This window comes from Aedes albopictus, chromosome 3 (assembly GCF_035046485.1).
Source record: "Aedes albopictus strain Foshan chromosome 3, AalbF5, whole genome shotgun sequence".
NCBI classification, from domain to species: domain Eukaryota; kingdom Metazoa; phylum Arthropoda; class Insecta; order Diptera; family Culicidae; genus Aedes; species Aedes albopictus.
This window is the reverse complement of record NC_085138.1, coordinates 143,524,890-143,596,978: the sequence shown is the minus strand read 5'-3', so window position 1 is coordinate 143,596,978 and position 72,089 is coordinate 143,524,890. Positions and strand designations below refer to the sequence as shown.

The 72,089-nt window shown below is 38.5% G+C and overlaps 3 protein-coding genes across 4 annotated transcripts in view; 1 reads left to right on the top strand and 2 right to left on the bottom strand.

The window, feature by feature from the left end:
• Positions 1–27,441, bottom strand: part of LOC109424074 (ATP-binding cassette sub-family C member 4) — a 58,944-nt gene extending 31,503 nt beyond the window's left edge. The window contains exons 1-2 of one of the 2 annotated variants that reach the window (XM_019699158.3): positions 27,223–27,441; positions 11,067–11,397 (exon numbers count right to left, since the gene is read on the bottom strand). In XM_019699158.3, coding sequence (XP_019554703.2) covers positions 11,067–11,251 — 185 coding nt within the window. In that variant the 5' untranslated portion in view covers positions 11,252–11,397; positions 27,223–27,441. Of the gene's footprint in view, positions 1–11,066; positions 11,600–27,222 lie in introns of those variants that run through there. The other variant, XM_062843007.1, reaches the window with a different exon arrangement.
• Positions 27,442–40,071: 12,630 nt separating this feature from the next.
• On the bottom strand, positions 40,072–41,830 carry LOC109416295 (ER lumen protein-retaining receptor 1-like). Its single transcript, XM_062860684.1, has 2 exons — positions 41,677–41,830; positions 40,072–41,620 (listed from the first exon to the last, which is right to left on the bottom strand). Exon 2 carries the CDS (start codon positions 41,618–41,620, stop codon positions 40,955–40,957), a length of 666 nt encoding a protein of 221 aa, XP_062716668.1. The 5' UTR covers positions 41,677–41,830; the 3' UTR covers positions 40,072–40,954.
• Positions 41,831–51,383: 9,553 nt separating this feature from the next.
• LOC109424077 (ATP-binding cassette sub-family C member 4) lies at positions 51,384–69,912 on the top strand. The gene is made up of 9 exons (XM_019699159.3): positions 51,384–52,144; positions 58,534–58,716; positions 58,777–59,159; positions 59,217–60,141; positions 60,196–60,400; positions 60,464–60,978; positions 67,989–68,329; positions 68,384–69,332; positions 69,387–69,912. Exons 1-9 carry the CDS (start codon positions 51,960–51,962, stop codon positions 69,628–69,630), a joined length of 3,930 nt encoding a protein of 1,309 aa, XP_019554704.2. The 5' UTR covers positions 51,384–51,959; the 3' UTR covers positions 69,631–69,912.
• Positions 69,913–72,089: the final 2,177 nt, after the last annotated feature.

Below are 72,089 nucleotides of genomic sequence, written 5' to 3'. Positions count from 1 at the left end.
GGTTTAACTACAATTCTTAGCGAAGCTGAATTATTATTGAACAATACTATGAATAGAAGTACTAATGAAACACCATCTAAATTATTATTCGGAGTAAATCAAAAATGTAAAATTGATGATCAAATTAGGGAATATTTAGAATCAAAATTATATGTTGAAAGAGATTTAACTGATATTCGGCAAAAAGCATCGGAAAAGATAAAAATAGTTCAATTAAATAATAAAAAATATTACGATAAGAAATGCAAAATAAACAACACTTTTAATGTTGGTGATTTGGTTTATATTCCAAACAGACCAGAGGTTGGTGTGTCTCGTAAGCTTCAAAAACAATTCAAAGGTCCTTACCAAATTAAGAAAATTCTTCCTAATAATAGATTTGTTGTAGCAGATATTGACGGATTTCAATTGAATCAAGTTCCGTTCAGTTCGGTTTTTGATCCGTGTAATTTAAAACGTTGGACGCCCAATGATTTGTAACAATATACTTCGGGTCGAAGTCTCATCAGGATGGCCGAGTTGTAGTAGCGTGTACATCTAGTACGTTGTTCATTTCCGTTTCCGTTATAGTAGGCTTAGGGATTAGACAGATAGGAACACTTTAAGTCAATAAATTCATTCTGTTCCCAACCATCAACCAGACGACTTCTACACTTGCGACACCTCTAACTTCATGATTCGTTGAAGCATAAAGGAAAATAGTCCTTCTAGGCCCTAATGGCCCCTTGGGACCGGTCTGGCCAGATTCGAAAATCATCCAAAATTGACGTTGGGTACGCGAAGGTTAACGCTTTCAGACTTTTTATTTTGTGGTATTATTAATTTTATTCAATTATTTTACTACAAGGAGCTTCTAATAGCACCACTATTGGTACATTTACCCTATCCCTATTTATTTTTTACAAGTTTGTGTTTAACAATGGATTACTGCACGAAATTATACTGGCCTGCTTACTCTCACACGAAATGTGACGTTTGTGAGGTGTCGGCACCGCTCAAACGTCACATTTTCTGTGAGAGTAAGCAGGCCAACATAAACTCGTGCAGAAGTTCATAGAAAATACCATATCAGCTCTGTTTTGTAATCAAACAGGTTTTTTGACGATGTAGGGGGTCTATCTGAGTCCGCCCACGCACCCACCAGATGGCATGAAAATTGCTCATTCTGTTAGTGGTGTAGATGTGCTGTGCGTGGGTGCATTCCAGATAAGCCCAACAACAACAAAAACGTGTTTGTATACAGTACAGAAAGCTGATATGGCCGTGAAATTGACAACTTTTCAAATGTTCAGATAATTTGGTTTCGCCACTACAGTACACTTGTGCACAGTCTGTGATGAGGGAGTAATTAAGCCATATTAATAAAATTGAGTAAATACTCTTTACTAATGCTTTATGGTGCCGCGGAGATAATCTCAGTGAGTTTTCAAAGAGATCTGAGTATAGTGCATTTACTTACTTTTATTAGTTTGGTCTAGTATACCACCATTTTTCCTCCTTTTTCCTCATAAACCCTCTAATACCCAACCCCGCCTTAAGACGGGGTATAGTTTAAGCATTTTTGTATGTTTTCTTGCCTGGGCAATCAATACTTTTATGTTTTTAGCTGATATTTAGAACTGTTTTCTGTATCTCAATAGTTATTTATGTAACGAGTTGCAAAAAGTTGATTTTTTCAGCACGAGTCGTACATTTATCCAACGAGGCTTGCCGTAGAGTGCTGAAAAAATCGAGTTTTGCAACGAGTTCCATACAAAATTTTATGCAATGATTTTTTCATAATGCAACTCATTTGATTTGCATAATGTTCATAATGCAACTCAAATGAGTTGCATTATGAACATTATACAACTATTTTTCATTATGCAACTCATTTCAGTTGCATAATGATCCAGTTCGGAAAAATAGGCCATTATGATACCGAAATGAGTTATATAAAATGTATATTATGATACTGAATTGCATAAAATGGTTTTTGGTGTATTTGATGTTTTCTTCACCTTTCAGATGTCATTGTCTCTTTTGTATTTAATCGTAACAATTAACATATTTTAATTTTTTTCTCAATCATTCTTCTATATTAGAGAAGTTTAAGGGAGTTCATTACACTCTAAAACGATTTTCTTAAAAATTACACGAAAAATATTTTTTCCATGAAAACAAAAAAAATAAAATAAAAATATTTTAAAAATAATCATAACATCTCTGTCTTAAATAATCGGTATGCCAAATAGGCTTCCAGAAAATAAAAAATATTGAAGCGTAGGGATGTTTAAAAATAAAAATTAGAAAAATAAAAAAAACTTCAAAATCTCGAATTAAAAATAAATCATCTTCCAAAAAATGTTTAAATCGATTCTTGATGACGTAAACTTATATTTAGATCAAAATCAAAAATTTGGGTAGGGTACGCGCCACTTGGGCGGTGGCTTCTATATTCGTCTGTTTTCCACTATACCTATCTCACCGCATTCCAAAAATATGTCAATTTGTTCAAATTTGACTGAGTTATAGCGGAAAACAGTCGAAAATAGAAGCCACCGCCCAAACGGCGCGATTCCCTATTAGAGGGCTAATCTTCAATCAAATGCAGTAGGTAATTTTTGCTAAAAAAAATGGGAAACTTAAGAATTTATTAGGTTTTTCAAATAATTCCACCAGAAAACATTAAATAATGGCCTTGGAATTTCCAAATACCCAATCTTCTTCTATAACACAGAAGCTTCGGGTCGAATGAAGCTTGGCCGTTTAGTTCAGTTTGGTAGAGAATGTTTGGAAGCCACACATGAGAAAATATCACATGACAAAGAGAACAAAGCTGTTGAAAATAGCATAAGTTTCCTCATATAAAAATGAATTTCTGTCGGTCGGTATTTTTCTCAAGCTGCGCTAGTCCTGTCATTTTTAACTTGAATATTTTTTCTTGAATCCCCGTGAATTCCTGAAGTCCTTAAATTAATTGGAAATAATACAAAATACGAAGAGGAAGGTGAAGTGGTACCTCGGGAGCACGAACGTTTTCTTGAAGATTATTTGGATTTGGTAGCCTGTTTCAAAAGCTCGTCACAAGTGTCATAGGTGAACTGACTGCGAACTGAGGAGAACTGACGGACCTATGGAGGTTAGCCCATTCTTCCAAGATATTGGACGGAATTTACTACTGAAAACTTGGTGAGAGAGTTCTTTTTTATTGTATCTTATAACACAAACCCTTATTTACTAATTGGTAGTCAGGCAAATCAGACAAGTTTTTTTTTCCCTATAGACCATTTCCTTGCCATTTGCGTTTTTACCAGGAAAATGTCCATTAATATCCATTCAAATTCACATCCCAAATACCTATGTATGAAAGTAGCCAAAGTTCTGAAATATTGTCTTAACAAGGGTGAGATGTAGAGCAAATGTTAGAGTGGAACAAGAGAGCGTTTTGAAGTTTTCGAGTTCAAACCAAATTGTTTCTTTCGGGTTCCGGTTTGCTCTAAATCCTTTTGAATAAGAGTTGTTCACAGCAGAAATATAGGGTGTCCCAGAAAGTATGGGTAAAACTTTGTATAGGGAAAATACAATTATTTTCTTAATAAACAACAATTTTTATATTTTTGTATTTTAATTCAAGGTATTTTAAAACATTTGGTATAAAAAAACTATTTTTTTAGGAGTGGAGGGAAATAAGAGCTGTCAGTCGAAACATAATGGTTGGGAAGAGTGGAGATGCCAACTTCTTATTATAACTTTTATGTGAAGAATGACAGCTTTTTCTTTTTCACATTCATTGGGGCATCCTCCAATGTGAAGTGCTTGCACTATATATAATTGTATGATCTTGGTTGTATGATTATAATGTTTTGCTTGGTCAAATCACATTGGATGGACAGCCCACTGCTATCGGGCTTAGTACCGTGCTACAATGAATGGAAACCATCATCATCATCATCATCATAAAAATGAATTTCTGTCTGTCTGTCTGATTATTACACACTCGAAAGCCGGGGTAGTTCTTCTAATGGTTTGAGACCTTTCCTCCTGTGAAAGGAAACAAATGAAACAGACATGTCTGCATAATTCGAAAACTAATGATGGAAATAGAGTCTAATTTGGCATAGTTTTTAATGGTGAGAAATGTTTTATTGTTGCGTGAGGTCCTTCCAGGATTCCTTCTGGAAGCGGGGACCTAATTCAAATGAGACAAATTCCGGCAGAACTCGACGACTAATCTCGCAAATGGAATCAAATTTAACACATGAATTATTATTATTATTATTATTATTACTTTATTATAGAGATTTTCAGCCCTAGGCTGGTACATCTCTTTATGTGGAGAATGTTTTTAGTGTAAGAAATGTTTCTATGGTGTTGTGGGCGACTGTAATTCGCGAATCAACTCTGAGCCTTCTGCTGTTTAACGAAAAACGCATTCTTCGACTGGCTGTTCTGCTTTTCAGGAACGTTGAAGCACTAAACAATAGTTTATGAAGCATAATTCATTTGTTATCAAAACCACTTCTTCTTATTCTTCTTCTTTATGGCTCGACGTCCACGCTGAGACTTGGCCTACCTCGCTTCAACTTAGTGTTCTTTGAGCACTTCCAAAGTTATTAATTGAAGGGCTTTTTTTGCCTGCCATTGAATGAATTTGTATATTGTGAGGCAAGTACATTGATACTCTATGCCCAGGAAGTCGAGAAAATTTTCCCGACCGGAACGGGAATCGAACCCGCCGTCTCCGGATTGGCGATCCATAGCCTTAACCACTAGGCTAACTGGAGACCCCAAAACCATTGATTGATTTGTGTTTATTAAAGAGACTTTCAGCCCTTGGCTGGTTCGTCTCTTTAGCCCCAAAACCACTATAAAATGTATTTCCGCTAGAAACACACGAATATGTTTGTGTTTTGCTGCATTCTCACTAAACAAACGGGTGCAACTAAACTCACACATGGCTGACTTTCGTAACCAGAGTTTTCATATTATGTTGGTTTGACTGTGATTTGAGATCGGAAATAGGTTCGGATGTGCAGTCTTATTTATTGGAACAAACTATTTAATTTTGTCTGATGCTTCGACACCGGGAACCTGTATTTTTCCCCTAAAGAAGACACCGAACCCGGTGTCGAAACGTCGGACGTAGTTAAATAGTTTGTTCCAATAAATAAGACTACACAACCTATTTCCGATAGTGTTTTGATGTGTTGGTTTTTACTCGCGAGTTTACTTCATATGAACCAGTTTTCTCTCCATATTTCTCTCTCTCAGTGCTATCTTTATTCAAAAATGTGTCGTCATGTGCTTTGTAGCCATATAACTCAAAAACGAACGAACTGATCAACTTGATTGTTGCACGGTTCGATTTGTTTTCAGATCGGCTAAAAGTTGCAAAGTCAAAGCATAGGGGAGACTGGGGAGACTTGATCCCTTTTTCTTAATTTGCCTGTAACTTTAAGAAAAAACACAAAACTAGATCCATGTTTCGTACAGAATGGCAGGTAAACATCTATTGCAAGTTTAAAAACAACAGAAGGACTTTAAATTATAGTTAAAGTTTTCAAAACTGTGTTTTTATGGAGGCATGTCTTATGAAGCATTTTTTCAAAAATGGGTCACAATTGATCCCCTTTTCAGCACATGGTTAATTTAAAGGGAAGCTTCTAAAAGAAAGAAAAGAAATTTAAAAGAAGCTTCCTATTCATTTCTTTTCAAGTTTTCTTGCATTTTTTCATGAATACGGTTAAGGATATGCCGTATTTTGGAAATGGGGAGACTTGATCCCCCTTTTAATGTTGTGTAATAAAATAATAATTATCTGACACGTTTTATAATTGATTATACTAGAATTCCGAATAAATAGAGGCTTCCAAATAGAATTTTATTTTTCACATGTATAATGTGTGTGTAATCCTCGAGGGATCAAGTCTCCCCATGTCACTGTTGTATACACTAAGCTACATTAATTGAAATATTTATATAACAGCCTTATTTGGATAAATACGTTTGATAGTATTTTATTTATACTATGTGCTGTGAAATTTTGACACGATTTGATTCAATTTTCACAAAGTTATTGAGATTTTTCTGAATCGTCTAAAAGATTTCTGAAGTACTGAAAACAAACTATCAGCCATTAAAAAATAATGCAATACACAATTAAAATCAATTGTTGCCAAATCATTGTCGTCAGATGTTGTTTTGAAAAAAAAAAATATGCTAGAAGAAAACTGCTTTTGATTCCGAGAAAATATGGGGGGAACAAGTCTCCCCAGGGATCAAGTCTCCTCAGTCTCCCCCAAAAATTACAAAAATGCCGATTTTTTTATGAGCTCAGAGCGATGTTGCGATTCAATAAATCTTCAGAACATACTTCCGTAGTTTAACCATTTTTCTCCAACGATTTTTCTTGGCAATTCAAAAAAAAATACAGAATAAAAAATGTTTTCCACAAAATTTTTCATTGAAGAGGAAAATCGATTAGGTATCTATAAATCGATGAATAGAACTCAAAAGTAAATATTCGAAGCCATTTTGAACACTAAATTGACGGACCATAATTCAACATGGCGGCCACGGAATGGTAGTTTGAGCTATGATACCATGCAATATGGTTATCTATAGATCGGGCGTGATAAGTAGAAGTTATAAAGCGATATTTGACGCTTTTTTTGAAATCCAAGATGGTGGCAATGGAATAGTAATTGGAACTATGATACCATGCAATATGGGTATCTATCGTTTGGGCTTGATCATTAAAAGGGTGAAGGCTAGGTAGATGATAGGGTAGAGGGTTAGAGTAGACTTTAGAATGGAGGATAGTGTAGAGCGTATGGTGAAGGATTAGGGTAGAGGGTACTGTAGAAGGTACACACTTAATTTTGATTACCGAGTTCGGTAATTTTTTGACGAGATTAAAACTGCTGAGCACCGAGCTCGTTCAGCAAAAATGCATTGTTTACCTTTTCTATACGATTTTGATAGCTGTTTTACTGAACCTCAGTAAAATCGATTACTGAAACTACCGAGATCGTACTGCTGTTATAATCTCGTCAAAAAAGTACCGAACAGGCAATTCAGAAATAAGTGTGTAGTGTGGTTAGAGGGTCTTGCCCGGGATTTCCCGGGACAAAAATCCCGGGATATCCCGGGATCTGAAAAATCCCGAATCCCGGGATATTTTTCAGAAATTCCCGGGATTTCCCGAAAATAAAAAATGGCAATACTAAAACAAATCTTTTCCCTTTGAAATCTTCTTTTTGTCAATGTTTCCTTTTTTCCATCCAATTCTACGCTAGATGAAAGTCCAACTAATTAAACCAAAAATATTGTGGCTGAATTTATGTCATTCATTTTTCATTTTTTTTACTCATTTGTTTATTTGGAAGACTCGGGCGCCACATGGGCATAACTGAGCCGAAATCTTTTGTATTTACATTTTACAATTTATTACTGCCTTTCCATTTTTCATTTATGTGGCGTTATAATCAAACTGAATCAACAGACAGAATATCGGAATGTTAAATAAAATGATTTATTTTAAGCTAGATTGTTCTGGTAGTATGCTTGGAATTTATGGCAATGTTCAACATTTTTACAATATGTGAAATATGTAAACTGTTGCAAATATTTTTAGATGTTTCTGGAGTTATCCCTTAAGAATACTGTGTTGTTATATAATATTCAACAGCCCTGATCAATTGCTTGCACATTTACGTTTAAATTCGCAGAATTTTAAATCCTTTTAAATAAACAATCCCTAACCTCTGCAGGACTTTGACAATCTTTGAAATATTTGTTGACGATTTCGTAAAGATATTCCCGATAAAATTCGTTTAGACATTTTGTTCTTAAGTCCAGGCGAAATTTTTTGCGGAACTCATTTCAACAACCACCAGAGATAATACAAGTGATAATTTTGACGACATTTATAAGACAAATCAGGAATTTATTTACAAGAAGCAACAGCACACCGTTTTTAGATCTTCTGCAGAAATTTCTGTGATGATTTATGGTAAAAAACAGAGCAATATTGAATTACAAAAAAAAAGAAATAAAGCGAATCGTACAATAAAAGCGAGGAATATAATTTAATACCATATTATATGAATAATAGAATATAAAAGTTGTTGTAAAACCACAAAAAAAACATCTGAAGAAATTGTTAAAGTTGTCATCCTGCCAAATCGAAAAAAAAGATCAATGGACTTTCGGGATAGAAATGTTGAAATGGAAATCATAAATAAATTTTTGAAAGAATTTTTAAGGATTTTTTTGAAGATATTCATATCAGTTTAACAAGAAGTTTGTTGAGAGGGTCTGTCGTGAATTATTCTGGATTTTTTCCACAGTTTCTTCAATGTATTGCACCAAAAAAACTAATCGAAATTCTAAAATGTTAACATGAATTTATATCCAAATATTATTGAAATAGTCACACATTTTCTTAAAGAAAAAAAACAAAATGCGGACAAATAATATCTTAAGAAACTGCCGTTTGAAATTTTCAAATCACATTCTAACACTGCCATTTTAACTCCGTCATAAAATTCTCACACAGAATTTATTCACGTCTCAGGGTAAATTATAAGGGATTTCTGTAGAAATATCATCAAGTTCTGTCAAAAAATTCCTTCGGATAAGTGAGGCAGAAGTTAACCTATAGCCCAAGTTAATCTATTGCGAAAGAAGATGAACTTTATTTGAAAATTTTCAAATACCTTTGAATGTCTTCAACTGCCCTCACACAATCAAATGTCTATGAAATATGTATTTTCTTTCGAATATAATGGTTATTAGTTGATCAAATTTAATTAAAAGTGCTTAAGAAATCGTTCCATTATCTTTTTCATAGTTTTTTAGAAAATTTAGATTTTTCCCGGGATCCCGGGAAATCCCGGGATTTGGAAAATAAAAATCCCGAATCCCGGGATTTTTTTCAGTCCGGGAAACAAGACCCTCTAAGTGTGGTGGATAGGATAGAGATTATGGTAGAGGATAAAGTAGAGGGTAGGGTAGATGATAGAGTTAAGGGTTAGGATAGAGAGGACAGAGAAGACGGTTAGGTAGACGGTAAAACGGTAAGGATGATATAAGATTAGAATTTCTCAAGATACCTTCAGAAATTCTTTCCGGGATTTCTTCAGGCATTCCTCTCGGGAATCTTTCCAGGATTCCTCCCGGGATTCCTTCAGATGTTCCTTCCGGAATTGCTGTAGAAATTGATCCTGAAATCTATTCAGGGATTTCTGCAGGGATTGCTGCAGAAAATTCGGAAAGGATTCTTTTAGTTATTCTATTCGACATCCATTCAGGGATTGAGCTCCTGCAAATATTTTTTCCGGAATTCCTGCTGTTATTTCATTAGAAATTCCTCCCGAAAATGAATATGAAAGAATACAGATTTCTTCAGCCAGCCTTAAATTTTTTAGGTATTCCTGCCGGAATTTTTGATGGAATTCCTTCAAAAATTCTTCCCGCGTTTTTTATTAATGCCATGATCCCTCTAATTAGGTACTCTCTACGGGATTCTTTCAGGAATAAAGTAATCCCTAATTTAGAAAATCTTGAAAGCGTTCTAACCGGCATTCCTTCAGGGATTACTGTTGTAATCATTTCGCAGATTCCTTCTGGTATTCTTTCAATGATTTCTATTATATTCAGTGTATCCTAGTGTAGTTCTTTCAGGTATTCGTGCCGGGATTCCTTCTGGCATTCCTTTAAAGATTCTTCACGTTTTTTCAGGGATTTCTCCAGTAATTCCTCCCGGAATTTCTTCTGAGATTCTTTCAGTCGAGCTTCCAGCTCCTCTCAGGATACTACCAGATATGACTCCCAGAATACTGGGATTTCTGCTGGGATTGCTTTAGAAAATCTTGAACTGACAAATGTTCTAGTCGGCATTCCTTCAGGGATTACTGCTGAAATTTCTTCAAAAAACCCTTCCGGGATTTTGTAAAGGATTCCTTGAGAGGCTCCTGCCAGGATTGCTTCAAGGATTCCTCCTTGTATTCCTTTAAAGATTTCTTCTGGGAATCTTGCGAGAGTTTTTCAGGTTTTCGTGCTAGGATTATTGCTGTGGTCCCTTCAAAGATTCTTCTCGTTTTTTTTTACATTAGTTTAAACGTATAAACGTTTGCTAAAACAAAGCTTGAAATTTTATCGGATGTTGTGATGTTGAGGACCCACATTAATGATTTTTTGGAACTACACCACATACTTCCTTTTTTTCGTGAAATTGTGTTTATTTAATTGGAACTTGACTGTTGCTAAAAAATGTTTATAAAGATTTTAATTGTGTGGCACCTTGGACGTTAACGAGTTAATTTACCCCCTCCCTGAAACCGTCACTAAACCTAACCACTTCCACACTGAATTTTACTTCAAAAACATACAAACTGTTAAAGAAAAACTCTCCTTATACCCTCTAAGAATTCACTAGCCACTCCTTTAAAATATATTGTATTTCTCGAAGTTCAGTTGTAATGCATCCATTGACAGAATCCACTTCTGCCCCGTAGAGCCATTAGCTAAATAGAGGTTCGAGTGTAATCAGAAGCCTTCAGCTGTCCTGATATCTTACAGACCACGTTCCTGAACCAATCATAAAGTGAACACTTCTCTAGAAGAACCAGGTATCCATATCCAGAATCGCGTAAAGCTATGCCATTGATTCCATTAGCTCTGAAAACATGCTCATTGCTCATGCTCACATGGTCTTGTTGTGCAAGATTATGAAATTATTTGAAACATTGCAAGCAAAGCCTTTGGAGCGGGTTTTAACTGACCACCAAACTCCCAGTTTTAGGATTTTCTTGATATTCACGGTCTTACAGGAAAATGATTCATGGGATAAATATGGCACTCGCACTTCATTTGGCAACTCGTTGCATACAATGGACTGAATGTATTTCTTGATGATTTTACTTCAAAGTAAAGCATATCATTAGTATCCAAAGCAGCGGCAGTACATTTAAACTTGAATCCTACTAAGTTCACTCATTGAAATTTACATTTTACTTTTGTTTGCTCATCTTATCAGTGTCACAAAGCACATTTCACATTATTACTATTATTATACTTACGTTTCTAACCGATCACCGAGTGTTTCCGATTTGTCGACTTCGAGTGGTTTGAACAGGTCCTGCAGTTCCAACACTTTGGTGTAACCTTTTTTGAACAGATCTATAGTCCACCAAAACGTGAGCACCGACAGGATGTTAGCATTCTCCCGTGGGTTTGTGGCCAGCTTTCTTCTAATCGATTCCATACTTGCATTGCTCACTCACTCTGGACACTCTGTATTTCACTAAATTTATTCACTATTTTCGGGGTTTTTCTGGCACGCTTACAATAACTGATTTCCACTCTTCTAACAGCAGTAGACACTTTACGAAAACGCTCGCTGTGATCACACTGTACGGGGATGATGAAAAAAACGTGAGTCAATCGAGCTGTGATAGACCGCCGTCTGGTCAACCGGGACCGAACACTAAAAACCACTTCTCTTCTCGAGTTTCACAGCCGGAATGATAAGGCCGGCCATCCAGCCGATGAACGAATGGTGCGCGACGTGCTATATGATACCTCTCGCGCCTCGCGGAAGGTATGTCTACGTCTGTTCGATTGTAATGGTGGGAAGAGCGCCTCGTCACTAACGCAAATATATTGTACATGTTTGCACTGGCATTCACCGGTTGATTTGATATCTTATCATCGAAATGTTCGGCGTCATTCGTTGACATACCACCGTATATTAGATGAAATGCAGTCACATAATGTGTCGTCACAAGGTGTTAAGTAGCAAGTCATTGTTTAACGCCTGATTGAATTTTCTGATTCAGTCTAATGAACGGGGGGCCCGCCGGGATGATCGTAAAAGCCACTGACTAAGGTCAAGGCTAAATCTACTGTAGCAGGTGAGCGCCAACTAATCGTAGTCGGGGAACGCTGATCGATTTCAAGCTTTTGTCAACACGCCGTGATGATAACTTATCAATGGCGCTCGTAGTGGGAACCGTTTTAATTATAAGTCCAAAGCTAATCAAAAAGAAATTTGTTGCAAATAAACAATAAAAATTCCGTTTCGACAACAAGCCGTGAAGCTTTGGCCAGATCGGTTCGTTTAACGAATAAATAGAGGATCGTGAACTAATGGTTCACGGCTCGTTCAGGAACGGATTTATTTTTCCCGACTACTATAGCGCTGACTGCATCAAAACGGTCAACGAGGAAGTAAATATAGAAAGACGATGATTGCTCACGAGGCTGTTATCAGGTTTACACAGAAAACTAGTATTAGGTGGCACGTGCTACAGTGGATTTTGGGTCAATGACATATTATAGATCAAGTTGCATAAGTTGCAGCATATTTTGAAGATATTGTTCTAGGTGTTTATGCGGTTTTCGGTGTTTATTTAGTTATGCAACAACGAATACTTTGTAGAAGTACACAGTACAAGTATCGGAGTGTCTTTGATTGTATCTCTTATCGCTTTACGCATTTTTTCGTTTGAGTTTACCAATAGTAATGTAGTCTCTGAAAATTTGAGTTCAAATAACAAAAAATCAGGCTTGTGACAGGCACATTTCTTCTGTTTGTTTTTGCAAATTCTGATTTCTATTGTCCAGGGAAGGAGCGGCTCATAACAGCGTCCGTTCCCAATGTTACGGGTGGCCAAACCTCGTCCGAGTCTGAGTGAAGAAGAACACTAAGCTTAATTGAGCACTATGCACCTCCAGAAAGTGTCCAGCCCTGCAAGCTATCCGTATAGAATCGTCACCGAAAAATACCAATACCGTAGAGCAGTGCCGGATTTAGAGGGGGTCCAGGGGGGCCAGGGCCCCGGGCCCCCACATTTTAGGGGCCCCACAAAATTCCACTTCACGAAAAAAAATTGTGAAGCATGTGCAAATAATAGTGCCAGAAACTTGATTTGAGTTATGCCATTAGAGCTTCAAATTACTGTCTACTGGCAAGATTTATGGATTATGTTGTGATTCTTTTGAGAAAGACTGCAACTATTTGTCCAGATATTTATGAAATAATGAAATTTGCCTCCAAAACTTATTATCATTTACTTTTTTTATGCAATTGCTTAAAAAAATAATTCTAAAGAATTCCTGCTATATTTGTTTGTTTTTTTTTGTCTAAGGCTTTTGGAAATATCTTAAACAATTTCTCATAGAGTTGGAGTAATGGATTTTTTTTTCTCAAAACTTAAAAATTTCTATTACGTGGGTTTCGGCTTCTTAGTCATGAATTTTGCGTCGACTACTTGGTTATCTTCGCCTACGTTTCGACCCGGGATGGGGCCTTCGAAACGTAGGCGAAGATAACCAAGTAGTCGACGCAAAATTCATGACTGAGAAGCCGAAACCCACGTAATACCAAATTCCAGTCGAACTCCACTTCCTTAAAAGTTTCTATTTGGGTACTCTAGAGTTTTATTTTACTTAGACAGCTTTCGATTAACTCAAATTGTAGATCATCAAAACTGTTGAAATCTAGCTTGAATTTTCGAAGAGTTTCTGATTGTTTTGAAGAGTGTCAGTACGCTGTTTTTAGGATGAGAGATTCGCTGACTGAAGTGACTGTTCATTAATTAAGTAAGGGTTTATGGGGAAGAAGGGGTTTTTAGAAATCTTACGCGTCATACAAAAATATACTGGTTCTAATACAAAACATCTTACAAGGGAGGGAGGGGGTATCGAAAAATCGTGAAAATTTCCTTACGTAATAAATTGACAGCTCCTTTAAGTAAATTTTTGGAGGAATTGGCTCAGACATTTCCACCAAAGATTTTCGAGATATTTAATTGAAAATTCTATTGAAAATAAAATCAGAAAATCTATCAGGAACTTATCATGGGTTCCCTTTGAAATTTCTTCATCATTTCTTATAAAAATTTACTCTTTAATTTTTGAAGTTTTGTGAAAAATTCTTTAGGGAAGCCGCCAGAACTAGGAGAGGTCGTGTTAAGACATGTTTTTGTTAAGTGTTCATTCTTTATGGTGATCGACCAGCAGCTTCTCCAGATTGCAGCACTGATTCATTAGAAGTTCTTTCTGGATTTCGCAAAAACGGCACCACCGATTGTGCTACAAATTTGACTTGGATTTTTTTGAACATTTTACCTTTGAATTCTTCTTGCAGTTTCTCTAGGAACTTTGACATGAATTTTAAGTAGGCATGGAATCTACACGGTGTTCAATAAGTTTGGATACACAGTAAAATTGAATTTATTTCCCATCTGTAATTCAGATTTGCAAAGTGAATGTATTAATTGAAAGCTCACATAATACTGATCAAATACAGTATATGTTTTGAAACAAACTGTCCTTTATCCTTTTGAAATAATTGCAAATGTGTCTCAAGATCCTTTCGGCCGGCACGCACGTCTGTCATTGGTATTTCGTCTAGTTTTTATTGAGTAATGGTGTTAAGTCAAATCAAATTAGGTTGTTGTCCTCTGCATTAGTAGTAGCAACTATGGCCATACGAAATAATCTATAAGATTCAGATTGGGTGAAGTACGGACTCATTTTATGTTGATCTTTAAAATTGCAAAAATTGCCGCTGTACCTGTTTTAATTATTTTTGTTTTGTCAAAAAGCAAGGCTGCGTTATATCTCGGTTTAATCCATGATTATCTTTTCCAACACTTGATTATATCCCTATTGTGGCAAATTTTGACCAAAATTAGCTTTATGTAATGTATTTACGCCTTTTTCATAGATTTAAGCACATTTTGACTAAACTTGCAAATTTATCACCATATCATCACTGAAATAGCAGTGTAAAGCTTTTGTCTATTAATTTAGTTATTCTAATTTAGTATAGTGAGATGTAAACTCAAAAATCAACGTTTTAGACTTCTGTAGATCGAGCAACTTATCGAAACTTATTCCAGCGTGCCGGAGCTAACAAAGTTTAGATACATCTAAGGCTTATAAAAGAAAGTAGAAAAAGACTTTATTCAAAACCATATGCTATATTTGATCAGTGTTATATGACCTTTCAATAAATACATTTACTTTGAAAATCTGAATTACAGATGTGAAATTAATTCAAGTCATATGGTGTATCCGAACTTATTGAACACCGTGTAATAAATAAATTTAATGGATATTAACATTTTTCTTAGTTCTGCTTGATGTTCTAGATTCATTTTTTCACAACGACATTAAAATTTCTTAATGATATTTATTTGCAAGAATGATTAATATTTTTTACATTTTTTTTCTATGTTAAATGAACAAAAAAAAATATCTCCTCTAAAAAGGGCCCCCACAACACTGTGACCCCGGGCCCCCACATTTGTAAATCCGGCCCTGCCGTAGAGCATGAGCATTGGTGACCGTACACATCGTAGATTGACCTGAGCTAGCAAAATTGCACAGAGAACCAATAGGCTTGGGGCTTGGGATTTGCCACCATCCTCAATGTACACGTTTCGAGAGCTCATTTTTTTTTGGGTCAATAACGGCGCTGGCCACGTCCTTACAATTTACCGTGGAAGGAAAGGAATGTTAGTTCAACAACTGTTGCTACTAGAGGTTGTATGTACTACTGGACCTTCCACATGTCACAAGTTTTATTTTTGTGTTACGTGTTCTATTTTTACCTGTTAATATTTCCCTAAGAGAAATGCACATTTATAGTGCTCTGGAGTAATAGAGTATTTTGAGATATTGTGGATTCACCGGCTATTTGTATTCTACCGGTCGCCTCAGTATGGGCTCCAAAGTAGCCGTTTTATAAAAAGAGTAACTTAAAAATAATTTTAAACATTTTTATTGTATGCGCTATTCCTCGTTGCCACTAGCTACTCAGCGACATTCATTTTTTGACAATCAAGTTGATTTTGATATGAAAACGGCTACTTTGTAACGGCTACTTAAGTAACCGGTAGAATACAAGTAGCCGGTAAATCCACAATTCCATCTGTCTCTTATCAATGGCCTATATTTAGGTCATTTCGGGCTCTGAAATTAATTAGAAGACTTCCCTAAAAGATACATCAAAGTGTAGACGTCCTATAATTAAATTTGATTCAGCTACCCTCTTAGGATTTGAAATTCCTAGACAAAACTCAAGCTATAAAAGCAACTAATGCTGCGAACAAAAGGCAACCTGCCAGAGAAAATACGATTACAGGATTGACTGATGGACCAACAACATTAATGAAACCTCGTCATCCTGACATCGAAAATTGTTATCCACTAGGGTAACAGGGCAAAATATATGTTTTGCGTTGTGTTTGTCCATTTGTAATGTCCTAATTTATTACGCATTTGTAATGTTACACTACAATATGTTCTATTTCAATATGCATTTGTAGTGCTTCATTTATTTTTTTCGTAATAATGGCGCCTAACGTGGGGCACGGGTATTGATAGGGTCCATTTGAATTTCGTAAAATGTCACCCAACCGCAAAACCCACGCGGGCATTGTATATAGTGTAAATACGTTACGACCATGAACACTTGCAATGATCTGCACAACTACTAATCGGCCAAATTTGAATCCCAAGGGAATTACAGCACGAATTTCTAAATGAATTCCAGGAGGAATCCCCAAAGAATTTCTAGGAGGAATCAATGGAAAATATCGAGAAAGAATCTCTGAAGGAGTTTCAGGAGAAATCCCTGAGTGAATACTAGGAGGAATTTCCGAAAGAATTCCATGAGGAATCCTCGAAGGAATTACCGGAGGAATCCCATAAGGTATTCCAGCAGGAAACTCCAGAGGAATTCTAGGAAGAATCCCCGGAGGAATTCCAAGAGGAATCCCCGAAGGAAAACCAGAAGAAATCCCCGACAAAATATCAGGAGAAATCTCCGAAGGAATTTTAGGAAGAACCCTCGAAGGAAGAACTCCTCAAGAGAAACCCCCGAAGGAATTCCAGGGGAATCCCCAAAGGAATTCTAAGAGAAATCACTGAAACAATTCCAGAAGGAAACGCAAAGGAATTCCAGAAGGATGACTAAAGGAATTCCATGAGGATTCCCTGAAGCAAATCCAGGAGGAATCTCCGAAGGAATTCTAAGAGAAATTCCAGAATGAATCCCCAAAGGAATTGCAGGAGACATTCCGGAATGAATTCTAGGAGGAATCACCGAAGGAAGTCCAAGAGGAATCCCTAAATGAAGTGCAACAGAAATCCCTGGAGGAATTCCATGAGAAATTCAGGTGGAATGTAGAGTAACTGATGAAAAATTGCAAAGGCCGGGGCTGGGATGCTGGGATGGAACACATGACCATCTACTTATGAAATGAACATGTGACCACTACGCCAGGGGCCCGGCGTAATCATTGAAAAATGGATGCTACATTCATTGGAAATCGGATGATTCAATTGAAAATTGAATTATGAGGTTTGACGGTATTATCTCCATCCAACATAAGTGCTGAAAGGCGACGTTTTTATCACAATCGTTAATAAGATGGTTCATGTTCAAGGTCCAAATCAGATTTGGAATAATTCCATCTTCTGCCGACACGAACAGCAGTAAACGTGTGATTCTACGATTACTAGGACGATGACGGTTCCACGTACCCATGCGATAGCGCTGCGATGCATGCACAAAAATCCAAAATTTTAAACTAAAGCGTGAAATCTGTGATGCTGTATGCCAGTGAAACCTGATGTGTATCAGTGGAGAACACACAACGGCTGCAGGTCTTCATCAATAGATGGCTGTAGATTACAGTTTATGTGTAATTCGTGCACCGAAAACCGATTACGACAGACATACGGAAGCAAAAGGATAGGTGCGTCGGTGCGTCGGGTCATACTCTATGCAGGGGTCGAAACAAAATCTGCAACCAGCGTTAGATTGTAACCCAGCAAGACATCGCATCAGCAGAGCCATTTAGACAGCATTTTGACGGACAGATATAAGATGATTGAAAAGTGGAAATAACATTTCGACCATCTAAAATCGGCACAGGAACAGGAATAGACCAACTCCCACGCTGAGAGAGAAAGGATGCCATCCACCACACCTCAAAAACAAAACTGCTAAGGATAATATCACTGCTGAATTGATCGAGATGGGTCCAAAAAATGATCCCCTGTATGGAATGTCGGGTCTTTCGAACGACCACTTTGCCTACAAATTGTTATTTTAAATATTCCTTCGTTGTATGTTCCCGGAAAGTTATAGGCCGATTGACACTGGATCGAATCTTCACTGTTCAGAGATGAACCAGCAGCCGGCTGAAAATCTCTTTAATAAATACAAATAAATAATAATAAATCTTCACTGTTAAATCATTCAGAAACACCGTTGATGTCAGGTCCCACCGCATTACTCTGTGGTGAATAGAGTTTGATATCTGTGCATGTCTTATGATATTTTTTGATTATGTCAATAGAACTCTTTTCCCCACATTTCGTTAACGACACACTCGTTCATCGACTCTAAGGTGGCTGTCGATAGTATGGGTCGCTTAACCCTTTGGAGCCGGAGGGGTCATATATGACCCCAACATAGAAACGGCTGTATAAATTCACCCACACCCACAATGTCATTTATAGATACTATAGGCATATTCCAGGTCAGCCAAAATATCTTGGAGCTCAGAACTTCAGGTCTACACTCGTAACAGTAGCCATATCTATTTTACTGACTAACGTTGCATAATCAACCGCGGTTACTGGAGCAATCTGAAGTCTACTAGCTTAATATAAACCTTTGGACATTCAGGGTCGTCCAAACTATTCTTTAATGAAGTCCTTCGAATCTACAAGAATAACTTTATGTGTTTTCACCACATATAATAGTATTGCATAATCTGCTGGGTTCCGCTTAGCTCTTGAAATCTCAAATGTCATTTAAAGACACTACAGGGATATTTCAGGTCAGCCAAACTATCTTGAAGTTCAGGACTTCAGGTCTACACTCGTAACAGTATCCATATCTGTTATACCGAGTACCGCTGCATAATGAACCGCAGTTACTGGATCAATCTGAAGTCTACTAGCTTATAATAAACCTTTACGACATTGAGGTTCGTCCAAACTGTTCTATAATGAACTCCTTCAAATCTGCAAGAGAAACTTTATGTGTTTTTGCCATAAATAATAATATAGCATATCTGTTGGGATCCACGAAGCTCTTGAAATCTAAAATGTCATTAAGAGACAATACAGGGATATTCCAGATCAGCCAAACTACTTTGGAGTTCAGAACTTCAGGTCTTCACTCGTAACAGTAGCCATATCTGTTATACCGAGTAACGTTGCATAATCAACCACGGTTACTGGAGCAATCTGAAGTCTACTAGCTTATTATAAACCTTTGGGACATCCAGGGTCGTCCAAACTGTTCGATAATGAAGTCATTCAAATTTACAAGAATAACTTTGTTAATCGTATAATCGTAACGTGTAATCATAGCTTTATATAATGAAAGAAGTTACCGCCATGGAACTGCTTTGAGAGATAAGTGATGCACATTTCAACTTTCTAATTCAAGTCACGGTCGGAGGATCCGTTATCATTCGGTGTACTTTGTTCAGCTCTTTATTTGCTTCGTAGATCAATACAAGAAGTGCTTCTGCGATTATTAGTTTTATATGCACTGCACATGAACGAGTCCGGGGCAGGTGTGATACTCAAGCACTAAATATTAGATAAAAGAAATCAATGCACATTACACTAGTTTACAAAATAAAACGAAAATCGTGAACTTCTGTCAACGACCAAAATTTTTGAAGTACAATTTAGTGCTGATTTCGGAACCACGCTTCAAACAATTTTAAGTAGAGCAGTTTTTGAGTTTTAGCTCAATATCGAGTTTTACAATTTTTTAAAATGTGGAATTTACTAAAATTCAAATATATTGCGTTTTGTTCAACCAATTTCAAATCTTTTTCCATAAATTAAAAGCTGCATACAACACCATTCGATCATCTGAATACAGGTTTTGCATCAGATTGATGAAATTCAAGATATTGACGAGTTTTTGGGACGATCTCCTTAAGGACAAGGCATTTGGAGTACATTGCTCAAAATTTCTAGAGCACCGTTTTTTAGAACCGTTGAACGGATTTTGATTAAAATGCATCACGCTGTTGACAACCACTGAACAATTAGCGTGATGCATTTTCATCCAAATCCGTTCAACGGTTCTAAAAAACGGTGCTCTAGAAATTTTGAGCTGTGTACTCCAAATACCTTGTCCTTAAATTTTAGCAAAATTTCCAAAAATATATGAAGAAATGTATTTTTTTCAAATGGAAAAAAAAAAATTTAAAAAATCTTTCTCAACGTTTATTTGACATATCATATGTAGGCGAGTTACAGTAAAAAAATCAGCTTAATCGGAGCATTGATTACGGAGAAGGAGAGGTGTGAAGTGAGCGACTTTGCTTAAAAATAGAACAAAAATCGATTTCAAACCATCAACCTTGTATGGAAAGTCGAAAAAATTTCCGCTCTACTGTAATTTTTTTTCCTTCACGTTTTCGAACTCAGGGCATGATTCTACATCAAAAATGATCATCAGCTTACCGAGTTCAAAAATGCTGTAAACTAGTGTTTCAGCACCATCATCAATCCGAGGGTCCAAAGAACGAATCCCACTCTTGCACAATGGTCGGAAAAAGATAAAGTTCGGCCAAAACTCTTTTTATGAGTTTAATCGAAGTTATAGGTTGTCTAGATATGTTATATAGTATTTTTAGTGTTTAAAAAGGGGTATTCAAAAATTACGTAACTTCAATAATTTTAAAAAAGGTAAAAATCAGCAAACCCCACATTTTTTGTTTTTTTGTTAGAAAATCAATTTGAATTTAATTAAATGATCATCTTTCGATCAAATTCAATCAAGTTTGTTCAAAACGTGTAAAAAATGTGGGAAGATAAATTTTATTTCAGTCAAAAATGGAAAAATAACGTAAAACATATGAAAAAAACATGTCTTTTTAAAATAGCTCTAATTTGAAAAACTGCAAATTTCTGCAAAAAGTTTAAACGTTTTTATGCAGCCCTAAGCATGATGTTTGAGATGTACTATTCGAAATTGCGGCGACACGTGACGACACGAACCGTTTTTTAACTTAAAAATTGCCAAAATTCCTAAGGTACAATATATGAAAATTTGAAAAGTTTTGTGACATATCAACTTTGCACCATACGCGCATTCAAACAGTCCAATAACAAGCTTTCATATGCTGGATAACATAAAACATATATTCCATTCTCAAAATATTATTATTTTACTTTTTTCGAATAATTCATTTATCAATTTTATGACTTAGGCCACTTTGGCAGTGAAAATGTAATTGAAATACAAAAGCTGGTATGCTTTTACTTAAGAATCATAAAACTACAATACATTATCTTTGTTATAAGACGTAAAAAAGTTTAAAAATATCAATTCCGTTTTTTGAGAGTTTTGGCCGCCCCTTTGTATGGAGCCCGACCAATGTGTCTTGGTGTCACAGAAGAGCAAGAGGAAAAATGAGAAAAAATCCGGTTCCGAAAACATGACTTAGAAGTCATAAAATTATTAAATATAGCTGTCCCGGCAAACTTTGTCTTGCCAAGCTGTGGTGTTTTGACAACTGTTGAGCTCATAACGTCACCGCACTCTAGATTGATTTAATTTTGATCATGCTAAATTTGTTCCCGGCTCATAAAAAATCAGTATTTTCACAATTTTCATACCTTTTTAAAAGATTTTCGTAACTTTTACTGCATATAAACACGGCCACCATGAATACAAATCAAACCCTGTATAAGTCATCCTGATCGGTTCACCCGTTCGTGAGTTTTGTTGCCTCAAAGGGACTTAAAACTCATTTTTATATATATAGATTTCGCTTTATGATATCATGACTACAAGTCATAATATCATGACGAAAACGACGAATATCATAAATATGTTCTTATAATTTTCATAAAAAAAGTCATGGTTGTCAAAGACGTAACGACGAACCTTTTCTTGTTCAACTTTATGAAGCATTATGACGCTGAGTCATAAAACAAGTCATAAAACCATAAATACAGCAGTATGAAGAAATGCAAAAGTGCATAGTGCATAGCCATTTATTTCTTCATACCCATTCCCATTTTCAACGTGTTGTACAAATTACAACAGCGCGAGCACTCAAGGATTAAAAGTTAATATAGTTTCTTAAAAGGTAGCTACTTTCCATTTGATTGAAAGCGGTTCCATATTTTTGCCAATGGAACCAAAAACATAAATGATTAGTACAAATATCATAAATGAGGCTAATGATTTCATAAATTTTCGTCATGATCCGTCATGATTTCATTTATAACTATTAACACTAACGTAACGTCGAAACTATGTGACGGCAAAACTCTTCTTGATATCATGCTGATTTTTTATGGTGTATATCCATAACATAAAAACACACATTTAAAGCCTAATCATGCGGCATTTTGCCTGTTTCTGGTTCCAGATTTTTACCCGTGATAAAGCGGAAGAAATTGCAGACAATTAAACGTTCATAATAAATTAAAAAAAATCAAATAATAATTCCAAAAGTATCACTAAAGAAATAGTCCACATCCTTAGTTAAGGAGCAGAAATAACATCTCTAGAATTTTTTGATATGTTTTGTAACAATACTTCTTCTTTCAAATGCTGGATAAATATATGTTTTATATTACAAATATGCGCAATAGAATAATTTCGCATACATACAAGCTTTAGGGCCACAAACCAGATGAGCGAAGCATCGAACCATGCTGCATTCAATTATGCTGATTTTGTTCACTTGCAAAAAGAAACAGATGATCCGAATCAGACGCATTTGATTGTGAACTTTTAAGATATGGTGCTCTTGAAAACGTGAATATTCTCTGATATGTCACCTTAAAGATATATATTCACACTGTTCACCAATTATAATAATCAGGGCACTTGCAGAGGTGGTTTTATGTGTTGGGCCATTTTACCCCCATCAGTCCGTTTCAAACCTTGTTCCCATGAGTCTGATGTTCCCTAAGGCCTGCAGTCCACAGGGTCAAATGTTTGACAAGGAATGAACTAAAGAAAGAACTGTTCGACTTATATGAAAAATCGATCCAGTCAAATAAAGTTGTTTGAGCATTGGTTTCTTTTTTGACAAATACAGGGAATACAGTGGTTTTTCGATTTTGTCACGGTTCTATTTAATCACGCTCCAATATATCACTCTCGATTCTAGCACGGTATTTTTTTCGATTTTATCACGCTATGATAATTGATAGAAATATTTCCAAACAGATATTCCAAAGTATATAGGCCATATGAATTGTCATAAGTATGCTACTTTAGAACATTAGTAGGGTTCGCGCACCAGTTTTGGTCAATCTCAGGGAAACCATTCCTAAAAAATAAAAGTGATGCTTCTACCCTAAATGGTTTCAGTGACAAAGGTGATAAGGGATTACAGACCGGGTACTGAGCTCGATTACACAGCGTAACAAAAATTAACTTTTTGTCTGTCTCAAGAGCAAACTTATGTGTCTCCGAAGGATTTTGGGCCGCTGAATCCGAATCCGGGCTCAGATTTGCTCCAACACGTCACAATTTTGAGCTATACCTCAATTTATAGGGCAAAATATGCGATTTTGGACTTTTTTGACTGCAAGCCATTAAGCAAGGAAATATTTTTTTAAGCAATCAAAAGGTTTATTGGTCAATTATTGCTTAAATCTATTAAGTTTGATTAGGTAAAACGAAATATTTTGCATGAATCGTTAATTTAGATGTTAATTGACCAATTAACCTTTTGATCCTTCGGAGACACATAAGTTTGCTCTTGAGACAAAAAAATGTTGCGCTGTGTTATCTAGAATCGTATTCTAAAACATCTCAAATATTTACCAAACAAACGAAAAGCTGTATAAAACTGCAATTTTAATTCATTTCAATCAAAGTTGATTTGACAAAATGTTAAAATTCAAACTTTAAATGGAATGCCGTTCGCAACCTTATATAAGTTTAGGAAGATTCATAGCATAAGAAAAGCCAAAGATGTTCGTCACAATAGACCATTAAATCACTTAAACGGCTGTTAAGGAATAATCAATGATCAATTGCTACCGATAGCACGGATGCCACAACTTTAATAATACTCAAGATTGAAAATGCTACTCATTGCTTGCTCACTCCAGGAAACTATTTAGTGCCATTTCAGATTCATGCGTTCAGACATGCGTTCCATTTTATGTGGCTCCATTTCGTCTTCACTAGTTAGTTGAGGCGTTAACGGGAAATCTTCACACTGCTCTGCAATGCAGCATAAATTAGTCCAGGATGACTTCTTGATCTTTATTGACGGTTGGCTATTTTTCAAAATACTGCCTGAAATTTTCAATTCCCATTATGTGGTTTGATGTTTCGTTCGTTTTTTATTTGCTTTTTTGTATTTAGATGTATTTTGGGTAATAAAAACACTCGCAAAAAAAATTGTTTCAATTTTATCACGCTCCAGTATATCACGCGAATATTTTTTTCATTCGTGATATAATCGAAAAAGTACTGTACTCAAAATAACTGGGACATGTAAAATTTTCACTTTTCAAAAAATGTTCAACTCGCTGTAACTTTTCGAAAAGGGCATCAAATATTCTCAAATTTTTACTGTAAGCTCATCAACTAGTTGTGTATCAGTGGTTCAAATTTGGAAAATATCGGGCCATTCTACACGAAGTTATAAAGATTTTAGAAAAGGGTATAATTATTCGATAGCCAACTTTGAGCTATTATATCTCCGGATTCAATGAACCGAATGCAATGAAATTTTGGTCATTTATGACTAATATAATGAACTTCGAAAAACAGTTGACTTAATTTGAAATTATTAATAAGATAAAAAGTTATGGCGATTTCATTTATTCCATGTTTTTTTCAGTAAATTTATCTATTTTTCCTATGCATCCTATGCATCACTTTTTCAATTTAATGAAAGCTATTTGGTTGCTTTCCTTTGAAACATAAATATATTCAATTTAATTATAGGGAATTTAAATGAACTATAATTACTATCTCGAATTTTGAAACGATGATGAAGTTTTGGATAAATTGGTGTTATATTAGAAAAATAATCTAATCGAAATAATTTTCTTTCTCGTGAGAATTTTTTACTTTAGTCAAATGTTTTTAATAGCTCATTCATAAGTCATAAGTTCAAGTCATAAATGATCAAAATTTCATTGCATTCGGATAATTGAAATCCGGAGATATAACAGCTCAAAATTGGCTATAGCATAATATTATACCTTTTTCTAGAACCTTTATAACTTTGTGTAGAATGACCCGATCTTTTCCAAATGTTGACCACTGATACACAACTAGTTGATGAACTTACAGTAAAAATTTGAGAATATTTGATGCCCTTTTCAAAAAGTTACAGCAAGTTACATTTTTTGAAAAGTGAAAATTTTATCTGTCCCAGTTATTTTGAGTATCCCCTGTATATGACACTGTGTACGAGGATCTTAACTCTCTGAAATATCTCGTATTAGATGTGTACGACGAATTTTCGGCGTGAAAGCGGCAGCGTCGATGTGTGGTTTCTGAAGTAATTAATAACAAAGTTTATTTTTTTGTAATATATTACAAAAGTACATGAACTTCGCTGCCATCGGACGCATAAATGTCACATGTTACAATAAAAAGGCACTAGAAAAACGCACTTGAAGTTTCAAAATGAACTTTGGCTATTGTCAACGCAATTCAACTATCGAAATGTAAATAAATTCATCTGTTGACAAAATATTTCAAGAATACGTATCAAAATATGACGTTTGACATAAAAACCTCAAAAATGTCGAAATGTAGCAGGTGACATTCATGTCCGACGGCAGTTTGGGTGGCCACGAACATCTCATACGTTCCTGACTTATTCTATTCCATTTTCGGACACATTGTCACCATCAACGACGGTACTGAATTGTACCGTTAGAGTTGACTAACGGTCCGTATTGAACTTGCCCATACCACAGCATGTTAATCCAACCTCCAAACCATCGTTAAATTCGGACCTCCAAGTTTAGTTTTCGCAACAACGTGCAAATCACCAGCAAACAAATGTCTGAATATTACCCAGGTGCTCCTCTGGGCGTCTTGACTTTGCGAAACGCAATTTTCATCATTGCGAAGCATTAAATCTCTGCCAGTATAGTAGATGACAAGGTAGTAATTTCATTCGTCACCTACCCGCACCTAGGCGGGTCGAGTTGTACGATGACTTAGCGGTTTTAACAGCTATAGGTACATTCATACACACATTCGTTTTTGGGCGCAATGAGATGAGCATGACGATGAGATTCAAATGTTGGTCCATGTGTGTAACTGGGTACTTCAACGTCGATGAAATTCGGCCTTGCTGTTCATATTTAGTACGTCAATGATTCCAAACGGATGCACTAAATGGAGAACAGGGCGTTTTATCACTAGTACAATTTCGAAGTTGATTCTGAATTCTAAAATTGAACACCATTAGTCAACAAACAGGTGTCAACGACATTCGCTACAATCGCCGACACAGCATCGTCACGTTCGCCAGTAAGCAAGCACATTCTTGACCTTAACTGTATCGATAGCAGTAGTAACAGCATTCCAAGGGCTGTTATAAGAGATAATTTGGTCACAGGTGCCGAGATTGAGCAACACATTTGCTTCTGTCGAGCAATTTGTTCAATTCCATGTTAGTCTAGCGTTAACGCAAAAACAGAGATAAGATAGGATGGTAGACAGACAAACGAAAAACCCAAAAGAAGGTAATCGGTGTGCAGAAAAAAAAAGTAATCACAGTTGTTTGCTTACATCACCCTTCGTCCGTATCGGGTACATCGCGAGGCAAAAATAAAAAGTGCACACATAAAACAGACAGCCGAAGTTAATCTGCTGTTCACATTAACCTCATCGTGTTTGCTGCTAACAAGTGTGTTTCATTCATTCATACGTTACTGTCTTTCAGCATACACTTAGGAATTAATTAATCGTGTTACTACGATATACCAAATGCTCTTCCCACTATTACTGTCTTTCTCAAACAAATAGCTAAGCTTTCTGGATGCACATCTAACTATATATCATATATCTTGTAGATCCATTTGAACAGCGTTGTGATAGATTTATTCAGCACCATTTTCACGAATGCACAGATCACAGATGCATCTCGAATGCAGTTCAACACCGTTGCACAACACAACACAATCTTCACAATAAAAATACTTTCCTTAAAAATAATCTTCAACAATTACCACTTCACGATATTCCATAAACCAAAAACACAACAATGCGCATATGCCAAACTCGGTAGGTATGAAGCTTCCCTTTTTGGGTGGATGTCGATGACGAACGGTAAGGTGTAGGGAGACCGACGCCGATACCGCCACGGCGAAGACGACGACTGCTTGGCACGAGCTCGTCTTCTCCCCAGAGACGCTGAGCAATGACTGGCGTCGACGATAGAACTGACTAACTGACTGACCAGCCAGCAGTGGTGGAAATGGATCGCGAACGTGTGCTTACGCGCTACAAAAAAATGCCATCGCATCGCAAGCCTTTGCTGTGCGATTGTGTTCGCACGTTTGTGGCTCACGATCGTACGACACGAACGCCAACGAGTGCATCGCATCTTTTGCAAGCGCGATGCTTTTTTATTTTAGAGGTTCGCGGCCGATATTTTTGTAATGAAATCAAATGTTGGTAAACTTTTTCGTCGATATCATTTATTGGTATGGTACCTGACCAGTATAATCATAAAACACCCAACTAATTACCTGTAAGTGTAGAAAAAATGGCAACAAACCAAGTGCTCTACATTGTGATCCTTCTGGCGAACCAACTGCGATTCTGCTCGTTCGACATTTGTTTTGTGTTGGTTCGTCGATTCGGGAAATCATGAACCGTTCTCTCTTTTAGGGTTCGCGAGCGCGTGAGCAAAGATTGTGTTTGATGCGAACCAAAAAACACGTCAAGCGCATGATGCTTTCCACCACTGCCAGCCAGCACCAGACGCCGAGTGAATGAATCGCTACTTTTCGCGGCTTCGCGTGGTGAAGCTCTATACCTACAGGGGATACTCAAAATAACTGGGACAAGTAAAATTTTCACTTATTAAAAAATGTTCAACTAGCTGTAACTTTTCGAAAAGGGCATCAAATTTTCTCAAATTTTTACTGTAAGTTCATCAATTAGGTGTGTATCAGTGGTCCAATTTTGGAAAAAATCGGGCTATTCTTCACGAAGTTAGGAAGATTCTAGAAAAAGGTATAATTATCCGATAGCCAACTTTGAGCTGTTATATCTCCGGATTCAATGAACCGAATGCAATGAAATTTTGATTACTTATGACTCATATAATGAACTTTGAAAAAACATTGGACTTAATTTGAAATTAATAATAAGAAAAAAGTTATAGTGATTTCATTTATTCTGTGTTTTTTAGTAAATTTATCTATTTTTCATATGCATCCCATTACTTTTTCAATTTGATGCCGGCCATTTTGTTGCTTTTCTTCGAAACATAAATATATTCAAGGTAATTAGAGGAAATTTAATTGAACTATAATAACTATCTCGAATTTTGAAACGATGATGAAGTTTTCAATAAATTAGTGTTATATTAGAAAAATAATCTAATCGTTATCATTTTCTTTCGTGTGAAGAATTTTAAGTTTAGTCAAAAGTTTTCAATTGCACATTATATGAGTCATAAATGATCAAAATTTCATTGCATTCGGTTCATTGAATCCGGAGATATAACAGCTCAAAGTTGGCTATCGGATAATTATACCTTTTTCTAGAATTTTCCTAACTTCGTGAAGAATAGCCCGATCTTTTCCAAAATTTGACCACTGATACACACCTAATTGATGAACTTACTGTAAAAGTTTGAGAAAATTTAATGCCTTTTTTGAAAAGTTACAGCTAGTTGAATATTTTTTGAAAAGTGAAAATTTTACTTGTCCCAGTTATTTTGAGTATCCCCTGTACGTCTACACCACGCCACGCCATAGAGTGTGAGTTGTGTATAGTACAAGATTTAATGCCGGCACAGATTCACTCGTGAATGCTCCCACGAGCGCTCTTTTTTGTCGGCATGGTATTAGAAAAATACACAGCCACTACAAAGCAAATACAACTAGAGAAGCACGTGTAAGGAGGCTGTGTGAGAGAGAGCAAAGGAGAATGTGGTGTAAAAAGCGTTTTAATTTTCCCTAAAATTAGTTGTTTTGTTTTTTAGTCGAACAGAACCCGCATAAAAAAATATTATTCTTGGTATCGTGCATATCATACGATGTTTATTGGTAGAATGATAACTATATAACTAATCATCGTGCTATGATAAAATTACTAGGGTTGAAAAAATTCAATTATTCACGACTTTTCATGAATCATAAAACTTATGATAATGATGCATTGAATAATACATGAATAATTTTGAATAATCATATTTCCCATAAAATTAAGAACAAAACTATGTTTTCGGCTGTTTTGTTTTCACTGTATTCAGGATTTAATAGTAGAAATAAAACGTCATCACCTTGGCTTGCATTGTTACCTTATTTAAACGCCCTAATCCGGAATTTTTTACAAAAAAACACGCACACTAAATGCTGGAACGCGTTTGATACTTTGTACCTCACGCTGCCGTTACCATCGGAAAGCACTTGCAAACTTACCTTCCTTAACCCTTAGGAGCCGGATTGTTTGGCTGCTGGTGTCGCAACATCGCTGGTGTCGAATACGTTTATTATATCCGATTTCATCGCCGGGGTCATATTGACCCCTCCGGCTCCAAAGGATTGACTTCAATTCACCATGCATCCTTGAAAATTGTATCTCCGGATTTCTCCTTTGAGTTAAAATATCCGACAGATCAGCCACTTCGCATATCAATGGGTTCTAGACAACCGCGAGCACTCATCGGCTTTGGCCCAGTACACAGCACACCCGCGGAACTACGTCGGAACATCAACAACCACTGTTCAAATCCCGAATACACAAGAAATTACAAAAAAAACTGTGAAAGTAAACAATCACTCACTGAATGGTAGACCAATTTGACAGAATCCGCCGATAGACCGCAGGGGTGTACACATTTTTTGAGATCGGTAAAACAGATTTCATGAAATATTTCCTCTTTATTTTTATGATTCACTGTATCGTCAATTTTATCATAAACTGATTATTTCATGTATGATTTCTCAAAATTTTTGTTCGAGAAAAAGTGCATTTTTGAATGGTAACGATACTTAACAACCCATTCGGCCTATCATTGAAACTTCGAATATGATTACTGTAATCTTTGATATGATTCTTGGTATCATCGATTTATAATCCAGTTTATGATAGCATGAATCATCTGAAAATGATATCCTGTATAATAGTCATATAATACCGTTTTATTCGGGAACTCACATCAATGGGCTGGGCGTATTGCAAGGATGTCTATTTGAACGTTGTTACTTTTTGGTCGGCCGCTTCCCCACGCAATACATAGAGTTTCGTGAAGCCTTTCGGTTGTGGCTAGTGTATTGGTTCCTTCCCGGCTTAAACAACGATGGGAAGTTAGATATTGCACAGAAATTGGTGAGCTCGTTTCATGCTATTGTGTTTTGTGAAAATTAAATGAGTATTTATTTTAGAAACTACATTATTAAGGTGTCATGATGCGTCACCAGGTTTTCACACGAATCATTGGCTTTTTGCTTTTCAATTATTGTTTGCCTCGCCTTTTTGAAGTGATAAAAAACTGTCAATTCTGCAGCAACGCAGCAGAAAAAGTGTCATCGCATTCACTGCGAGTGAGCAAATAGGATGATACTTTTTCAAACGAATATTCGTTTTGATTGCCGACAATTATCACTTTGAAATTTCGAGCCACATATCCAACATGGCTGCCAATGCTGATGATGCCGTAAAAATCCTTAAGTATTTAGACAAAAACACTGCGTAAGTATACATTCATCAACACACTTTGTTGAGTTGTTTTATAATTCATTTTACTTACGTTTGTCTTGAGTGTGTTTCGCTGGGGTAGTGCCAAACAATTGCTCTGTTCGATTTTATGCTACGGATGATTGTTTCTATCTCCTGCACTGATGGATATTCGGTGTAGACACGGGTAATGCGTCGAACCTTTGGTGGATCATGCTGAGGGTCCGCACACACTCTTTTGTCCCGTCTACATGAGCGTTTCACTTCCATTACCAGAGCCGAATACCTAGCGCTGACGGGAGCAGTTTTGACTCCTCGTGTTTCCGCTCGTTTTATCGCGGCTTTGACGTTCCTTCACTCCTCTATTTCCTCGGAGGAAGTTCCTCCTGGTATTATCTGTGATACACTGCTTCCTATGGATGCGTAGTTCACCCAAATTATTCACGCCGAAAGCGATGAAGGCATTCCATTGATTTGCTACGCTTCCACCTTCCAAAACATCCGCAGCACAGTTTTTCAGCTCCTCAACGACGAACGTTTTCATCGTAGAGTCTTGCAGTCGGCGTGTGTTGAAACAGCGCCCGAGTTCTCCACCTGTCAATCGATCATGGCAATGAGCAGTCGGATCTCGGCGATTCGGAGATAATGGGTGGCCGCAGTTTCGGAGCCACGTTAACATCGCACATCAAGAAGGCTCCGTCTCGATTTCCGACTGATGCAGATTTGGACTATTTGATATTCCGTGATGCCATCGCAGGAAATTCGTTTCACCCATGGAGAAGATCGCTCCGCAATCACCATGCTATTGTTGCCACGAAACTCAGCAAACACCTCTCCGTTCTCGCTCATTTCTCCGGGACCTTGGCTTCTCATGACGATCTCATATAGACTGTTTCAGAAATTATAAGTGGGTAGATATCAGGCCAAACATTTCAATAGGTCCTATCTGCATTTGAGAGGCTCTCTTTGTTCACTTTCTCTTTCAATTATTGCAATGTAATGATACACTTTTCAACTACTTTTGCAGTACAAATCAAAAGACGATTGTTTTGACCATCGTTCTATGCAAGGAGACAATCATTATTCAAATAAACAGCTGAGATATTAACGAAAGAGAGAGAAACCAAAGAGAGCCTCTCTTTTGCAGATTGGACCTTTAGACATGTTTGGCCTGATATACCCTAATAGAAAAATATGATACAATGTGCTTAACATCCTTTTCGTGCTATACACGGAATGATACAATCATTCATCCAATCGCCAATGTATAATACATTTTTATTAGGGTACCGTCGTGCGCAGTGTTATTGGGACAAAGTAGGGTGACATTGGACCGCTATTCCGCACGTTTAGAATACGACGGGAATGCATATTGTGTGCTAGACTACTAGAATACATTCTTTGACTTATATTGAATCCGTGGGAGCGATGGACCAATGTTGCCTTCTAGGGTCAATGTCACCCCGAACGACGGTACCCTTTGATTTTTGAATGAACAGAAATGTTTTGGTGATTTGACCCATTTTTTTCATAAATAATACTGTTTATTGTGTTCCACATGTCTAATTTTTATGCAGGCTTGACAGAAACTCCCTCGCGAGAAAATGAGGAAGCGATTTTGGCAATTTTCTAAGGAGTGAAAATAAAACTCAGAATTCACAACGCAAATCCTCAACAGCACCGAGCGCGAGCTTGCCGCGCAGCGATGAGTTCGTCCAACACTCATAATTGCTTGTTGTGTTTCTCACGTCAACTCACACTCAAAAAGCTCTCGCGAGTTCCACTCCCATACAAAGAAAGACTCTCGAGGCGAAAATCGCACTCAAAAACCCGAAATAATCATCGGCTCTTTTTTCGTTCCCCTCTTCCTCGCTCAGTTTTTATTGCCTCTCTGTTTCGGGTTCGTTCGCTCCCTCGCGACGAGGCAAAAGCAAAACACCGCTCTAGAGCATGTTGCAAAACTCTTTTGATTTCGAGGAGGATTATCAAGCCTGTTTTTATGTAAATTGCCATGATGCTTTGAAAATCAGTCGAGTTTCTATGTATCATTCATTTGAACAAGGGTGTTCTCAACATTATTTCTTACTAAATTCAGAAAATCATCCAACTCTGTATCACATTCACTACTCCAAAAACTTGTCTTAGAAATACCTTCATAAAAACTTGGTAAAACATCACAAGGCCATCTTCACAGCATTTTGATAACTGAAAACATCTTATTTTTAAGTTTTTTTTTTCTACGCAACGTAAGAACTTAATCACAATTTCTTAGCTTTTATAAACATATTTAATTACATCTAATTAGTTTTTGCTGTACATCCTTTTCGCCAGATGACGAAGCTTAGTATAACAAGATGAAAGCAGTAAACAGTTGTTAAGATATTCGATTCTTCTACGTTTGTTGCAACTAGTATTATTCAAAATTTTGGACCAAAAATTGTTAAATTTTGAAGGGTTTTATTCTTTTCAACCCTCGAGCGATCGCGCTGTTGTATTTTGTACAACGCGTTGAAAAAATCTCTCTTTTTGTTCTCAGCATTATCACCACGCTGATGCTGGTGGCCAACCGCGCGAATTAGGGAAGGATAATGATAGTTCTCGAAAACTTTTTCCGGCTAAAATATCTTTGACCAGTTAATAAACATCTTTTCTTATTGATACAGTAATTTCCATAATGATCCCCTGGCCAAGATCACAGGGTTTGACGGTATTAAAGTGAAGGATGCCAAATGTAATTCTTGTATTGAAAATATCACCTTTAACACTTTAATGCGCCTCCAACGATTCATTGCGAACCGGCTGCTACAGATGGAGTATGGCTGATTTATCAGAAATGATCGATAAACAGGAGGGACCTGCTAAGGCTCAGTAGATTTTATACTCAGAAAACAGTTCCGGTCGGTTGATTCTGGAAGGGTTTTGAGAGTCGTTGTGGATCATAATGAAAATATTTGTCTTTTGTGACGAATTGGAGTCAGCAGACTTTAAATTGTTGTCTGGGCTTTCCACTATTCGGTTAATTTTAACAAACACTATAAAAATCAATAATGTAATAATGAGTTGTATCTAGTGTATTCAATTTACTTATTCCTATTTCTCAACATTTGATTTGCTTACGTTATTTAATTTTAACTTTTATTATTTTTATATCTGATAGTAAACTCTAATATATTTCGAATGCCTGATGCTTGATAACGTTTTCTTGCAATATCAATTTTTTCAATTCATTCACTAAGAAACTAATAGTGGGAAAGTGCAGCATTTAATAGTGATTGCTTATAGATTCCAAGCTAACGTGTGATCAAGACTTAAGACGCATATTTGACGAAATCGACTAAAACTGACTAATTCGACAGTTATATATATGACCTGTTTATATATGACAAATTAGACGTTAAGTGTATGAAATGTTTTCTTTAGTTAGGACCTTTTTGGACAGGTGCTGATAGTGCTAGGAATATGGACGAAAGACAAAAAACAGTACTAAAATGAGGATCAAAAAAATTGACATAACGAACACATCGACCATGTAACGGATCATAGACACACCAAAGATTAGTGGATAACAGGGCACAACATGAATTTGAACAATAACATTCTTTGAACCGTGACATGACAAAAGAACAAATACAAACAAAATCGACCATATGACAAAACCAAAACTTTCACACCTTCTACCGTAACCTTCTGAGTCAGTACGCAATAGTGTCTTACTGGACGACATGTTCCGTGCACGGCTGGTGAACTGATTCTGAAGGATTACGTTCTCTATCCTATCCAAAGGCCTAGTGAACTGTCGTTGTCCGCGCAAACGCATCGTGCTTCTCCATATAGACGCGAGACGATTGTGCGCACAATGATGGGAGAGGTTTCTACGTCCCTCGGCGTGCCGCTAGGAACCTTTCAAAAAGAAAAAAAAGTAATTTCCATAATGATCGTTAAGGAAATATTGTATGTTTTTTATATAATCTGCTGTCCTATATTCTTCTACCGTTTTGTGCAACTTTCACATTTTTAAGCCTTGGTTTACATAACCCGATATCCTATCTTTTGCACGAAACGGCAACAAAGTTGGTATTATTTGCATTGTTAAGATGTTCACTACTTAAAATAACAGTCAATTGCTAGTGTATTTATAATTTCTGAAAGATTATATAGTCCGAGTTTTGGGAGCTAACTTTCGCGTTGATATCATCCCTGAGGATCTCGATATCATATTTTGGAATCTTATCGAAACCAACATTCAGTTGGCTATAAAAGTTCTCTTTTCTTGCATTTCGGCAGCATCGGTTGGCGCGTAACATTGGATCATGGTAATGTTTCGAACCCGTGTTCTGCATCTACAATCACAATTATCCTCTCAGTAATAAGTTCCTACTTCATGAGTGCAGCACGGGCATAAGCGCTAAGCAGAAAAACAACTCCAATGGCATGAGGAGTGTGTTCGTTTCGTATGCCTGAGTATAGCAGAATTCCATCCCATGCCAATCCGTTTTCTCCAAAGTTCGGCCAATAGACTTCGCTTAGTCCCAAGATCTCAAGCTTCATACGGCCAGCCTAGTTAGCTAGGTGTGTCAGTTTACCCTGCTGAGTTGGGGTTGTAGTACATGCCAAGTTTCAATTGTTGTTCGTTACTTTGCGCTACTTAATGCCGTTAAGGACAAACGTTATGAAATCCCGCTTCAACAGTGCATCAGAACTTCAGACGCACAAATCTCTTTAAGCTCCTGACATAAGAAGCTCAGGTGCGCTAGTTTTTTACAAAGAGATTTGTGCTGTCGAAATCGTGAGTAGTTGCCAAAGTTGGCCATTGTGGCGGCCATTTTAGGATTCTATCAAGTCTGTCCTTAAATCAGTTCGTAATCTTCCATTTTTGGTTTCTGTAACGTTATTTTTAGTTTCGAGAACAGTACGATGATGGCCTAAGATCCCCTATTCACCGTGGTGGGGCTGTCACTATAGTTATAGGTTATATAGCATCCGGTGGATAATTATTTCCAGCTCTTTATGATCGATTGATAAAATTTTAGAAAAGCTTTCCGTTATACGGTGCCGATGGATATTATCGGCAGGTTTGTTCTCTTCCTCATGAGGGGTTTCTGTTGGCCAAATTTCCTGAAACTTGGTCGTATAATTCAGTTTGGTTGGGAGGGATTTGGCAGCATCCATTTATTACGTAACGCTAAAATCGATATTTTTGGACCCCCCCCCCCCCCTCTCCCCTCCGTAACGCTTTTTGTATGAAAATTCTAAAACTTTTGTATGGGCCGTAACGCTTGGCCGTACTCCCCCCTCCCCCTACAGCGTTACGTAATTTCTGGATGGCGCTTTTGATGCTAACTCAGAGCTCAACAGCTTTCAAGAAACTCCCCAATTTCCCCAATTTCCCCGTATTATACCGATTTTTCATGGACAAAACTTCATTATTATGTATTATTGACGGTTATATGTGTTGGGCCGTTTTAACCAATAAGTGCATTTCAAACCATGTTCCCTAACTTTCTGCGATCTCATACAACAACAATTACAGCAATTACAACAATCGTATAAGCCGGCATCACGCAACATTTGTATTCATGCTAGGCATACAAACGCATACCACACCACCGTTTACTGTTAGATGGCGGTAGATTGGAATTTGTTCCGATTGCTGGTGGGTAGTGCGGCGTTACCTAGGGCGTTACGGTTGGTTACTTGAAATAAAAACCACAGACAAACAGACGTAACACTCTGATAATTCCCATCGTACTTCGATTTAACGATCTTTTTCAAAATTTGATAGTTGGCCAACTACCCACCTGTGGCGCTCACATCGTTTTTGTTCGAGTTTGACGTTTGCTCACTACCGCCACCTAGTTGATGGTCGGCCAAACTTAGTCATTTTAGCATTGGGCGAATATGTTTCCGTGACTATGATTTGAATCGAAAAATGTTCGAAGTGTTGTTGTCTGTGTAAAAACCATGCAGCCATTGTTAAAAAAAAAACACCGTATGATGTTTTTTGACACTGTTTTGCACACTGATCGAAAGGTGGAATAATAAAAAAGAAGATATTTATGATTGAAAAAAAGCTCATACTTTTACAATTGCATTGCTACTTCAAAACTATTAAGGGGATTCATTAAACAGCGTGAATAACTGCGTAAGCCGTGATAAACTCTTGTACCGACTTTACGAACCCTCTGAGCAAAATACCCTCTTCGAATGAGTTTAATCAGTTTTGTACCTTTTAATTAGGTGGCGTATGTATATAGAAATATTGTTTTAAAATTTCATTCGATTTGGTCAAACGGATAAAAAGTTGTGGTTGTACATGTAGTCAAAAGTAGCAATATGCAAAAATGTTTTATTGTATTGTGACATTCAAAGTGTTGAGTCAAAATGGCTCAAAATTCGATTGAAAATATGTTATTATATTATAGGTTAACACAGTCCAATTTTATTGAGAATCACAGCAGTATTGGGTTAACTCTCGCTGGGACCGGCCCATTTGCCGATTTTCTGAACGCCTTCGCTAAAAAAGTAAGAAAAATGCATTTGGTTACTCAAATTGATGGACCCCCGTAAGTTGAACCTACAACAATTTTTAATTTACAAAACTGCAGATAACTTTTGATAGGAAAAAAAGACATCTGTAATTTTTTGATATGTTATGTATAAATGTCTCTGCTGGGAAGTTGAATTCTCCGTTTCTGCAAGGAAATCGTGCAAAAAGCGTGGGTATTATAATTCCTTGCCTAATTTTATGCTGTTTGAGCAAAACTTTGGATAACTATGTTGTTTATGTTACAAGAAATGGAGAAAAAAACAACACTGTTGCCCAAAGTTTTGCTCAAACAACATCAAATTAGGCAAGAAATCATAATACCCACGCATTTTGCACCATTTCATTGCAGAAACGTCCCGTAACGTGGGTAGATCACCTTAGAATGGTGCGTTGCGGCGTAAGATCTACCAAATCAAATTATGATCTTGAAATTTTCCTGCCTGTAATCAGGCAGTAGTTAACAAATACTAGGTCAAAATTTGATGCACTGTTTCTATGTTCATGTAATATTTTTGTTTCAATTTTGCTTCTAATCAACGTTTTATTTCAGCAGGATTCAGGTAAATTTATTGCATGATACAATTAATATTGTAAAAATATATAACTGTAGCGAGCGTATCACTCAGGCCCCTGGCATCAATGAATTTTATCGTAGCCAACATCTAACTACCTTTTACTCATATTCGATCAAATTGAAACAAGCGTGTAATCAACAAATACTGCTTTGTTAATGTTGTGAACCACATACGAAATGCACGTTCACAATGCGTTGGGTTGCTTTATTCAACTAATCGTGTGCTCCTCTCCCCGTACTTCAATATTAATGAGAGTTTGATGTGTTTTGTGATCATTAGAAGTGGAAATAATGATTCCAAAAATTGATCAACAAACCAAAATAAAGTTAAACAAAAAGCTGTTGATGTTTTCGCATTTGACAGTGGGTGCTATTTACTAGCGCCCAGGACACCCTGTCTACCATAATTCCAATGCATTGATATAGGTCGTGTCGGGGGCCTGGTATCACTAATAAGTAGCTTATTCGACGTCAAGGTTAATATTATCTAATATTTCAGATGTTCAACCGAAAAATCCATTAACTCAAATAAATGCCATTTGGATGACGAGGAAACCAGGATGTATTGGGCAGATAGCTTATTCGAAGCAGTCTAATAATGGTGTGTCTGAACGTTGGAGGATTGCGTTAGTCTTGTCGAGAAGTCAGAGATAATTCTCCAATCTTTGTGTTTTGGTATCCAATGGGAAGGAGACAATCTTCATAACTGTGGTCTAGGGCTGTACTACCTATGAAATTTGTGCGACTTACTTAATGCTTATGTTTACTTTTTCAGTGGTAACCAGGTAAATGATTGAACCATGACCATTTCTCATACGCTTTTTCGCCAAGGAAAGCACCCCATTAAACCTTATCCAATTTCCAATTCAAGATATCTATGAAGTGGGCCAAGTTCTTGGACATATTCTGAGTAGATATCTAATTAGCATTTCCTCATCATCCTCGGTGGTCATAAGGACCTGGCCAGGTGTCGAGAGTTCGTTAAATGAAAGGTTTGTCAAGTCCCAGGCAACGTTTCTGGTGCATTAAACGTCTCTATCGACAGCCACCCCAGGATGTGTACGGTCGGCTATGCTATGCGCTATGTTATGTATAAATGTCTCTGCTTTCAATTGATGCAAAAATTTTAGAAATCGATGGTTGCCATCATGGTGAAAAATATGTTTTGGTATAAAAATCCAAGATGGCGGTCAAAATCAATATGGCCGACCCAACTTTTTATTATTGTATACACAGAAAAAAAATATGTAATTGAAATTTAGCGAAAAACCATGCACATATAGGGAATGCTAGAGTTAGTGCACTTTTACATGAGATATAATGTAAAATTACGACTATTAGCGGAAATTTACACGAAAGTAACGTAATTTTACATGATATCTCATGTAAATATGCACTAACTCTAGCATTCCCTTTATGTGCATGATTTTTCGCTGAATTTTACATGAATATTTTTTTCTGTGTATATTAGCTCAACAAAAATTTGTTTTGAGGTGGTTTTTGGAGAAACTTCCGAGTTATAACGGTTTGAATGAGCCACCATTTGACCAAAATTCAGGGGTCTGTAAAAATAGTTGTGGTTCTAACTAACGTGGGGTCCATCAATTTGAGTAACCAAATGCAATTTCCTTACTTTTTTAGCGAGGACATTTTTGAAGACAAGTTGTAAATAGTTGGTTGGTCTCAGCGAGAGTTACCCTATAATACGTTTAGTCAACACTCTCAAAAAGTTATGTTGTTTTACTCCCAACAATTTCTAAAGATATCTCGATAACCAAATATCCAATCGAACTGAAATTCAAGAGCGTTCCACAAGGATGTTGTAACTTTTATTTGGAGCTAAGCGAGCCCAAACCGGTTGACCTCACCATGACAATGAGAAAGCGGACACCCTGGCTAAGGTATGCGCTGAAGGTGGCTCGATGCTATTTTGGATTTCGATTTATGTTTGTTCGTAGAATTAGATTATGAAATAATCTGGATACTATTAAGGATTCCAATTAAAAGCCTAGCATACTTATCGGATAGAAACTCTAGAAAATGTAATCAGATTAGACATTTTATTTTATTTTGTTATTAATGTTAAAAATTAAATACATATGAAGATTTACTGAAAAAAAATATGCCTTTTAAAATTATTATCGGTTATTGTTCGGTTCGGTTATAATTCGAAATGTTTCTCGGAGCCGTACATGGTTGATTGTTTATGTATTGAGGATAACAAAAATGAAATTCATGATTTTTATTTTAATTTTTACATTCTTTTTCGCTTTTACTTAGCATATAGAAGTCATTTTTGAAGACTGATACTTTCTATATACTAATATTTAATGATTCACCTCATTCTCAAATGACATGCTATAACTTGAAATTTCAAGGTGTTTTTTTTTCACGATCAGCGTGCCTGTCTGGGGCAAATTGACCCCAACATCTTACTAGGGTTAACCCTAGAAGGATGTTGGGGTCAATATTGTCGTATCTTCATTCGCGGGACTGCACTGTTTCCGTATATTTCCGATATACTGTAAACCTTACTGAACGAACAATTGTATAACAGTCTCCGGTACCGACGATCGAATAAAGCAATGTATGATCAGTTTTAGTTCATCAGAGCTCCAGCATAGACGTGCCTTCATCAATCCTTAAACATATCACTTAGTGATCTAACTAATCCATACGTTGTGTCGAGGAAGGCACAAGAAAGGAATTGATAAGTCTAGGTCCCTGGACTCAAAATATATGACCCAGACAGGCTCGCTGAACGTGTCGCAAATGTTCAACATCTTAGGAGAGTTAAGATTAGTTGTTTATAAATCAAATCTAATTCTATTCCATCTTGAGAGAAACTGATTTTTTGAACAATTTCAAATTTGAAAACTACGGTAATTGAGATTCACCAAAAAAAAAACTTTAATCATTTCACTATTCACATTACAACGGTGATCATTGAACGGCGTTCTCGGCGCTTCAACAAGTACAGACGTACGAATACAAGTGCGAAAAGCACAGCCATCACCAAACCGGCAACAACACTAGCCGCATTGTAGAATCCTTCGTAATAGTAGCGATAGACCCAGTTCAGCATATAAAACGCTCGGTAAAGCCCCAGCGGTACCAGATAACCAACAGTGTAGTTGTCTACGTAATCGATCTTGCACAGCAAATCCAACTGCGGAATAATTGCAACCGCTTCCAGAAAAATCGAAAAAGTCCACAGGATTTCCATCGGGAAACAGGCGCTGGACTGGTACGTTGCCAGCACGATACACGGTACCACCAGGAATTCATTGTACATGGTGTCATTTTCGCGATCGTATGTTTTCTTATACGGCCCGTAGATCATGTAGACAGTCAGCAATGTTAGCAGTACGTATGCAATTTTCATCGTGGTGATATAGTAATAGCAACAACTAAATGACGTATGCGGGTCGAACACATCCAAATACCGCATCATAAACACGATTGCGTGGAGGATTTGGGTTTTTCCAGAAATGTTTGCGCATGATTTTGTGCGAAGAAGCTTTACCATGAGCAGAATTATTGCGAATAAGTGGAGGAAATCTCCCAAATCCCTAAATATGTTGAAAGACATCTAGAATAAGGGGAATATTAGCAAATTAAAATATGAAACTTAATGAAAGAGAATACCTTTGAATTGGCTGGCACAGTACAGTGTGATCTGTCCAGAGCTGGAATGAACACTGCAGCCAAAGTGATGGCAATCCAAGGGTAATAAATAGTGACTCACTCCGACTGTGAGATTTGTTTAGCTCTTTACTCTTCGCTCTCCGCATATATGGGATGTTATCATGAAGCTGAAATGAAAATTCCCATTTATCTTAACCGCGGGTAAAACATTTACATTCTACGGGATGATTTCATATAAAATTTCAATTCTAGATGATAAACTTACACTTTGAACATGTAATTAACAAAGCCACGAGTGCTCTTTGAATAAGTCAAACTACGTTTGGAAGAAAATGGGGACTCAAACCAAAAATGATTCATTGGATCTATACGGTTATCGTAAGACCCAGGATAGTGTAAGTCTATGCATCGCTGGTTTGGTGGCCTAAGACAAAACAATATGCAACACAAAGAAGACTCGAAAAGTTACAACGTTTGGCTTGTATGTCTATAACAGGAGCAATGCATAGTACACCGTCAAAGGCCTTAGATGCCGCTCTTTATAAACTTCCACTGCATCAATATGTGCAAATGGAAGCTGAAAAGATTGCCCTAAGGCTAAGAAGAAGTACTATAGTATTGGAAGGTAATCTTGTCGGGCATCTCAGTATACTGAAAGATTTTCTCGTTAATCAATTAGTAGTAATGAACGAAGACTGGATGGATAAGAAACTGAACTTTGATATACCATACACAGTGGTCAACACTGATCGTCAAGTATGGGAATCGGGGGGACCAAATATCTTACCAGGATCGGTTATTTTCTACACAGATGGCTCAAAAATAAATCATGGCACTGGAGCTGGAAATACCGGGCCAGGGCTGAATATTTCAATATCAATGGGAAAATGGACAACCGTTTTTCTTGCAGAAATATATGCAATTCTGGAGTGTGTATCTGTATGGCTTAAGAGGAAGTACAGGCATACACGGATTTGCATATTTTCAAATACTCGGGCGGCTTTGAATGCACTAAAATCTTTCACATGTCAATCTAAACTGCTGTGGGAATGCATTGAACTACTGAAACAGTTGGCCGCTAAAAACCAGGTTGATCTGTACTGGGTGCCAGGCCACTGTGGAATAGAAGATAATGAAATAGCCGATACACTTGCCAGAGAAGGCTCTGAAGTACAATTCATAGAGCCAGAACCATTCTGTGGTGTAACGAAATGTGAAATACAAATGGAAGTAAAGCGATGGGAGGATCAAATGATACAATCAAACTGGATTGCTACGAAGTCATCAAGACAATCCAAACTGTTCATAACTCCGAATGATAAAACTGCAGAAAAACTATTAAACCTAAATAAAAAATCTCTAAGCATACCTGTTGGGCTTCTCACGGGGCACTGCCCGACACGATATCGTTTGAAAAATATTAACCGATGTCAAACTGATGTCTGTCGATTCTGTAACTATGCAATTGGGTTTTTAAATTTAGAAAAAAATATTGATTTTTTGATTTTATACGAAAGATTGATTGATTTGTCTTTATTAGAGAGACTTTCAGTCGTTAGCTGCATACGAAAGAGCACCTTTTTCTGAGCAACTATGATTTTTTTCAGATTTTTAGAACTTTGTTTTGATACCTAAAATCAATTACAAAGATATTTTTTGAAATCACCTTTTGACAGCTGGGTAACTGTTTGAAGCTCCGCCCAGTACAAAAAGCGACGAGGGGTGATACGACAAATCACTCCCATACAAACTTCAAACTGATTTTTAAATAGATTCCCGAGCACCAAAATTCATGAAAATTTGAATTACGTCTCAGTTTGCCATGCAGATTCAGAATATGGTATTATCTCAACACCGCTAAAGAAGCCAATTGAGACCTCTCACCATCTGTTATGTGACTGTCCAACACTATTTGTGCGTAGAAGACAATATTTCACCAAGGGTGTCCTAAATCCTTCTGAAATTTGGTTGAAAAATCCCAATTTGATGGTTGATTTTATTCTAAGAAGCATCCCAGATTGGGATACATACTTCACATATTCAGCAAACGACGTCAACCCTCAATGGTGACTCGTCGTCTCTAACAAATGCGAAACTAAACAGGGGTATACCACAATAGTTCAAAGTAATAGTCGCAGTGGTTCAAATCCCAAACAAAAAAAAATCCGGTAATTTGAATCTCGCCGGGAACTGCGACAAGGTGACGGACTCTCATGCCTACTCTTCTACATCGCTCTAGAAGCATTGGTGTAGCTAGACGGGATTACTCTTGAATTTAGAAAAAATCTGAAAACCACTTTCTTAATGACAAACACAGATCTATAATAGACATTTATTTGGCACTAGCTGTCCCGGCAAACATCGTACTACCTGTATACTGTATTCATGTATCCATAGAGACGTCCCCCGCAAATTCATGTGTATGGGAGCCCCCATTTCCAGAGATGGGAGGGGTCTCACACCGAGCGAGCTAAGAACCTTCCCCGGCCCCAAAAGTAACCACATAGGTACCAAATGTTATGCCGATCGGTTCAGTAGTTTCCGAATTCATAAGGGTCAGACAGACAGACAAATATTCATTTTTCAATATGAGTTGTATTTGCGCGTCTACCAAACAATGCACAAATTCAAATGGACATTAAAATAGTTATATGTAATATCTTTAAAAGTTCTCATGAAACTCAAGCTGAGATTCAGGCGTTATCCTAGTTTCAACGTTACACCAAAGAGAAAAAAAGACAAGGGCGAAGCCAGCTTTTTGAAAAAGATCCACTTATGGGTAGTACGGAGATCGCAAGAAATGTCTTGGCCTATCTCAATGCGTGGAAAATTCAGGCAAGGAATCGCTCAAGAAATAAGAAAGCGTCGCTTTATTCCTAATCCTAGTACGGAGCTGAAACGAAACGTCAATTCAAATGGGGCTTGCTGTGTTAAATTTCTTGACCATTCCTATCAAATAATGCACTGAACGAAAATTACTTGAGCGATTCCGTTTGAAGTGCATACCTAGCAATTAATTCTGACACTTCAAAATTTCACCAAATTTTCAGGTTTTGCTTCTTGCTTATTAGCAATCTTCAGTTGTATTATTTTGAGTATATTTATGCCGGAATTTCCCTAAAGGCAGTTTTATATACTTCCATACTGTATATACTCATCTCAGAACATAATCTTATAGAAATGTCAACTGACGTATCACAGGATATATTCCTGAAAGTATCGCAGAACGAATTTATGAAGAAACTACTTTGCGGGAGCTGCAGGGGGCATTCTTGAAAGAATTCATGGATAGGCTCCAGAATAAATCTTTGAATGAACTCCATTTCTCGGAGATAATTGTGAAAGAATTCCTGGATGACTTCTTAGAAAATTTCCTGGGCTCCAGTATCCCTCTATAATTATCGTAAAGAATTTCAATACAAATCGCTGGAGGAATTCCTCTAGTATTTAAAAAAAATGCTGGTGGAATACCTTCAAGTTATTAAAAAAATCTTCAGGTAATCCTGGAAAAATTCTTAGGTGAATCCTTGGAAAAGATGATGGACGGATATCTGAAATTTCTGACCGAACAACTGAATAAACTTTTGAAAAGATCTCGAGAGGAATTTCTGAAAAAATCACTACAGGAATTCCTGTAGTAATATCTGAAAAAACTTCAGAAGCAATCCCTGAAGGAATTCCTGGAGAGTTCTTGGAGAAATTCCCGGGGTAATTGGTGGAGGAACTTCTGGGCATATTTTTTAGGGAATTCATGCAGAAATTCCTGGAGTAATTTCAGAAAGCATACCTGGAGGAATCGCTAAAGGAATTCTTGGAGGAATCCCGTGAGGAATTTCTGAAGGTATAAGTGGAGGATTTCCTGAAGGTATCCTTGGAGAAATTCCTGGAGCAATTCCTAGATAAATTCCTTGGTGAATTCCTGGTGGAATCTCTGGAATAATTCTGGGATGAACCACTGGTAGGAATCCCGAAGCAATCCCTTAATGAATTCCTAGAAAAATCTCTGAAGGAATTCCTAGAAGAATCCGTGGAGGAATTACTGCAGGAACACCTGAAGGAAGCCCTGGAGGAATCTCTGGATGAATTCCAGGAGAAATTCCTGGAGTACTCCCTGGATGAATTCCTGGAGCATACCCTAGAAGAAATCCTGAAGGAATCCCTGGATGAATTCCTGGAGGATTTCGTAGAGGAAATCTGGGAGGAATCCCTGAAGAAATTTCAGAAGTAACCTCTCGAGGAATTTCTGAACCTTCTAACCTTAGAGAAATTCTCGAACGAATTCCTGGGGAATTTTTTGGAAAAACGCTTTAGGAATTCCTGTAGGAATCCTTAAAGCAATTTCTGGGGGAACCTCAGAAAAAATGCTTGAAGGAACTTCTAGACAAATTCCTGCGGAATTCCAGGAGGAATTCCTGGAGAAATCCCTAGAGGAATACTTGGAGAAATTCCGTAGAACTATCCCTGGAGGAGTCTCAACAGGATTCTGGGAGGAATCTCTGGAGAAATTTCTGAAGAAATTCCTATTCATATAGGAGTTATTCCTTCAGTAATCCAGGAGGAATTTCTGTGGGAATCATCGGAGGAATAAATTCCTGGAAGAATTTCTGATGGAATCCATGGGGGAATTCCTGGCGAAATTCTTGGAAGAATTACTGTAGAAATTTCCGAAGAATTCCTGGATCAACTCTTGGAGGATTTCCTGGAGAGATTCCTGGAAGAATTTTTTTTAGGAATTTCCGAAGGAATTACCTGAGATTTCTTTACGAATTATTTCAAGGACACCTTTAGAAATTCCTTTAGGCATTTATTCAAAAACTGCTCCAGGGATTGTTTCAGAAATTCCTCAAGGGACTTCTCCAGGAGTTTCTTTTTCGTGAATTCTTCCATGAGTATCTTGCAGGGGTTTTAGGATAGTGATTTTTTTAGAGTTTGTTCCAAGAAATGCTTCAAGAATTGCTCCCACAATTCCTTCAATATTTTTACAGATACTTCTGCTAGAATGCATCGACGAATTCCTCCAGGATTTTTTCATAGCTTCCTTCTGTGATGCCATCATGGATTGCTCCAGAGAATTTTTCAAGAATTCCTCCATGGGTTTCACCAGACATTCCATGAATTTCTCCAGGGATTTTCAAAGGAATGTCAACAGAAATTCTTTTTGGTATTTCTGCAAGTATTCTTTCAGAGATTTCTTCAGGGATTTCTCCATATATTCCTTCAAGAATTCCACTAGAGATTTTCCCAATAATTCAATCTGGAATAAAGTATTTCAGTAGCAATATCTTCCAGAAACCCTTACAGGAAATTTTACCAGAGACTAGCTAAAAATTAATCCAGGAGTTCCTTGAAACATTGTACAAAACATTGTTTTGGGAGTCCATCCAAAGATTCCAATAATAATTCGTCCAAAAATTATTGCAGACCTAGATTCCTTCATATTTTTTTCCTACAGAAATTCTTCCAGGAATTTGTTAAGAAAGCTTTCCTGGGATATCCAAAGGAATTCCTCATGGGACTGCTTCCAGGATTCAGGAACTCCTGCAGGGATTCCTTCAGGAACTGCTACAGGAATTTCTCAAGGAGTTTCTCCGCAAACTCTTCTTAGAATTCCTTCTGGATTTGTCTAAGGATTCCATCTGCAATTTCTTCAGAAATTCTTTCTGGTATTCCTCCAGGAATTTCTCAAGGGATTTTTCCACGAATTTCTTCAAAGATTCCTCCAGGAATTATTCCTCTGGGAATTGCAGCAAGGATTCCCCTAAAAATTCATCCAAGAATTCCTTCAGAAATGCCTCTAGAGATTCCTCCAGGAATTCTTCTGGATATTTCTCCAGGAGTTTTTCTAGAGACTCCTTCGTTAATCTCTACAGGCAGTCCTGTAAGATATCCTCCAGGGATTCCTCCAAGAATTTCTGCAGGGCTTAACTCGTGATTCTTTCTGGAATAACTTATTTTAAAAATTCCTCCAAAGATTCTCCCAGGACCTCTTCTTAAGATTGCTTCACGAATTCTTCCTTGTGTTCTTTAAGGATTTCCTTCAGGAATAATTTCAGTACTTCCTCCAGGAACTGTTTAGAATTTCCCTTACTGATTCATCTTGAAATTGCTTCCGGAGTTCTTTCTGGAGTTTCTTCAGGAACTCTTCAAAGGATTCCTCCAAAATTTCTCCAAAATTCCTCTGGGAATTCCTGTAGGGATTTCCCAGGAATTTATCTAGAGATTCCTCTAGAAATTCCGCCAGAAATTCCTCTAGAGATTTCTCCAGGAGTTCCTCTGGAGATTCCTTCAGGAATTCCTACAAACATTCCCCTAGGATATCCTCCATGGATCCCTTCGAGAATTCCTACAATTGTTTTTTTTTTTCAGAAATTCCTTCAAGAAATCCTCCAAGGTTTCCTCAATGCATTCCTTCATGAATTCCTCCAGGCATTCCTCCAAGATTTCATTCAGGAATTTCTCCAGGAACTCCTCCGGGAAATTCTCAAGAAAATACCCCAAGAATTTATTCAGGAATTCCTCCAGGAATTTCTCTAGGAATTTATTCAGGAATTGCTCCTGGACATCCTTCAGAAATTAAGTCAGCAATTTCTCCAGGATTTTCTTCAGAAATTCTTCTAGGAAATTTTTCTAGAATATCCTCAGGAATTTTTCAGGGATTCCTCCAGGCATTTCTTTTGAGATTCCTTCATGAATTGCTTCAGCTATTCCTCTCAGGAAATTCTCCAGGAATACTAATAATATTTTTTTTAGAAAATTCCTCTATAGATTCCACCAGGAATTTCATCATGGATTTAATAAGGATTTTTTTTTTCAGAATTCCTTCAAATATTTCTCCAGGAGTTGCTCCTGGACATTCTTCAGAAATTATGTCAGCAACTCCTCTAGGGGTTCCTCCAGGTATTTGTCCAGGAATAGTTTCAGAGATTTCTCCAGAAATTTCTCCAGGATTTTTCCAAGGATGCTTCGAAGATTCCTCCAGGAAATCCTCTAGAAGATCTTCCAGGAAATCCTCTATGAATACCTTCAGAAATTCTTCCAGGAAATTCCCCAGGAATACCTTCAGGAATTTTTCAGGGATTTCTCCTGGTATTCCTCCAAGAGTTCCTCGAGGGATTTCTCCACAGATTTCTTAAATGATTCCCCAGGGATTCTTTCAGGAATTCCCTCGAGGATTTATCAAAGGATTTTTTTTTTCAGAAATAGAAAAATAAAAGACATAGCAATCTGCTAAAATTCATCTGGTGATTCTTCTAGAAATTCATCCAGTAATTCTTTCAAGATTTTCTCTAGAGATTCCTCAAGCAATACCCACAGGAATACCTCTGAGAATTCCTCCAGGCATTCCTTCAGGATTTTATTCAGGAATTTCTTCAGGAACTCCTTCAGGAGTTCCTCCAGGAAATACCCCAGGAATTTCTCCAGGATTTTCTCCAGAAATTGCTTCTGGACATCCTTCAGAAATTATATCAGGATTTAGGAATTTCTTCAGGCAATCTTCTAGGGATTTCTTCAGAGATTCAGAGAATTTCCAGGAAATTCTTCAGGAATACTTTCAGCATTTTTCAGGGATTACTCCAGACATTCCTCCAGAGATTCCTCCATGGATTTCCCCACGAACATGTCCAGTGATATTCCCAGAAATTCCTCCAGAAATTCCTCAAATGGCTCTTCCAGGAAATCCTCCTGGAATTTCACAAGGGATTTTTTTCAGAAATTTCTCCAGCAATTCTGCCCAGAATTTCTCTGGTGATTTCTTCAGGAATTCTTCCAAAGATTGCTCCAAGAATTCATCCAAGAAATTTCTCCAGGAATTTCGGCTAGGTCTTATCCAAGTATTCCTCCAGGAATTACGCCCGGGGTTTGTTCAGAAGTTTCTCCAGGCATTTCTCCAGGATTCCTGCTAGAGATTTTATCAGGAATTGTTTCAAAGATTCCTCCAGGAATCCCTTCTGGAATATGATATCACCAAGAATTCCCCCAAGGAATCCTCCAGAAATTCATGTAGGATTTCTTCTAGGATTTCCCCATGAGATCTCTTCAAAAATTTCTTTTGGTATTCCTCCCATAATTTCTACAAGAATTCCTCCAGGTATAGTTTTAAAAATTCTTCCAGAGATCCTACAGGGCTTCCTCCAGGTATTCCTGTAGGAATTGCAACATGGATTCATCCAGGTTTTTCTTCAGGGATTTTTCCAGGAAGTCTTTCAGGGATTTCTCCGGGAATTCCTCAAGTGATTTCTTCAGAAACTCCTCTCAGGTTCTCTTCAAAAATTCATTCAGGAGTTCCTTCGGAAATTTCAGAAATCCTTCAAACATCTTTTCAGGGATGTACCCAAGAACTTTTTCAGGATTACTTGATATTTTATTTTAATTATTTCAAGCATTTGTGGAGGAATTCCTCCAGCGAATAGTATTGGAAGATAATTTCAAAGGGATGCATACAGGAACTAGGAAATTCTAGGTTAGTCTTCAAAAAAGTTCGTAATTTTCAAAAGATTTCAGCTATAGTTTCTTATGAATGTTTTGTAGACTTAAACAACATAAAAATCAGAGCAAAATTATGCATGAGTGAATGAAAATCCTTAATCTTCCAGATATTGGTCACCGCTACCAGCATCACGTTGATTTGTGAAGATCAGGCGAGCATTTTTTTTAACGTATTGAACAAAATACAACAACGTGACAGCTGAAATCCTTCAGCTGCTTCATCCTTCAAATCCTTAAAATAATGCTTCAAGAATGTAATGTTAATATACTCAATTTCATCCTGCCGCGTTAAGTTATAAAAGCTAGTAGGTACAAATTTGCAAAGGTTGCTTGCCCCCACCACTCACCCCCCCCCCCCCCCCCCCCTGACCGAAAAGCTGGCTACGGCCTTGCCAGGTGGAGCGTGACTTGACGAGCATTGACCAATCCAAATTCCTGTGTGCTAGTGGTTTGTGTTCAGATTTCCCGTGTTAATCTATCTGTAAGAACTTTGTAAACATCTTTTGTTCTCACGTATATGGATAGGCTTGCATTAGGTTTCGTGAGACATTTTTTGGACAACTCAATGGGCGTGACCAAGAATTATTGTTGAAGGCTCGATACCTTGTTACGAATGTATGTAGATCTAAATGTCATAACTCCAGCATATTTTGGATGATCTATGGTACCCAAATTGATGCCACAGTTAATTGAAGGAACCGAAGTAAGTGAGACAAAGCGAAACCATAGTTGGTGCTACACGGATTTGTATCAGCGTGTGCTGAAGGAACCTTACGTGACATGTTCGTTCATGATAACCCGTGTGCTGTCGCGCTACTACACGTTGCATCAATCTAATTCCGACTGTATCTTCGGATGTTAAGGACAGACTTGTTACAATCCCAAAATGGCCGCCATAATGGCCGACTTTGACACCTACTCACGATTTCGAAAGCACAAATCTCTTCGTAAACAATACCAGCGCATCTGAGCTTCTTATTTTAAGCTTTTTACAAGTGAGCAAGAACAGAATAATGAAATGCACTGTTGTTTGAAGCTTGCTTTTTGAGATTTGTGCGTCTGAAGTTCTGATGCACTGTTGAAGCGGGATCTCAAGACGTTTGTCCTTAAAATTATATTTTTGCTATAGCATAGTTCCAGTAGCATAGTTTTAAATACATACAAGTGCAAAACATGAAAAATGCGCAACATATACATCCAAGTATACACCATTCACAAGTGTGAAGCCGCACATGTATAGTGACAGTGAGCAACATGTGGCTCATCAACGAGCTGAACAATCGTCTGAGAGAAGAACCTATCCTCCCTGCTTGTGCGCTGTAGTCGTCATTCTACTGGCATTGGCCGCGGTGGGACAAGTGTGTTTCTTCTCTCTATACTCTCTGATCGCTGTGCAGTTTTCCAGCTGTCTCCGATACGTAAACAGCTGATTTTATAACTCATATTGATGGTTGATTGGTTTGCGGTAGACACAAGTCATATTGCCTGATTTGATTTTCAAGTTTCAAGTTCATTGCAAAATATTTGCCCTGATTCACGTCTCCTTCGTATCAGTGATGCCGCATCTGTGATAACTTGCCGACGCGACGTGAAAGATACTCTAGATACTAGATACTAGAGCTAAGTATTCTGCTGCTGTGATCATAGTGAGAAAAGTGCTCGCTTATCTGCGACAGGTTTATGTGATCAAACAAAAACGCTGTGATTGGTGATAAAAAAAAGTGTGGTAGCCTATCTACAACGGATTGGGATGACACTATTCACGTTGAGTCGCGAGCTAGAACACGTAGTGTAATATGGAAGCACCGAAGGTGAAACTATGCGATAATCCACGCCAAAATGCCAGCTTGCTGTCGGTATTAACCTTCTGGTGGACGGTGGACATGTTCCGGAAGGGTTCAACCAAGACCCTGGGATTGTCGGATCTGTATAAACCGCTGGAGGCCGACCACGCTGACAGATTGGGAGATCAATTGGAGCGGTAAGTGCAGATTGATGGGGTTAATTAGAGTTTCAAATCGATTAGTGAACTCGTAGCTGGCTGGTGAGGGCGAGGAATACGTCATTGAAGTGATAGTTTAGTTTGTCTCTCCTTGTGCTTTGCTTTTTCTATATTCTGGCAGTAGTTCATCATTGAGGCCAATTCAACTGTAGTGGCTTAGCAACAGCCGGCTAAATCTAGTTTAGTTGATACAGTCAAACGATAGATAACTCTTCCATAATGCCTACAGCGCTGTTAGGGTGTAAAGTCATTTCTTCATGGTGAAATAAAAAAAAAGACTTGCCATGAGATAATAAATTTATCAACCGGTTACAGTTGATGTATGTAATAATTAATCATTTTGAGTATCGAAATATGATTTTAACGTAAAGTAAATAAAGTCCTATGAGTTCTCAACTGGACAGACAAGATTCGTTAGTTAACGACTGACTTCTCCCTCACATAGGCAAAATAAACGAGTTTCACAATACGAGGAATGGATTACCGTCAGTGTACCAGTAGCCGCTCATGACCCAATAGCCGCTCACTGTTGCAAAAATCAAGTTTTCACGCATAAATACCCCCTTTTCGTCGTTGATATTCTTGGACAATATAAATTATATGAGAGCGAAGCCATTTTATGCAATATTTACCAAGTAACATAAATTTTAAAAACAAAACAGTAGAATTTTTTAAGCGGCTATTGGACCCAAAAAAGCTGTAGGAAATTTTATGTGTTCCAATAACCGCTCACGCAAAAAAATACGTGAAAATCGTAAAAACTGTCGATTTTAGTACACAGTGTATTTAATCACTATTATACACTCCCGCTGAACAGGAAAAAATAATTGTAAAAACATAGAGTTGCAAAAATAATTCACTTTTCCGCAAAAGTCATTTAAAAGATGGCATACATTTGTCCGTGAGCGGAATTAGGACCACTTTGGTCTCACACAAATTCTAATAATATCATACTTTTATGAAAAGTTCTACATAAATCTTGTTTTGTATCTGATTATACTTAGATTAAACTAACTTAAAATGCAAAAACATTACAAATTGGCTTACCAGTCATTTAACAGAAGATGTTTTTCTGCAAAACTGGCCTTAGATGAGCGGAATCTGGTACCCTGATGGTACTCCTTGACGATACAATAACCACAGACAAACCAAGTTTGCCTGTGCAGTGATGCTGGGTGTTCTCTTCAGAATCCTGAAAGGATTCTCTTCAGAATCCTGAAAGGATTCTCTTCAGAATCCTGAAAGGATTCTCTTCAGAATCCTGAAAGGATTCTCTTCTGAATCCTGAAAGGATTCTCTTCAGAATCCTGAAAGGATTCTCTTCAGAATCCTCGAAGGATTCTTTTCAGAATCCTGGAAGGATTCTTTTCAGAATCCTGGAAGGATTCTTCTCAGAATCCTGGAAGGATTCTCTTCAGAATCCTGGAAGGATTCTCTTCAGAATCCTGGAAGGATTCTCTTCAGAATCCTGGAAGGATTCTCTTCAGAATCCTGGAAGGATTCTCTTCAGAATCCTGGAAGGACTCTCTTCAGAATCCTGGAAGGATTCTCTTCAGAATCCTGGAAGGATTCTCTTCAGAATCCTGGAAGGATTCTCTTCAGAATCCTGGAAGGATTCTCTTCAGAATCCTGGAAGGATTCTCTTCAGAATCCTGGAAGGATTCTCTTCAGAATCCTGGAAGGATTCTCTTCAGAATCCTGGAAGGATTCTCTTCAGAATCCTGGAAGGATTCTCTTCAGAATCCTGGAAGGATTCTCTTCAGAATCCTGGAAGGATTCTCTTCAGAATCCTGGAAGGATTCTCTTCAGAATCCTGGAAGGATTCTCTTCAGAATCCTGGAAGGATTCTCTTCAGAATCCTGGAAGGATTCTCTTCAGAATCCTGGAAGGATTCTCTTCAGAATCCTGGAAGGATTCTCTTCAGAATCCTGGAAGGATTCTCTTCAGAATCCTGGAAGGATTCTCTTCAGAATCCTGGAAGGATTCTCTTCAGAATCCTGGAAGGATTCTCTTCAGAATCCTGGAAGGATTCTCTTCAGAATCCTGGAAGGATTCTCTTCAGAATCCTGGAAGGATTCTCTTCAGAATCCTGGAAGGATTCACTTCAGAATCCTGGAAGGATTCTCTTCAGAATCCTGGAAGGATTCTCTTCAGAATCCTGGAAGGATTCTCTTCAGAATCCTGGAAGGATTCTCTTCAGAATCCTGGAAGGATTCTCTTCAGAATCCTGGAAGGATTCTCTTCAGAATCCTGGAAGGATTCTCTTCAGAATCCTGGAAGGATTCTCTTCAGAATCCTGGAAGGATTCTCTTCAGAATCCTGGAAGGATTCTCTTCAGAATCCTGGAAGGATTCTCTTCAGAATCCTGGAAGGATTCTCTTCAGAATCCTGGAAGGATTCTCTTCAGAATCCTGGAAGAATTCTCTTCAGAATCCTGGAAGGATTCTCTTCAGAATCCTGGAAGGATTCTCTTCAGAATCCTGGAAGGATTCTCTTCAGAATCCTGGAAGGATTCTCTTCAGAATCCTGGAAGGATTCTCTTCAGAATCCTGGAAGGATTCTCTTCAGAATCCTGGAAGGATTCTCTTCAGAATCCTGGAAGGATTCTCTTCAGAATCCTGGAAGGATTCTCTTCAGAATCCTGGAAGGATTCTCTTCAGAATCCTGGAAGGATTCTCTTCAGAATCCTGGAAGGATTCTCTTCAGAATCCTGGAAGGATTCTGTTCAGAATCCTGGAAGGATTCTGTTCAGAATCCTGGAAGGATTCTCTTCAGAATCCTGGAAGGATTCTCTTCAGAATCCTGGAAGGATTCTCTTCAGAATCCTGGAAGGATTCTCTTCAGAATCCTGGAAGGATTCTCTTCAGAATCCTGGAAGGATTCTCTTCAGAATCCTGGAAGGATTCTCTTCAGAATCCTGGAAGGATTCTCTTCAGAATCCCGGAAGGAGTCTCTTCAGAATCCCGGAAGGATTCTCTTAAGAATCCCGGAAGGATTCTTTTCAGAATCCCGGAAGGATTCTCTTCAGAATCCCGGAAGGAGTCTCTTCAGAATCCCGGAAGGATTCTCTTCAGAATCCCGGAAGGATTCTCTTCAGAATCCCGGAAGGATTCTCTTCAGAATCCCGGAAGGATTCTCTTCAGAATCCCGGAAGGATTCTCTTCAGAATCCCGGAAGGATTCTCTTCAGAATCCCGGAAGGATTCTCTTCAGAATCCCGGAAGGATTCTCTTCAGAATCCCGGAAGGATTCTCTTCAGAATCCCGGAAGGATTCTCTTCAGAATCCCGGAAGGATTCTCTTCAGAATCCCGGAAGGATTCTCTTCAGAATCCCGGAAGGATTCTCTTCAGAATCCCGGAAGGATTCTCTTCAGAATCCCGGAAGGATTCTCTTCAGAATCCCGGAAGGATTCTCTTCAGAATCCCGGAAGGATTCTCTTCAGAATCCCGGAAGGATTCTCTTCAGAATCCCGGAAGGATTCTCTTCAGAATCCCGGAAGGATTCTCTTCAGAATCCCGGAAGGATTCTCTTCAGAATCCCGGAAGGATTCTCTTCAGAATCCCGGAAGGATTCTCTTCAGAATCCCGGAAGGATTCTCCACAGAATCCTGGAAGGATTCTCCACAGAATCCTGGAAGGATTCTCCACAGAATCCTGGAAGGATTCTCCACAGAATCCTGGAAGGATTCTCCACAGAATCCTGGAAGGATTCTCCACAGAATCTGGAAGGATTCTCCACAGAATCCTGGAAGGATTCTCCACAGAATCCTGGAAGGATTCTCTTCAGAAAGGATTCTCCACAGAATCCTGAGAGGATTCTCTACAGAATCCTGAGAGGATTCTCTACAGAATCCTGAGAGGATAGTCCACAGAATCCTGAGAGGATTGTCCACAGAATCCTGAGAGGATTGTCCACAGAATCCTGAGAGGATTCTCCACAGAATCCTGAGAGGATTCTCCACAGAATCCTGAGAGGATTCTCCACAGAATCCTGAGAGGATTCTCCACAGAATCCTGAGAGGATTCTCCACAGAATCTTGAGAGGATTCTATTACAAGTTTTATTTTTGTGTTAAATATCGTATTTTAACTTGTAAATATTCCCCTAGTGTTAATGCACATTTATAGCGTTCTGATAGAATAGAGGCCCGCAATCCTTTTTCGATTGCTATGATTCAGGACATTTCGGACCGCGATGAAGTACTAGAGATGGTACTTAAGAGAGTGCGACTGATATGTGTGATCTAGCTACTTTATCGGCGCTGCAGTCTTGGGGAATCAAAACGAGACAAATCTAAAACAGTCGTTTTGATTCCCCAAGACTGCAGCGCCGATAAAGTAGCTAGTACTAGAGATGTAAACCTTTCCCTGGCACAGACTTCAAGTTATAGAACTCTAGTGATGAAACCCGAATCGAGATGCCCCCTTAGGATTAGAAATTCCTAGACAAAACAGAGCTATGAAAGTAACTAATGCTGTGATCCAAAGGCAACCTGCCGGAGAAAATACGATTACAGGATTGACTGATGGACTAACAACATTGGCGAAACCTCGTCATCCTGTAATCGAAAATTGTTATCCACTAGGGTAACAGGGCAAAATATATGTTCTGTGTTGTGTACGTCCAAATGTGATGTCCTGATTTATTACGCATTTGTAAGGTTCCACTACAATATGCTATATTTTAGTGCTTCATTATTTTTTCGTAATAATTCTTCACAGAATCCTGAGAGGATTCTCCACAGAATCCTGAGAGGATTCTCCACAGAATCCTGAGAGGATTCTCCACAGAATCCTGAGAGGATTCTCCACAGAATCCTGAGAGGATTCTCCACAGAATCCTGAGAGGATTCTCCACAGAATCCTGAGAGGATTGTCCACAGAATCCTGAGAGGATTGTCCACAGAATCCTGAGAGTATTCTCCACAGAATCCTGAGAGTATTCTCCACAGAATCCTGAGAGTATTCTCCACAGAATCCTGAGAGTATTCTCCACAGAATCCTGAGAGTATTCTCCACAGAATCCTGAGAGTATTCTCCACAGAATCCTGAGAGTATTCTCCACAGAATCCTGAGAGTATTCTCCACAGAATCCTGAGAGTATTCTCCACAGAATCCTGAGAGGATTGTCCACAGAATCCTGAGAGGATTGTCCACAGAATCCTGAGAGGATTGTCCACAGAATCCTGAGAGGATTCTCCACAGAATCCTGAGAGGATTCTCCACAGAATCCTGAGAGGATTCTCCACAGAATCCTGAGAGGATTGTCCACAGAATCCTGAGAGGATTGTGCACAGAATCCTGAGAGGATTGTCCACAGAATCCCGAGAGGATTGTCCACAGAATCCTGAGAGGATTGTCCACAGAATCCTGAGAAGATTGTCCACAGAATCCTGAGCGGATTGTCCACAGAATCCTGAGAGGATTGTCCACAGAATCCTGAGAGGATTGTCCACAGAATCCTGAGAGGATTGTCCACAGAATCCTGAGAGGATTGTCCACAGAATCCTGAGAGGATTCTCCACAGAATCCTGAGAGGATTGTCCACAGGATCCTGAGAGGATTGTCCACAGAATCCTGAGAGGATTGTCCACAGAATCCTGAGAGGATTCTCCACAGAATCCTGAGAGGATTCTCCACAGAATCCTGAGAGGATTCTCCACAGAATCCTGAGGGGACTCTTCACAGAATCCTGAGGGGACTCTCCACAGAATCCTGAGGGGGCTCTCCACAGAATCCTGAGAGGATTCTCCACAGAATCCTAAGAGGATTCTCCACATAATTCTGAGAGGATTCTCCACAGAATCCTGAGATGATTCTCCACAGAATCCTGAGAGGATTCTCCACAGAATCCTAAGAGGATTCTCCACAGAATCCTGAGAAGATTCTCCACAGAATCCTGAGAGGATTCTCCACAGAATCCTGAGAGCACTCTCTACAGAATCCTGAGAGCACTCTCTACAGAATCCTGAAAGCACTCTCTACAGAATCCTGAGAGCACTCTCTACAGAATCCTGAGAGCACTCTCTACAGAATCCTGAGAGCACTCTCTACAGAATCCTGAGAGCACTCTCTATAGAATCCTGAGAGCACTCTCTACAGAATCCTGAGAGCACTCTCTACAGAATTCTGAGAGCACTCTCTACAGAATCCTGAGAGCACTCTCTACAGAATCCTGAGAGCACTCTCTACAGAATCCTGAGAGGATTCTCCACAGAATCCTGAGAGGGTTCTCTACAGAACCCTGAAAAGACTCTCTACAGTATCCTGTGCTTATCAGTTTTTTCTCCGTAACTTCATAGTAAAGTTAGCAATAAAATAATCCTCATCCTCATCTAATTGAAGTTCTCACCATTTACACTTTTTCTAGAAACTGGCGATTGCAGCTTCATAAATGTAAACAACACAAGAATGCGCGACCTTCACTGGTGAAGGCCATCTTTCGAACTTTCTGGAAAGACTGGGTTGTGCTGTCGTTGATTACAGTTTTCGGGGAGATAGTCCTCCGCATTGCTCAACCCATTCTCCTCGGACGACTTCTGCTGTACTTCAGGTAACTGAAACATATTATTATCGTTTCTTATACAATGTACTAACATCAAATCGGAAACAGACGCCAATCGGACATATCCTACGAGGAAGCCCTGTACTATGCGATCGCCATGATCGCAGCCAAAGCGGGCAGCATCATTCTCGACAACCAGTACGGCATTCTGACCTGTTTGACCGGAATCCGGACCAAGATTGCAATGTGCAGTGTGCTATATCGGAAGTCGCTACGGTTGTCCAGGAATGCCCTCGGGGATACATCACCCGGGAAGGTTGTGAACCTCATGTCCAACGATGTGAACCGGTTCGACATTGTAGCTTTCCTCATCTGCTATATGTGGGCATCGCCTATTATACTGGTTATTGTGCTGGTTCTGCTGTGGTACGAAGTGGGTTGGGCTGGTCCCATCGGTATGGTGGTCATTTTTGTGGTTACGCCGATTCAGTGTAAGTAATGCTAGGATATTGAAGTGTTTCTAGAACTAGAAAGTTATCTCTTTGCAGCATTTTTCGGCAAACTAACGTCACGCTACCGGCTTCAAACGGCCCTTAAAACGGATGAGCGTATTCGACTGATGGACGAAATCATTTCCGGAATCCAGGTCATCAAGATGTACGCATGGGAGAAACCGTTCGCCAAGTTGATTTCCGCTGCTAGAAGAGCGGAGCTGAAAATAGTTCTGAAAAGCGGTTTCATCCGGGGTTTGTACATGACCTTCGGGTTGTTTACGACTCGAGCTGCACTATTCGCCACAATGGTTGGTTTGATCTTGATGCAGGAAGAGATAACGGCTGCCAAGGTGTTTGTTGTAGCTAGCTATCTAAACATTGTGGCGTTTTCCATGTCGGGAATGTTCGTAAGAGGGGTTGCGGAAATTGCCGAGGGATTGGTTGCAACTCGCCGGTTGCAAAAGTTCTTAGAGTATGATGAGATTTCAGAACGATTTCTTCAAAACGGAGGATGCGAGGATTCAGATAAACCTGAACGCGAAGAATCGAATGTAGCACTGTCTTTTCAAGGGGTAACTGCCCGCTGGGTCATGCCCCAAGAAGAAAATCAGAGTCACCGTCCGCTTACACTGGATAACTTGAATGCAGATATCCCGAGGGGTCGACTGGTGGGAATTGTTGGAGCAATCGGATCTGGAAAATCGTCCATTCTGCAAGCTATTCTCGGTGAACTACCGTTAGAAGCCGGGCGAATCGTGTGCAATGAAACGATTTCCTATGTCAGTCAAGAACCGTGGTTGTTCGCTGGAAGTATTCGACAGAACATTCTTTTCGACAACGCTTTGGATCGGAAGCGATACAAGAAAGTGCTTCGAGTGTGCGCATTGGAAGCTGATTTGGAGCAATTCCCGGATGGTGATGAGACTCTGGTCGGGGAGCGAGGTATTTCACTTTCCGGTGGACAGAAAGCTAGGATATGGTAATTTCGTAAGATAAGAACAAGATTTATTCGAAAATATTGATTAATCTTTAGTTTAGCACGAGCAGTCTACAAGCAGTCCGGTATATACCTTATGGATGATCCCCTAAGTGCTGTTGATGCCCACGTAGCCAAACATCTTTTTGAGTTGTGCATTGGAGACAAAGGATTTCTAGGTAGACAAGGTGCAACACGAATCTTGGTTACTCATCAAGTACACTTTCTGGTGGAAGCAGACTGGGTCATTGTAATGAATGATGTGAGGAGCTTTATCCCAACACTAGCAAACCTGTCCAACTTATCGTTACCTTTGAATTTGCAGGGTAAAATCGAAGCCCAAGGACCACCGCAGGAACTGATGCACAATGGGATTGACTTTGTACAGATGGGCGAGTCCGAAAGCACTCCGGACCACGACACCCATCTGAGTCGGCAGGATTCGTGTACTTCCGTCACTTCGTCGCGATCCAGCGTCAGTGAAGAGGACAACGACGAAAGGGCGGAACAGTACGATAGCAAAAAGATGGAACAAGCTTTTGAGAAATCTTCGGCGGACAGTCTGGCGGGATCCATGTTCCTTCATTATTCGTCAGGTGCTGGCGGGTTGGCAATAGCCATCTGCCTGATATTTCTATTTGTGCTTACTCAGCTGATTGTCAGTTTCACCGATTATTGGATTTCATTCTGGGTGTCTCAAGAGGAGTTAAGGTCGTTTATTGAAGCTAAAAACGATTCTCATGTGTTGGAAATTGGTTCTTCCGAACCACTCGGCACGGATGTATGTTTGTACGTTCAAGCTGGAGCAGTTGCTGGTATTTTTGTTGTAGGTATGATAAGGTAAGTTCTTATTGATTAATCTTGTGTTTTTTTTTTCATTATGGGCTTGACGATCTAATTGTTATTGTTTCTGGTTCATATAGAGATTGTTCTGGGTTCAATACCAGGCCAATCCATATGCTTTACTTTTTCTTTCTTCTTTACGTATACACTGACTGGATCAATTCCTCTAGAATTGACAGAAATTCAGAAGAATTTCACGGAAAAATTCCTAAATTCCTGATTTCTGAAAAAATCCCCCACAACTTTTAGAATTCTAGAGGAACTTTTTTTAAAGCAGGAGTTTCAAGGTGAAATTCTCACAAAAGGTTCTGGTACATATCCGGGAGACCATCTGGAAGATAATCTTTATAAAACTTTCGAAAGAGTTTCGGGAAGTACTTGTGCAATAGATAGCGGAGGAATTTTTAAAACAAATAATGAAAGAGTTTTCTGAAAAAAAAAAACAATCTGGAAGAATTCCTGGGAGAATGTCCGGATAATATTTCAAAAAATCTTTTCCAAATTTTCTGGACGTACTGCCGGATGAATTTTGCATGAAATTTCAAATTAATTTCTTAATGTACTTCCGAAACTATTCCTGGAGAAACTTTCTCGAGATTTTCTACAGTAGCTTCGGAAAGATTTTCTAGAGGAATTTCCAGAAGAATTCTCGGAGGAACTTTTGTACAATTCCCGAAAAAAAATCCGGATTTTTTTTTCTGTAGGAACTCCTGGAAGAATCCTCGGAGAAACTTCTAGAAGATGTTACGGAGGAGTATTCTCAAAAGAATTCCTGAAAATTTTACGGAGTAACTCATCATGAAACTTCTGAAAAAAAAAATCATTATAGAACTTCTGGAAGAATTCTAGCACTAACACTCGAACAAACTCCTGGGAGGTAGTTTCAGATAAATTCGAATGAGTTCACAAAGAGACTTCCGAAGGAACTTCTGAAAAAAAAATCTAAATGAATTTCTACAAAAAGTTACGAAACAAACACAAGAATCCTCGCAGGAATATTTGCACGAGTTCCCGAAGCAAACTCCTGAAGTATTTCTTGAATAATTCCCAGTGAAACTTCTACAGGAGTACCCGGAGAAAATACAAAAATGTGGAACACAATATGCTGTATTTTAGATGAAGTTGATAGAAATCATCAAAACCGTTAATTTTATTTAATAAAAAGTGTATTTTTATTTTCTGAAACAGTCTATAGAGGAAGTTTCTTGAGACACTTCTTGTAGAATTCCTAGAGAAATTCCTTGTGCAATTTAAAGAGGAATTTCCTACAGAAGTTCTGAATTCCTAATCAGACTTTCAAAAAACTCCAGAATAGATTTCCAATGAAATTACTAGGGGAATTCTCATTGGAACTTCTGAATCAATTAGCATAAGATCCTAAAGAAATGCCTGGGATAATTCCCGGATGTTTTTTTTTTTGGAAACTAGTTTTAAAGGGTCTTTAGAAGATTTTCTGGAGGACAGTTCAAATAAAGTTCTAAAGGTACTCCCGGAACTGTTCCTGGAGAAAACTTTGGAAAGATTTTCCAGAAAAATTCCCAGAGGAATTTTTGTATAATTCCCGGAAGGATTTCCATATTAGTCTCTGGACGAACTCCTGAAAGAATTTTCGGAGAAACTTCAGGAAGAAGTCACGGAGGAGTATTCTCAGAAGAACTTGTGAAAAATTACGGGAAAAACTCAGGGTAGAACTTCTGAAACAATTCCAGCACTAACACTCGAACTAACTCCTGGGAGGTACTTCTAGACGAATTTTTGAAAGATTTCACAAAGAAACTTCCGAAGGAACTTTTGGAACAATTTTAGAAGGAAAAAAAAAAACACTAAGGAATTTCTACAAAAAGTTTCCAAAGGCATTTCTAGAAGAATTCTCACAGGAACATCTGCTAGAGTTCCAGAAGAATTTCTTGAATAATTCCCAGTCCTTCTCATAAATGCATAATTTCCATACCACTCATGAAATGTGTAAGAGTTACACATTCCCAAAATCTGCTCGTACACTATTCTAGATGCGAAATGGCTATATTTTTTTGATTCGCCAAGGTCACTAGTAAACCTAGCTAGATTGCCATACTAAAAAAAATTGCAACTTCATTGATTTTGTGGATGCAGGAGCAGATTTTGTAAATGTGTAACTCTTACACATTTTATGAGTGGTATGGATATTATGCATTTATGAGTAGGTCTTAAAAATTTAAGTGCTGAGCGGTTTTACTGTGCAGGAGTATTCGAAGGAGCCCCTAGAAGTGTTCCCGGAAAAACTCCAAAAGGCAATTTCAGTGAAACTCTTAGAGGATTTTCAGTAGAAATCTAGAGGAATTCCCAATTGAGTACATTGAGAAACTCCTAGTGGAATTTGTAGAGTAATTGCCGATGCAATACGAAAAGGAATTTCTTACATAACTTCTGAATTCTTGAAAATGAAACATCTGTAAGAATCTCCGATGGAATTCCTGGAAGATTTCACATGGGAATTCTCAATGTAACGTCCAGAAATAATCCAGAATAAATTTTCAGTGAAATTCGCAGGGGAATGCGCAGAGGAACTCCTGAAAAAAAAATATCCCTATGAAGCTGAAGTTTTCAAAGGAACTTTATTAGGAATTCCACGTGGAAATGTTAAATAAATTTCTAGTAGAAGTTGCACTGAGAATACCAGTAGGATCTCTGCTTGTAAACTCTCTAGGAATCCCATTGAGAATTTAATCAAGAGTTTTACTGAAGGTTTCATTAGTAATTACATTGTAAACTACAACAGAAGTTTATTTTATCGGGGATTCTTATATTGACCTTGAAAACTTCAGAAGGTGGAGCTAGTGGAGCGGACCTGGTGTGATGGTTAGAACACTTGACTATCACGCCGAGGACCTGGGATCGAATCCCACTCCCGACAAGCTCGCAAAATGTGAGTTCTTCCTTCGGAAGGGAAGTAAAGCGTGGGTCCCGAGATGAACTAGCCTAGGGCTAAAAATCTCGTTAATACAGATAAAAAAAAACTTCAGAAGGTTCGTATGAAATTCATTTAGAAGTATCACCAGGAGTTGCTCTAGGAATTTCTCAAGGAATTCCACTGGAAATTCCTCTAGATTTCCACTGGAAATTTCTCTAGGAGTTTCACTGGAAGTTTCTTTAGGAGCTTCACTGAAATTTGCTTTAGGAGTTCCTTCGAGTGTTTCTGTATGCATCCCACTGAGAATTATTTAAGAAATTTCTGCAGAAATGCTTCCGGAAACTGCTTTAGGAACTGTTGCAGATTCCTGCATGGATTCTTATAGAAGTCCCTTTGGGAACTTTTGTAAAAATTCCTTTGTGGTGTCTTCCAGAAGCTCTTTCGGAAATTATTCTCGAAGTTCCTTCGTGGTTTCTTTAAGAAACTTTAGGAAAATTCGTCTAGAAGTACCTCCAGGAATTTGTTCGAATGTTATTGCAGCATATTTTTTCGAATTCCTCCGTTTCTTACTCAAGATGTTCCTCCGGAGATTTTTGCCAGAAGTTTCCCCGGAGATTCCATATGGCAATTCCTCCGGGAATTGCACAAAATTTCCTCCGGGAATTCTTCTGAAAGTACCTCTAGGAATCCTTCCGAGAAGATTCCGGAGAATACTCAAGGAATTTCCGGAACAATTCCTAGAATTTGGAATGTATTATTCAAACTCAATTTTTAGGTTTAAATTGTTCGCAATCATTATCAATTTCAAGGTTGCAAAGTATGTACTATAAGAAGCGCGAACGGCTACAGAAAGGAGGTTATGCGGGGTTTCAGATGGCTTTCAAGGTATTTGGGGGGGGGGGGGGGTACAAATGCGTTCAAAGGGGGCTTCAGGGAGGTCTTTGGGAGGGGTGGTCGAATGGTCTCAGGTGCGTTACAGGGGGATCGAGAGGCATTGGCGTAGCAAGCCTCCTTTTTGTGTAATTTCAGGGGGTTCTATCGCCAGTTTTTTAAGAAGTTTCTTAATAAACTCTTCTGGGTGATGCTCTGGGAATTTTCCAGAAGTTCTTCCAAGAGCACTTTCAGAAATACCTTCGTGTCTTTTTCCAGAACTTCAACCGGTGATTCCTCCAGGAGTTCCCCTGAAAATACTTCCGGGAATTGTACAACATTTCCGATGAGAATTCTTCTGGAAGTTCCGCTGTGAGATCTTCCCAAAGTTTCTCTGGAATTTTTCATGGAATAGTTCCAAGAAAATATCCGGAAGTACTTTTAGAAATTTATGTTAAATTTCCTACACGAATTATTGCAGCAGCGGCAGTTTCTCCAGCAAATCATTAAAATATCTTTTGAAAATTCTTCCCCACAGCAAGAAATTCCTCCACGAATTATTATACGAATCACTCTTCAAATTTTCGGGAAGTTTTCTGAAGAATTGTTCCAGAAGTTCCTCCCGAACATCTACCCGAAGTTTCTACAGGAATTTCGTCTAGAAACTAATCCCGATATTCGTTTCAAAAATTCCTCACAAACTTTTGTCAAAACTTGCCAACCACTTAATTTTTTCGGATATGTTCCAGTTCTTTCAAGAATATTTCATGTAGGGATTACTTCTGAAGTTCCTACAAAATTTGAGTTTTGGTTATTCTTACAGGAGTTCCTACAGTACTTTTTCCGAGAATTCTTGCGAAAGATTTTGGAAATTCCTTAAGGTAATCCACCTGGGATTCATCTATTAGTTCCATAACAACGCTCCTACTCTAATAGAGAAAAATATGTGAAACCTCCCGAAATCAATTCTTCACACCATGATGGATTGCGATTTGAAGTATGCCAACACGCACACTACTACACAACTTGCCAGTAATTTTCGTTCGCATCATTCAGCAACGTGTACGCAAACGCCAAAGCGATCGAACACTAGCGCCTCTGGTGAAAGGATCGCTCAAATCCAATTAAATTCAAATTCATCGTTAAATGCATGTGTCAAGCCCTTTTGTAGAGTGTTACGTCTGTTTGTCTGTGGTACAGGTATTTTTGCCAAAACTTATTGAAGTATTCCTGGTGAAATTCTTCATGGAAGTTTGCTCTGTGTTACTCAGAATTATCCTTGAATAAGTTTTGGATGGAATTAAACAGAATTTAGGTTGAATAATACAGAAACTCCTGGGAGAATTCTTCAAAATTTCTGCAAAGAATGCCTACATAAGATGACTTTCTTTTTTTTTTCGTCAGTTAATTTCGTCACGACTGGTTTTTGTCGGCCAAATTGCCTGAAACTTGGTCGTATATTACAGTGTGGTAGGAGCACTTTTTAGGCCAAAGTTGTGTTTCAAAGATTTTATAAAAGCTGCCGAAAGTAGCATAAATTTTCAAAAAAAATCCTTTATATGTAAAGGATCCTCACTTAATTCTTGATGAAACTTCCGAGGGAATCGCTGAATAATTTTCCGCAGATATTTCTGATAGACTTTAGAAACTCCTACAAATAGCTTTAAATGTAACTTCGAACGAATATCAGGTTTTCCTGGGAAATCCCAAAAGTTTTCAATTTATATCTTAAGATCAGACGCAGACTTTAGTATTGTAGGGACTTATAAAGGAAGACGTGTAGTTCGTATTACGGTGTTCTTTATTATGACATAATACAGTTTTTGAAACGGCAAGGCCTACTACAGTTCGGTCATCTTGATTTTTCACATCGTCCTTGATGTGCACGGCTGCTTCATCTTTAAATATTTTCCTTGAAGCTCCAACTCGTCGACAAAGTTTTCGACGTTGTAATGCATCACTTATGCTTAAATCTTCACCTGCTGATCGCAACGCTTCTGTATCATTCCATTCCGTAACTCCTCTCGCCGACATCATCCGAGAGTGATGGCAAGATCAGATCCGCTCCCAATTGAACTTTAAAAGCAATTCCTGGAGAAATCTTCGAATAATAAACCTGAAAGAAAAATTGGAGACGAACCAGCCTTGGAGTGAAAGTCTCGATAATAAAGACATAACAAACCTGAAAAAATCCCCGGAGAAACTTCTGAAGGAATTCAAGGACTGATTCCTAAAAGAATTCTCCAAAAAAAATCTTGAAAGAATGCTAAGAATAATTCCCTAATGATTTTCCAGGAGGACTCTCGAAGAAACTTCAGAAAGGATTTCAAGAAAGAATTTCCGAACAAACTTGCTAAGCAATTCATGCTAAATCCTTGGAGAAGGTTTCGATTTTTTAATGCCGCTTTTTTAATGAGATTACCGAAATAATTCCCAAAGAATTTTCAAATAAATTCACAAACAAGTCACCGATTCAATTGTGAAACGAACTGCTGAAGAAATTGCATTAGCAATTTCCGTAGGGCATGAATATGTTCCAAAGCAGTTTTTTGACTGAATGTATTTTTGCATGAATTGCTGAGGAAATTTTCGAAATAATTTCCAAAGATGTTGCCAAAGAAATTCCCAAAGAACATGTCAAAATAATTGTCGATGAGATTCTTAAAATGGTTTCCGAAAAAAAAATCCCAAAGGAGCTTCCAATAGAATTGCCGAAACAATGCTCAAAGGAATAACCGATGAAATTTCCATAGGAAATGCCGATGGAATTATCAAAGGAATTTCCTAATTAATCGAAGGAATAAAAAATGCCGGAAGAATTCTGGAATAACTTCTTAAAGAAATTGTAGAATTATCGAAGGATTTTCCAATGAAATTACCGAAGGAAATTCAGATGTTTTCTTCGATAAACTTATGGTGTAACTTCCAGAGGAATTTCCATTGAATATCCGGGGTCTTTTCTTGGACTTATTTCCGGAAGAATTCCTAGAGAAAGTTGCGAAGGAACTCAGAACTTTTGGGGAAACTTTCGTGCTTCTACTGAAAAAATTCTAAAAGCAAATTCTGCATTTGTTATTGGAGGCAATTTGCCAAGATACTCCCGTAGGAATACCCAGTGGAATTCCTTGACAAATCCCCGGATGAGTTGAAGAATATAAACTGACCTTCTCCAAGAATCCCGCTCTAAGAATTTCTCCAGAACTATTCCTGAAATCAATAAGCCATAGCTCCCAATTTTCCTACCCAGGGCCGTCAATTTCTACCGTTCCTGTGCACGTGCCTCGCAGAACATCCACGATTGGTGCTTCAAGGGTTTCATCTCGGCAACGAAGCGCTTCTTCGACACGAACCCATCAGGTCGAATTCTGAACCGGTTCTCCAAGGATATGGGTGCCATGGACGAGCTACTACCCAAGTCGATCATGGATGCCACACAAACCGTACTAACCATCATAGGCGCCATGCTGGTGATTCTGATCGTTCAACCGTTCTTTCTGATACCGATTTTGATACTGCTGGCCATATTGCTGTACACGAGAACGATCTACATGAAGACTTCGCAGAACAGTCGGCGATTGGAAGGAATCAGTGAGTTACGAATGCTGTAATTATAAGAAATGTTACTCATGGTAAACTTTTCAGCGCGATCCCCAATTTTTACCCACATTGCCACCACCTTGAACGGTCTCCCGACGATTCGGTCTTTCAAGGTTCAACAACTGCTGATTGCAGAGTTCGATCAACACCAAAACGTCAACACCGGAGCGTACTTTATGTTCCACTGCGGGAGAGTTGCATTCGGAATGGTGCTAGATTTGATATTCTTCGTGTTTCTGGTAACCGTAGTGTTCACTTTCCTGTTGCTGGACAACAGCGTCCTCGGAGATAAGGTAGGTTTAGTGGTTACTCAGATAACTGCCTTGGCTGGGATGCTGCAGTTCGGAATTCGACAAAGTGCCGAAATGTTTAACCATTTGATCGCGGTCGAACGGTTGCTGGAGTACAGAGACTTGCCAGCGGAAAAGCAGCCCAAGGAAGACGCAGAACGTGCGGTTTTACCAAAACAATGGCCTTCAGAAGGTCGGATAGAGTTTAAAAATGTAAAGTTTAAGTATTTCGAGGACGCTCCACTTGTTCTTCGGGATCTTAGCTTTGAGATCAAACCTAGGGAAAAGGTAGGAATTGTTGGTAGAACCGGTGCTGGTAAGTCCTCGATCATCGGTGCGTTATTTCGAACGGCAATTATCGAAGGAAATATCGCCATTGATGGCATAAACACGGAAAATATCACCTTGGAAACCTTGAGATCGAATATTTCCATCATTCCACAAGATCCGGTATTATTCAGTGGAACGTTGAGAAAAAATCTAGATCCTTTCGATAAGTATAGCGACGCAGATCTGTGGCAAGCGCTTGAACTGGTTGAACTGAAGGAAGTTGCCGATGGACCTTCCGGGTTGCAGACTTACATTGCAGCTGGCGGGTCGAACTTCAGCGTGGGGCAGCGGCAACTGCTGTGCTTGGCGAGAGCTATTCTTCGAAGCAATAGGATTCTGGTGCTAGATGAAGCCACGGCAAATGTGGACCCAGAGTATGTTGTACTCAAATGAATATTAACCTTAAACTGATAACGATTTTTTTTTAGAACTGACCATCTGATCCAGCAAACCATTCGGCAACGATTCGCAGAATGTACGGTACTGACGATAGCACACAGACTCAATACCATCATGGATTACGATCGGATACTGGTGATGAGCGACGGCAAAGCGGTGGAGTTTGGAACCCCATGCGAGCTGGTGCAGATTCCTCAGGGAGTGTTTAGAGAAATCGTTATGGCTACCGGTCCGGTGGAAGCGGAAAATCTCATCAATTTGGCAAAAAAATAGAGTCTACTTACTTAGAATTAGAACAGGTCAATTGTTATACAACACAAAGGTGTACTTACATAGAAATATATTTTTATATACATTTACTTATGCGTTATGATGAGTCGTATCTGATACAGACCTAACTAATTACCGTAAACTGTAAACAGAGTGTTCGTTGTTTTTGTTCTTGAATAACAATGACAGTTTAATTAGTTTAGAAAAAAAAAATGAACTAGTTAAGGGACACAAATTCGTAATGAGTTAAGTTATTATAAGACCTATACATATAGTGAAGTAGTATATCTTTTAGTGATCTTTTGAATTTTCAAGCGCTTCGAAAGCCTTTCAGATCCGAATACGCCTATGCTCCTCATGGTTATAATTCGAAAGCTTTAAAAACTTCGGTAAGGGTCCGCTAGTTGGGCGTAGTCTCTACTTGACTCCGAGACTGGCTGCCACAGCAACTGCTCTGCGGCTTCACAGTATTTAGTTTAGGTTTAGCTGCGTAACCTGCATTATCGTCGGTTAGTTCGATCTCCTCGCGTGCCTGGACATTTCGAAGCTCTTTGTGCTTACCTTACGGATCAGACGAAGGCCTGGGTGGCCTCTGCTGTACATAGAAGCCGTCTCCATTCCACTTGGTCCATGGCTGTTTGTCTCCAGTTCCGCACTCTGCGTAGGGTCCGCAGATCTTCCTTTACTTGGTCAACCCACCTAACTCGCTGCGCTCCACGTCTTCTTGTATCGGTCGGATGACTCTCGAGAACCATTTTAGTCGAGTTGCTATCCGACATCCTGATGACGTGACCCGTCCACCGTAGTCTCCCGATTTTCGCGGTGTGGACGATGGGTGGTTCTCTCAGCAGCTGATGCAGCTCGTGGTTCATTCGCCTTCTTCAAGTCCCGTCTTCCATCTGCACTCCGCCGTAGATGGTATGCAACACCTTCCGTTCGAAAACTGGTTCTCTGCACGTAGGGTCCATGCTTCGTGTACCGGTCTAATCAACGTTTTGTAGATAGTTAAGTTCGTGTTACGCGAACTTTCTTCGATCGTAGTTCTGCGGAGTCCAAAGTAAGCTCGATTTCCTGCCACAATGCGTCTCTGAATTTTTCTGCTGGTGTCGTTGTCGGCGGTCATCAGTAAGTCCTAGTACATAAATTCGCCAACCGCCTCGATTTCATCACCGTCGATAGAAATTCGGGGTGGCGGGCGCGGTGATTCCTCCCTGGAGCCCTTTGTCATCATGTACTTTGTCTTCGACACATTAATGACTAATCCGATTCGCCTGGCTTCGCTCTTTAGTCAGATGTACGTTCCCACCATCGTCTCAAATTTACGAGCTATAATATCAATATCATTAGCGAAACCAAGCAGCTGAACGGACTTCGTAAAAATCGTACCACTCGTGTTTATCCCCGCTCTCCTTATTACACCCTCTAACGCAACATTAAACAGCAAGCACGAAATACCATCACCTTGTCGTAACCCTCTGCGATATTCAAAGGGACTCGAGAGTGTCCCTGATACTCGAACTACGCACATCACTCGATCAATCGTCGCCTTGATTAATTGTATCAGTTTATCCGGGAATCCGTATTCGTGCATAATCTGCCATAGCTGTTCTCGATCGATTGTATCATACGCCGATTTAAAATCAATGAACAAGTGATGTGTGGGCACGTTGTATTCGCGGCATTTCTGCAACAACTGGCGGATGGCGAACATCTGGTCCGTTGCAATCGGTGATAGACGGCGGCATAAAATTTGAGAGAGTATCTTGTAGGCAGCGCTCAGTAGTGTGATCACGCGATAGTTCCCGCAACCTGTCGCCCTTTTTTGTAGATACGATACCTTCCATCCACTCCTCCGGTAATACTTCCTCCTCCCATATCTTAGTAATGACTTAGTGTAGTGCTCTAACCAGTGCTTCTCCACCGTGTTTTAGTAACTCTCTTGGTAGTTGATCTACTCCAGCTGCTTTGTTGTTTTTCAACCGGCCAACCTCCTCCTCAATCTCTTGAAGGTCAGGGGCCGGAAGTCTTTCGTCCTGTGCACATACTCCTAGATCTGTTATCACGCCACCTTCGGTACTTGCAACGTCGCCATTGAGGTGCTCATCGTAATGCTGCCGCCACCTCTCGACCACCTCACGCTCGCTCGTGAGAATATTCCCGTGATTATCTCGGCACATGTCGGCTTGTGGCACAAAGCCTCTGCGCGAGCGGTTCAGCTTCTCGTAGAACTTTCGTGTGTCCTTAGCGCGGTACAGCTCTTCCATCGCTTTGCGATCTCGTTCTTCCTGCTGGCGCTTCTTCATCCGGAAGACGGAGTTCTGCCTATTCCGCGCCTGTTTGTAACGTGCCTCATTCGCTCTCGTACGGTGTTGCAGCATTCTCGCCCATGCTGCATTCTTCTCGTTTTTCAACTGTTCACATTCACCGTCGTACCAGTCGTTTCTGTGATTCGGAGTAGCGAA

Excerpts from the sequence above, each read along its gene's own strand:
- LOC109416295 (XM_062860684.1), bottom strand. The coding sequence starts at position 41,620 with ATGTCTTTCAACATATTTAGGGATTTGGGAGATTTCCTCCACTTATTC.
- LOC109424077 (XM_019699159.3), top strand. The coding sequence starts at position 51,960 with ATGGAAGCACCGAAGGTGAAACTATGCGATAATCCACGCCAAAATGCC. Across the intron at positions 59,160-59,216 it reads TGTGGTTACGCCGATTCAGT|CATTTTTCGGCAAACTAACG; the intron begins GTAAGTAATGCT and ends ATCTCTTTGCAG. Across the intron at positions 60,401-60,463 it reads GGGTCATTGTAATGAATGAT|GGTAAAATCGAAGCCCAAGG; the intron begins GTGAGGAGCTTT and ends TTGAATTTGCAG.